At 33.1% G+C, this 72,089-nt stretch overlaps 4 protein-coding genes and 1 non-coding gene across 6 annotated transcripts; 2 read left to right on the top strand and 3 right to left on the bottom strand.

Annotated features, from left to right (window-relative positions):
• The first annotated feature begins 36,053 nt into the window (after positions 1–36,053).
• LOC110684365 (uncharacterized protein At5g01610-like) lies at positions 36,054–37,519 on the top strand. Its single transcript, XM_021860822.1, has 2 exons — positions 36,054–36,643; positions 37,243–37,519. Exons 1-2 carry the CDS (start codon positions 36,202–36,204, stop codon positions 37,293–37,295), a joined length of 495 nt encoding a protein of 164 aa, XP_021716514.1. The 5' UTR covers positions 36,054–36,201; the 3' UTR covers positions 37,296–37,519.
• Positions 37,520–41,036: 3,517 nt separating this feature from the next.
• Positions 41,037–45,446, bottom strand: LOC110684355. The gene is made up of 4 exons (XM_021860811.1): positions 44,841–45,446; positions 43,004–43,151; positions 41,793–41,886; positions 41,037–41,679 (listed from the first exon to the last, which is right to left on the bottom strand). The coding sequence occupies exons 1-4, from the start codon at positions 45,188–45,190 to the stop codon at positions 41,378–41,380; spliced, it is 894 nt and encodes a 297-aa protein (XP_021716503.1). The 5' UTR covers positions 45,191–45,446; the 3' UTR covers positions 41,037–41,377.
• A 4,283-nt stretch (positions 45,447–49,729) lies between these two features.
• LOC110684348 (mRNA cap guanine-N7 methyltransferase 1-like) lies at positions 49,730–57,486 on the bottom strand. The gene is made up of 13 exons (XM_021860799.1): positions 56,870–57,486; positions 56,056–56,195; positions 55,906–55,974; positions 55,742–55,813; positions 55,532–55,633; positions 55,307–55,363; positions 54,888–55,026; positions 53,121–53,185; positions 52,941–52,991; positions 51,989–52,051; positions 51,099–51,219; positions 50,819–50,880; positions 49,730–50,336 (listed from the first exon to the last, which is right to left on the bottom strand). Exons 1-13 carry the CDS (start codon positions 56,934–56,936, stop codon positions 50,241–50,243), a joined length of 1,104 nt encoding a protein of 367 aa, XP_021716491.1. The 5' UTR covers positions 56,937–57,486; the 3' UTR covers positions 49,730–50,240.
• A 5,514-nt stretch (positions 57,487–63,000) lies between these two features.
• Positions 63,001–63,073, top strand: TRNAA-UGC. Its single transcript has one exon. It is a non-coding gene; the product is annotated as a tRNA-Ala (tRNA).
• A 155-nt stretch (positions 63,074–63,228) lies between these two features.
• On the bottom strand, positions 63,229–68,489 carry LOC110684334 (putative beta-glucosidase 41). Of its 2 annotated transcripts, XM_021860782.1 has the most exons (13): positions 67,883–68,488; positions 67,703–67,769; positions 67,463–67,521; positions 66,196–66,271; positions 65,919–65,990; positions 65,649–65,736; positions 65,281–65,536; positions 64,893–65,008; positions 64,584–64,807; positions 64,455–64,486; positions 64,252–64,354; positions 64,036–64,144; positions 63,229–63,955 (listed from the first exon to the last, which is right to left on the bottom strand). In XM_021860782.1, exons 1-13 carry the CDS (start codon positions 68,024–68,026, stop codon positions 63,757–63,759), a joined length of 1,545 nt encoding a protein of 514 aa, XP_021716474.1. In that variant the 5' UTR covers positions 68,027–68,488; the 3' UTR covers positions 63,229–63,756. The 2 variants fall into 2 exon arrangements, with proteins under 2 accessions (XP_021716474.1, XP_021716482.1); XM_021860790.1 differs by lacking the exon at positions 65,919–65,990 and having other exon boundaries at positions 67,883–68,489.
• Positions 68,490–72,089: the final 3,600 nt, after the last annotated feature.

Raw genomic sequence — 72,089 nt, 5'->3', positions numbered from 1 at the left:
ATTTATTCTTATGTATAAATCACAAACATTAGTCAAACTGAATTAGATAATGAATGATGCAAAAAGTCAAAACTTTTCATTTATTTAAAAATGGAGGGAGTATATATGAAAAATAGGAGAATACAAGTACCCTAAAATATCAGGGGTTAGCATTAAAAATGTTAGTACTTCCTCCGTTTTTTTAGTAGCATCACTTTCTTAAAACTGAAGTCTCAGTTAGTTGCATCACTTTTTTTTTATCTAAAAAATTCTTTTTATCTTTCTCCTATTACATGGGCCCCAATTATTTTTTTCTCTACCTCTCTCTCTCCAAAGATTGTCTACGAATCCGTAAAAACTAAAGTGATGCAACTAAAAAGAACGGAGGAATGACTGAAAAAGTAGTACTCCGATCCGTACAAAGGGAATATTGGATTAGGGAGATTTTGTGTAGGTTGAAATTCCGATTACAATATCTTAGAGAGCTGGCATGTATTGATAAGTTCTCTGTAAGTTGAATTATTAAAATTTTAGCACTACTCATTATCTCTCTTATTACGTCATATTGCAATCTATATAGAAGAAAAATTATAGTCATGTGGGATCTTGTTGTATTCATTTCAAATTTTATTTTACTAAAATTAATTTGTATAAATTTTACAAAATCTATACAAAAAATATTGATAAGTTAAATTGTGCTTTGCCAAGTGTGAAACTCTTAATTAGGGCATGCTCGGATTGGGGGAGATGTACTACTAGGGTAATAAAAGTCAAAGTAAGCAAAAAAAAAAAGTGAATATAGGGAAGGAGGAGATAGTGATGGTGTGATTGTAAGGAAAATTATGTAGTGATGGTGTGATTGTAAGAAAAATTAAGTAGAGATGGTGTAGTATGAGGTGAAGAAAGAGGAACTAATACTCTCATTTTGAGGGTTAGTTACACTAGGGGGGAGCGTGTATAACTATTACCCTCATTATGAGGATAATAATTCCTCCATCTCTCTCTTTTGCCGCTTATGGCACAATTACTTTTTTTCATTTGTAAATACCTTGTCTCTTACAACAACCCCTCTAATTACTGATGTTTTTCCAAATTTGACTTTTATTATCCCCTTAATACATTACCCCTAATCCAAGCATGCCCTTAGGGCTGTTCTCTTAAGCTTATTTTCAGTTCAGTTCAGTTCATCTCCAATCAGTTCAGTTCCTAATTTCCTTCTCTTATAAAATATTTAGTTTAGGTTAGTTCAGTTCAGCTCAATTCAGTAAATTAGAACACACCCTTAGTGTAGTTAAATGACAAGGAAGTAAATTTTTGCACATAAATTATTAAAAATATTAATGATTTTCATATTGTTCAATTAATTAGGTCGGATATCCCCCGGTGGAAATTAAGCTATTTCCGACAAATTGTTAACTATTAGACCTTCTTTTTAAAAATGTTATATACTTCGTGTTACTAGCAGACTAGCAGTATGTGCTATAAAAAACGTAGATAAAATGAGTAGTGTAAAGAAATAATCTTTAGTCAAAAGGTTTTGTGTGAGACTGGACTTACATGAGACTGAGTTCATAAACAAAAAGGTGCAGGCCTGACAAACCCGACTAAAGCCCGCGCGCGGACCGATTAATAGAACGGACTTACGTGAGTCCGTTCTACACAATATTTTTCGATCCTCAGTTGAGTAACTGGTGAGCAACTAGCTTAGAGGTGTAAGATTGTAAGGAGTTCTAAAAATTTTCTCACTTACCTTAACCCTATGCATTTATTGATTATATCCCCTTTAGACCTAGTTCGCATGGATTATTTTTTTAGCACATTTTCAAAAGACCACATACATTTTTTCCGTGGATTGACAGCCTATTTCTGTTTTATATCATGTTAGGCTTATTTAAAATTGTAACTATTATGAAACTTTTTCATGTTAAGTTATGTTTTATTCACCTAAATTATAATTCATTCAAACTTTTTAAACCTAATTGGAGCTTATTTTAGTTGTTGTTTAAAATTGAGTAAGGGTCTGTACTCATCAGATTATTTTCAGTTCACTTCATTTTATGTCTAATGATATTGCTAATGATATAAAGTCGAATTTCATACTTTTAAGCTTATATTACGTACAACAGCGACAACAACAACAACAACAACAACAACAACAACAATAATATAATAATATAATAATAATAATAATAATAATAATAATAATAATAATAATAATGGGTTAGGCCTTGTATTAATGGGAATAATAAAGAGTAGGGATGACCGTTGTCTATGTTGCTTTTGTTCTTTTTTTTTTTTTAAAAAAAAATTGTTAATTTTTTAAAAAGTGTTTTGAATTGTGTTCTTCTATCATTTTAAAATTTTATTTTTTTTAATTATATAGTATATATTTTTAAAATGTTTTGCGGTTCCATGTTATTAATATATCTTTCATAAATATCATTAATCCGTAGTTAAAATTCACTAATTAATAAGTTCAGTTCAGTTTAGTATAGTTCAGTTCAGTTCAGCTCAATTCAATTAATGAGAAGAGGCCCTAACCCTTATCAAAATTAATTTTTGCTAAACTATTTTTTTCCTTGAATAAGTGGGAATAAGGTGAACCATAATGCAGGGTTTCGATGTTATATCATCTTAAAAAATCGTTTCATATTGAGTTATTGACTGGATATTTCTTTTGATTGAAAATTAACTACGTTGTTTATATTACTAATCATAATCATAATTTGTAACAACTTGTCTAAACTAATTATATATAATTAAGGAAAAGTATAAAAGCTGTTGAAGAGACTAGTAAAGTAATATATATTGATATCGAATCATACAAGATTAATTATTTTTATATGAGTTTGACTTCTTGAGAGATTGTTTAACATCATCAATTATAAATCTACAAGCAAAATATTTGCATAAGTCATAATTAATTGATTTGCTATTAATTGACTTTGTAAGTTATTTGTAACTTAGCTAAAAAGGAAAATGATACATTACATATCTACCTATGTTTTATTATATTATTTGCAACCTTTATTTTTTTTTAAAAGACAACTTTAAAATATTTTATATCTCATAAATAATACATTAAAATTACAAATAATATGAACGGAAGGTAGTAATATATTTTTCAAACAAAACAAATTTAAGAATATATGACAAAATTGCACAACAATATTTAATAATTAATCTGGTTTAATGCTTTAAGTGTTAAGTCCTTATACACAATGCTAAAAATTGTATTGATCAATTTTCCTTTAAAAAATACTTGTGCAATTTCATACCTAGCTTTATAGCTTATGTTTGTATTAATTAATTAATTAATTAAATAGTTGAATGGGGCCAATTAAATTACATCAATCCACGTGGGCTTGTCAAACAAGTGAACAGTTGATCGGCCCAAACTGAGCAAACGTTAGTACACAAAAAAATAAGATATAGTTTTCCATAATATTTGACATTATAAGGATCATTAGCACCGAAAATAATACTGTATCACAAGATGGATGTGATAATTAACCTTTTTTTTTGAGGAAATGTGATAATTAACCTTGTAACAAGTCAAACATTCACAAATTTAATAATTCAACTCTTCCATTCTCATGAAGTCATGATTTGTTTATCACCTTGGTTCAAGTTCAAGTGTATGTTACACAAAACATTTTTGTTTTCAATAATGGCCCCGTTTGGTTTAACGTAAAATAATTTCAATGGAAAATTAGTTTTCATGGAAAACATATTTTTAAGGAAAAACACAATTGCAAATTAGTTTTCCATTGTTTGGTTGCATACAAGAAAAGTCCAAGAAAAATAAAAAATAAGAGTGGAAATGTAGGGATGAATGAGAGGGAAGTAAAAAAAGAGGTAAGGAAGAGAGAGGAAAATGTGGCTTCCCTTGTTTTTGGAAGGAAAATGTTTTCCATCATTAAAGATGGAATTTTCCACCCTTGAAAAATTGTTTTCCCACTCCTTAACAAACCAAACAAAGGAAAATGGGAAAAAATGGAAAATTCATTTTCCATGAAAACCTTTTACATCAAACCAAACAGGGCCAATGTGTGTACCAAAATATTTGGCAATTTAATCAAGTAGGAATATATTTGGCAATTTAATCATTTTAATCAATTAAAAGTCAGAGTTTTTTGGAGCTAATTAGATATCTATCCAAAGTTTAAAAATATATTGACAAATGTCAACATTTTACTTGTTGATAGTGAAAGACATTAATAGTTAAACTTATATACTGTATATTGACATTCGACAAGCAAGCATAAGAGTAAAGTGTTGCAAATATAAGGATACAGTCATACATAGTATATATTAAGAGCGGTAACATATTTTTCATTATTCATGATAGATTCTAGACTTTTGGAGTAAAGTTTATCTAAAACAAAATTTTATACAGTCAACTTCTTAACACTATTATAACAAAAGCAAGAAAAATTAATGAATATCAATAAGAACGCGTAAGTTTACTCTAGCTGCGTATAAACAAATGAGAGTTTTTTTTTTTTTATTATTATTAATCTTGAGATATGTTAGATTAAGACCTAGGGAAAATTATGCGTAGTAGTACTCCCAAAAATTTAACAAAACCTCGCATTGGATCATTCGTAAAAGACAATTGGACAAAACATATTCAATAACTAGAGGACTGGGTCACTTCACATACATGATTCAAATTAATTACTACTATATTGATTCAAATCAAAAAAATTAATAAGAGTATAGAAATTTAATTTTTTGTTTGATTAAGAAAATTATACTCCCTCCGTTATATATTCGCAAAAAATATATATTATTTGTGAGACATAAAATATTTTTTTTATAGCGAGTAATATTTAACGGAGGAAGTAATGAAAATTAAAGAAAAGAATGGCTTTACTCCACCAGACCACCTTGTTAAAACATCACTGTTGATTGTGATATTTGGGCCCATCAAGTTGGGCTTACTAACGCCTTGTTGATGGCCCAACATGAAACAGTGTAAAATTTCCTCACGTGCAGAGAAGAATATTTAAAGGGGGGTAACGGTCAAAGGCAAATCCAACTCAGAAGTCACACGTGTTTGTGTTAAGTCATGTCATTGTGGGAGCTGCATGAAAATGAACCATAATTTTCAATTGAACAGAAATTATGTATTCGATCTTCATAAAAATAATGCAACATGGGGGAAGGGATAGGGAAAACACAGTTGTTATGAAAGTGAATCCGACACGTATATTTGTATGTGAATTGCTACTCACATATTAATTTGAGACAGATATATTTAATGGACATTTGGTTCGCACAAGATAAACAAAATGAAATCTAGAAAAGAAAAAAAAATGACAGTGGTTCATCCGAACTATTTGGTTATTATGTTATTGAATTGAATTGAGCTATATACTTACCAAATCTCTTTGGGATTGTTAGGTTTAATGTAGGGAATCAACTACTATTTTCGTTAGTATTATATTGGATAGTTGTATTTGGTGGAATTCAGGTTTAATTTACTAGTTTAAAGGGTATTGAGTGAGTTAATTACAAATTACAATAGCTCATCATGAATCATCAAAACTACATGGATAACTCATTAGAAATCCCTTTTAAATTAAAGATTGAAATTGTAATGAAATTTCAAAGCATATTCGCACAAATACAATATTGGAGAATGGGTGGAAATGTGAGTATGTGACAAATGTTATAAAACATGTAGTGTTACTATAAATCCAATGATATTAGAAGGGACATATTTGCTCTTTATAAATATTCAATAAATTAGTCATAATCACGTAAGAAGGAGAGTTTGGCCATACGTAAACTCAATAAATTATGAATCTCTAAATATATCCTTCTGAACCAGGTTTTTTAATTGATAATTTGTATTACTTGTTTTTTTTTTTTTTTTTTTTTTTGACAGGTTGTATTACTTGTTTGATAATCATATAGTATGTAAGAATGTACATATCAATGTCGTAATTTAAATGTAAGTCTGGTTCTTTAAAGCTACTATGCCATGTCCTGCCTTGCCATGAAGTTCAAAAGAACATAATTGTATTCCACTTTGAAAAACACAACTATGTTGACTGAAGACTGTTGATGATAAAGAGTCATAGGCCCAAATTGGGCCAAGAGGCCCAGTTGAGGAGCCCGACAGGGAACCAAAGCAAATGTTCCTCACGTGCGGGGTGAGCAGATAGAGCTTAATCCTTATTCATGAATGGTCGTCAAAGTCAATCCAAAAACACCTCAGGAGCCACACGTGTTAGTGTTATGTCTTGTTCGAGCCACTTGTAACTTTCTACGTGACTTACCTATAGTGTCCCTCTTTCAATTAAAGTTTTTTTAAAAAATCCAAAATATTTTCAGTGTGTTTTTAGTTGCATCAGTTTTATAATTGCGGTTTTCTGTACAATTTTTTTAAGTAGAGAGAAAGAAAAAATACTAAATAAAAAAAATCTCATGTAATAGGAGAGATTGAGAGGATTTATTAAATAAAAGAGAGCTTGAAGCATCTAAATTACAATTTTCATTATCAAAAAGTAATACATCTAATAATAAAAAAAGGGAAATTTTTAACGTTGTTTCAACAAAAATCGTATGGAGTACAATAAAAACTTACCTTAAACTTATTGGAGGAAATAACTTATGTTAATTAAGAGTTTAAGACATTCAGAAATTAAAAGTGATATTAGTGTGCAAATTTCCTTTCTTTAAGATTAAATACTTGTCAATGCTGACCAAGTCACTAGTATACACTTCTTCCGTCCCTTTTTGTTCTTTACATTTAAAATCTAGACGGTTAATAATTTATTACACCAATTATTCGTGAATTGTCGATAAATTTCCAACTTATTAATACAGCCATAGGGATACGTACAACAGTACCCGTAATTTAATATTATGAGAGAATATTCTAAATTACTCTCAATATATACAACATAAAATGTTGGGAATTATTTGATTTGTCTCAATAAGTAGTTTACTAATTTTTCATTGTAATATTTTTATATTAATGTGCAACTCACGTATTGTTAAATTAAAGTAATGTATTGACATATGCGCAGTTAAGATGAGAAGAACTTTTAGGAATTCTATTTACGAAATGGGACAACACTAATGAGTAAAATATTGGGGTAAAAAAAAACACATTGGTTATACATCAAATTTTTTTACAAATACATACCTTTAACTTTTTTAGGTGAATTATAAATTAAACGACTTCTTGTCAAAAAATAAATAAATAAAATAAACGACTTACTACTTCGTATAATTTTAATGTAAATAGGCTATATAAGGATCAATTTTATAGAAAGGATGAGAAGATATATCACTGTGAGGTTTTCTCATTGTGTACGTTTTGTTGTTCCGCTAGCATAGTGCCATTATGGTAGGTATTAATGGTTTGGTTGTAGCCTTAGCTTGCATGGTTTTTGTAACTTTAATATTTGTTGTATTGATTGGATTTGAGGTATAGAGTGTGAATATGGAAATGGAGCAATATTTGTTGGGATAACGTTGCCAATTATTAGAGCCTGATATGAGGCTCAAATTCATATTAGTCATTGTCTAGCTAGTAGGCTTTATTAATGGGTACTTCAAGCCTCTATATTTTTCTTGGTTCTTGTATTAGTGTCACACGGTTATTGTGCAGTTGTATGAACTCTGAAATCTGTAGTAAGAGTTTATTAAGTTGTAACAATACTTAGCTAGAAAACCTTATTACATACGTAGTATTCCCTCTGTTCCTAAATTACATGAGAAGTAGGAATGTAATTTAGTGACAGAGAGAGTATATAACATGGAAACTATCATGGAGAACATTATCAATATACATGCATGCTTTACATATCAGTCCAAAAAAAAAAAGTTGTCAATGTAGCCCTATCGTGAAAGTGATTGAGTAGCCCAGAGGAGGCATAAAGAACACGAACTTATTAAGTGTACTTCCATTTTCTGACGAATAAACTGCATCATGTATGTGAGTATGTCCACTTCACATGTTATTCACGTTGATGGTGCATTAAATTTGGTGCATTTAAAGATAACATAGAAAAATAAGCTAATTTAGCATAGAAAACACATACAAAGTATATAAGTGACCAAGTTTTTTAACAGCCAGTCTCTTTGATTTTAACAAAAATTAGCAAGAGAACTGGTCTGGTGGTTGATGTGGCTCGATTTATCTATGTATCTAAGAGACTTGTTGTTATGCTACAAGATCGAGGTACACAACAAGTCTCTTTGTTATCATTTTTTTGGGTGGAATTGTACCCTTTTGCCACAGCAATATAGTACAAGTAGGGATGCTAAATGACTAATCCAAACCAAACAAAATGGATTGAACGACAAAACAATTGATCCGATCTTCATGTCGAATAATGTATTCTTTTGATCTCTAGCTAGTTCGTTTGGTCCAAAATCCTTTGAAATTTGTTAAATCAAAAGCTTAACTGATGGTTGAGGGCCTCGAGGCCCATGAATATGTTTTATCCTCTATCAAAATCGGTTTTGGACTAGATCTACGTTTTCTTTCAAAATGTTAGGAGCCTAGGAACATTTACATGTATATTATAACCCATCTTATGCTATGCTTTTAAACAAGGGTTCAAAAAATTAGTTTTTGATTCTTTTTTCCTATATTTTACAAAAATAGAATTCAAAATATAATAAGTCGTATATATATTTGCAGATTGACTTGATGTGAAGCTGAGCTGAACTAAACTGAATTTACTGGAGCTGAACTGAATAATTTATGAGAGAAGGAAATTAAAAACTAAACTAAACTTATTGGAGCTAAGCCGAACTGAACTGAATTAAACAGAACTGAAAATAATCTAAAGAAAACAGGCCCTCATTTCAATATATAGCCATTATTTCTTTTGATCATAATTCATAGTGGCATGAGTCGCATGACTCAATAAACTGTGTTACAAATTTAATTTTTTGTTCACCTCAATCATCCAAACAAAATGGTATGGTATTTTGTGTCGACATTGTTGGGAGTAATGCAAGTCGAAAGATTCGATTGTATTAAGCTATGTTTAATGATAAGTTTCTTTTCTTGCTTGCCATGGGGGGGTGGGGCGAAGAGAAGTAGGCTATTCATCAAACTAGTTAACTCCGTACTTTCGTATCCCACTTGCTCTGCCAGAGCGACATTGCCCTGGCAGCCAGGGCAAAGCTTCGAACTTCTCCGTATCAATTTTTACCCCGCGCGCCCGGTAGGGATGACTTGCCCGGGCAGACCGGGCAAAGCCTAAAATCGGGATCTTGAGCTGTGCTTGTCGCGCCCGGTAGGGCGGACTCGCCCTGGCAGACCGGGCGGACCTTGCAAAGCTTCGGGAACCGCGTTGTGGCCGGGTTTTGTTTCCTTATTCTTGATCCCTTTTCATAACCTATAAATACCCTTGAGCTATTATTTTTACATATATAGAAAAACACAAAGTATTGCAAAACCCTAAACACAAAACCATTCCTATAGAGATCTGAGCAGTTCTTGAAGTAATTCCAACCTTTCAATCGGGGTACGGAGTTGGAAGGTAGCTGTGTTACCCTTGGGGAGCATTCGTCACTGAGAGCCTCGTACCGGTGGTGGCGAAATACGCTTGTAGGGCAGCCGTAAAACGCGTCACAGCTTTTGTGAGATCTACAATAGAGTATTGTATTTTTGCCCTAATTTCTTTATTATTTTCATGGTTACACCATCTTATTTCCAACAATCTAGAAGCGTAATTTATGTTGTTGCCATGGATTGTTCGATTGATTGATGGTATTGTGTTTATTTATTACCAAGACAAATTGGCCATTAATGAATTCGAGTGGAATTCTGATGTTGCACTATCAAATCAGAAGGAAAGTTTACCTTTCCGATTTTTGATATTAAAATTAGTAGTATACCCTTGGTCACAAGAATTGGGGAACGTGATAGTGGAATCATGACTTTGTCATGCAGCGACTAGCATAGATTGGTGATAAAATATTATGGAGTTTTGAGATTGAAATCAATCATATCAAGACAAATCAATATTAGGTGCAGCGTTTGATTTGGGAAAGTCGTGTAGACTACACCAACTTCTAGCAAGAGCACCTAAAGGGCAGTGAATCCGATTGTGCAGTCCCCCCCCCCCCCATCTAAGCCTGAAATCCAAGTTTCTTGCAGGCTGTGGGCGCGGGATTCAGCCGCGGGCTTCCCTGCGGGCTGGCAGTAACGTCGACCCTTGGTGGCTGAGCGCGGGTTTTACCCACGGGTTAAGATGCGGGCGCGGGTTTTGGCGGGTATTGCAGATTTTGCATATCATGGTATTAAAGAGTTGAAGCTATATACAATGGCATTCATAATTGAGAGAACTGCTACGCTCAGGGAAGTTCTTCACTCATTTTTTATTTCTGGCTGAGCTTTAAATTATTTACATGATTAATTTTGTGTGCTCACCTATGTGATACTTATATTATTAATATAATGTCTTATGTGGGGTTTTGGAGTTTGTGAAAGCTTAAATCATACCAGAAAGTTAGTAGGGGTTTGCTGTAATAAGCAGGTAGTACTTGATGATTTTCTTGAATGCTTATTATTTAGTTGTGGACCTTACCTTTGTTGAAATAAAGTCCCGTACTTCTGCTTTGTGATGTGTATTATCCATTGAGTGTCATGTGGTTGATTGGGGCTTATTTATGCGACTCTTGTTTATTCTTGAGTGCTATTCTTATTCCTAATCTAGTGAAAAATGGATATTATGATTGTTTAATTTAACTAAGTCAATCAATTGTGAGTATGTGACTTGAAGGGCATTTGGATTATATGATTTAATTCATGAGTACTTAGTTAAATTGTTAGACTTGGAGATTGAGTAGAATTGTGAATGTGTTGCTATTCTACTTGTTGATGTTTGCGTGAAGCATAACTTCTTTGTGGTCTAAGTGAGACAATTGTTTATATCTCCTAAGTTTATATATAGCAGAAGTAAAAGTGTTACCTCGACCAAAGTCTAAAAGAGTTAGGTTGGTCAAGGTTGTTTTTCAGAGAAGAAATCCACAATGAAATAATTGAGGGTATGATCCCATTGTTTGGAGAGGCCATTTAAATTGCTAGTGTTTCAATGTTTGGTTATTGAAATTTATATGGAGGTAGCAATTTATTGTTTTCAACTCTCTTTGTTGGCTAATGGTTTGTCTCACAAAATGTGTTTTAGCCCCCCCTCTTGATTATCAGATTGGTTATATATGGGATAACCTAAATGCTTGTTGTGTGGGGGTATTTATGGAAGGTGAGATGTTCCTTATTGTGCTTCGCAGTTTATATTTGAGACTCTGCGATACTGTGATTATTAGACATGCTGAATCTAATATTGTTTATTTATTCACTCATGTGAGTGATCTTTTCTTAATTCATTCATGTGGAATGTGTGTTTCTTTAGCACAAACCTTTATGTTATTAATTTAAAGGACCTAATGTGTGGTCTATATTGATTTATGCTAATGATATATGAAAATCAATTAAAGCAGAACATACTGGAAATTATGGAAGTAATGAGATCTCTGCTGCTTTACTTATTCTAGTTCACAAGTTTAATGTATGTTGAACTATGAGTTAGGTGTTTAAGTCTAGATGACTTTGATACGACGAATCATGTATGTGAAGTTTCTCAAGTACGATTTATATCATGTATTAACCTTGTTGATCATGTGGGTGTTTCCTTTGTTTCTTAAGCTTTGGTCTGAACAATGTAGTTGATGAGTGGATCAACTAAGGTAAGTATTATGGCTAAAGCATGAACTAGTTGAGTTCCGTCTCGTGTTTACTTTCGTGTTTGAAAGGTTTACATGGATTGTTTCTTGGTATTCTAGTAATGGTGGATAGGAATTCGAAACCATATGAACATATCATGATAAATGTTACTTGAACTAGTTTGAAGAGAAGAAATATGTGAACATAAAATCAAGCTCTTGTGGAGTCTTATGCTTGAGATTTATATGTCTTACCTTACCATGGAATGTCCTTCGGTTGTAAGTGCCTTTCAAGGAAACTTGTAAGGTTTTGGTATACCTTGGAAGGGATTGAGGGTAAGATATTGTGTTTTCACGATATACATGTAAGTTTGGTATTGACCCAATTTATTACTCACTTGTATTACTCACTTGTCACTTTTGCAGTCAGGTTGCGTATGTTTCCTAACATGATTGATTAGAAATCATGGTGTTTGTTAGTGATGCAATTATATGAGACAACTCAAGGTATGAGACATAACCTTCATATATTAAATTAACTTTTGCGGTTAATGTGGTGAGTGGACTAGACAAGTCATGTGATGTGGGGGTCAAATGTAAGTACCCAAACTATGTCAATTTTTTTCATTCTTAGCATGCGAATGTAATGATGTACTACATGTGTGTTTATTATGATGAGCATTGATGTTAGTCAAATGCTAGTCTAATCGTATGTTGTTGATTACACATGTATTGATTGATTGAGATTTAAGGTCTTAATTTTTATCTATGCCAAGATGAAAGTACGAGATGATGAGCTGAATGGTGTGATTCTAGATGGTAAGATCATTGAATCGGCCAAGGTATGTATTGAGCTTATTCTCACTATGTAGAGAATTTGATTTAGTTAATATATTGGTCATGTTGAAACCAGAGTTGTTGGGTATAGATTAGCCTTGATGTTTATTTCAATATGCTAATGATTTGCAAGTTAATTAATGTAACATATTATTCTTGACATGATGTAGCTTTGCAAAAAGAAATTTGTTGGTTCACTTAATTTATCTAGACAACATCGTCCAATCGTTGTTAAAGTTGGGGCAATGCAGGGGATAAAGGTTAAGTAAAACAGCAAAAAATATGATTGCCCTATCAGTGTATATTTTTACATGTTTATGGGTTGTTTATTTTGAGTTATTTGCGAAGCAAAAGTGTGATACATTATCCAGTTGGAAGCAAGGATCATTGCTAGGGATGATAAGTGTCAAGAATATGAGTTATTGCAAAATGAACTCTGGAAGTTGGACCATTGTGGGGGTAAGTTGAACCTCATGTTCTCTACATTATTTTTCACAAGTGTCATTGTGTGTGTTGTCAGGAACTATGGAGGTAGTGACAAAGTAAGACATGGCTTGTGGAAATGGTACTCTGGTTGGAGTATGTAAAGCTAGAGAAGAACCATACAATTCCTTAAATAAGGAATAAAGTATGACTTGGTAAGAGTTTTTCGAAGGGAATGAACTAAAAATCCTCGTGGTATGTCATTCCCATGGAAATTAGTTGTGAGGATGAGCTTATGCTCTTAATATGTCTATAGCCCGAATTGGGTGGTCCTATTGTGAAGGACTTGATAGACGTACCGCCAATATTTATCTATGAGATGAACGTTATTGTTCATGATGAATCTATAGCCCGTATTGGGTGGTTATATGAGAGAACTTGATAGATTCACCATCGTTGTGAAGTTGAGCTTCATGTTGAATGCATCTAGCCTTATAGTCATCCGAGAAGAGGTTGAACTATAGGAAGCCTAGATAGATGTGCTTATGTGTTTGATTGTGAGATCAAACATCAATGTTTTGATGTATCTATAGCTTCTATAAGTGGTCCAAATAATCGGACTTGATGGATACACCAATGGATAGGTTGGACGTTGTTCTTAATGTTTCATATCCCTTTTGGGTGGTCTATGGGGCATATAGACTAGATGGGGCACCTATGTGAGTGAGCAGGGTTGACATCCTCCTATGGAATCTATGTAGGTTCCTAACAACACTCACTAGAAATCCAAGGGAAAGTTGGCCTCGTATGACGTTTCATGCGGACGCGGAATTATTTCAAGCTTCTAAAGGTAAAGTGTGTGGTGTCGGGTTCTTTCAATTGTCTTAGGAGTTCAATTTATACTCTATAGAATGTTGAACACCCCACTCCACTAATGTGTTAGTTCAATCCTTATGGGTTATTTCACTTATGCACTTATCCTTTCATTTACTGCTTAGATTTCTAGATCTCATGTTCGATTGCATTTGTGGGGGGATTGTTGGGAGTAATGCAAGTCGAAAGATTCGATTGTATTAAGCTATGTTTAATGATAAGTTTCTGTTCTTGCTTGCCCTGGCAGGGCGGAATTGCCCTGCGGGGTGGGGCGAAGAGAAGTAGGCTATTCATCAAACTAGTTAACTCCGTACTTTCGTATCCCACTTGCCCTGCCAGGACGACATTGCCCTGGCAGCCAGGGCAAAGCTTCGAACTTCTCCGTATCAATTTTTACCCCACGCGCCCGGTAGGGCTGACTTGCCTAGGCAGACCGGGCAAAGCCTAAAATCGGGATCTTGAGTTGTGCTTGTCGCTCCCGGTAGGGCGGACTCGCCCTGGCAGACCGGGCGGACCTTGCAAAGCTTCGGGAACCGCGTTTTGGCCGGTTTTGTTTCCTTATTCTTGATTCCTTTTCATAACCTATAAATACCCTTGAGCTATTATTTTTACATATATAGAAAAACACAGAGTATTGCAAAACCCTAAACACAAAACCATTCCTATAGAGATCTGAGCAGTTCTTGAAGTAATTCCAACCTTTCAATCGGGGTACGGAGTTGGAAGGTAGCTGTGTTACCCTTGGGGAGAATTCGTCACTGAGAGCCTCGTACCGGTGGTGGCGAAATACGCTTCTAGGGTAGCCGTAAAACGCGTCACAGCTTTTGTGAGATCTACAATGGAGTATTGTATTTTTGCCCTAATTTCTTTATTATTTTCATGGTTACAACATCTTATTTCCAACAGACACAACACCATACTAGTGTGAAGCATCACACAAAATATTTATTGGTAACAGTTTTGTTGTATTTGGCTATAAATTAAATTTATAAACAAACATGATCAAAGAACAAATGCTTGTCATTTTGCACCGAAATTTTGTTTTGCAAGACGTTAAGAGGACAAACATTAATGTCTCAACTACTCATGTCTCATGTCTCATGTAAACACGATAATGAAAAGAAAATAAAAATCTAATGTACATTTTCATCACCTTTTTTACAAATACATATATATTTCACGTCTAAGTTGTGTAATGTATCTGTAATTACTCAGCAAAATATATATGTACGTATACTCTTGCGTCATTTCCACATCAATTTGGCATTTTATTGATGTTTAAATTATAAATTCCTCTTATAATTTGGAATCTAGTGTAAATTACTTGGGTAGTTACTAGTTAGAGTGATGCACACGGTTTAAATTATATACATAAATAAGATATGTAGTTGCATATGGTTATTCTTGTCTTTGTTGTTAAATACATTGGTGTTAGATTGATGACTTGTTATACGTGTTGATAATTGCTACAAGAGTCCCTATATTAGGATTATTAAGTTTTTCCATGGAAAAAAAAGTTTAAAATTATATGATTTGTATCACATATATTAAGAAGATAATTCTATTTTGAGTATGCGAATAAGCCGCATATAATATATATATTCTCTATCAAAAAATTACACAAAATCAGAAGACAAATACATTAATTTAGTACGAGTATAAAAACTAAAATATGCTTCTTCTTCTTCTTTTTTTTTTTTTTTAATTATGGAGTATAATTATGAATGAAAATATGAAATAGATCGGAAAAAATTGACAAAGGAGATGAGATCTTAACTTCGAGAATCGAGAAGGCTCCTCAAAATTAAAGGAATACTCCTGGCTTACTAGCAACAAGATGTACTAGAGTAATACTAATACTTTGAATTTACCAATTACTGGCAAGTTTTTTTAAGAAAGGTATTAATTTTAATATTAATTTTTTTTCCCGTACAAAAAATACAAATTCTTTTTTTTCAAATATAAAAAAATAATATTGTATTAGGAACAAATAGTGGAAAGCTAAACGTCGCCCTCGAATCTCTAACTACCGCCCGCAAAATAAACTAAAATTACAAATTTACCCTTTTTATCAAAAAAATTACCCCCTCAATTTACCCCCTCTTCATACTACTATACCCACCACCACCACCTCCTCCTCCTCTTTTAACCACCAACTCCTTACCTCCAGTTTTACGATCTACACAGCTGCGGTAATGACAAGTAAGGACAAAGGAAAGTCGGCGCCGACGGAGAAAATGTTTTTTTTTTTTTAATTTGCGGCAAACGCCTAGATTTTTCGTACGTCCTAGGCTCAAACGCCTAGTTCTTGTGAACAACCGTGTGGTTGTATGAAAAATATGGGCGTTTGAGGTGAAACGCCTAGTTTTTTAGAATACCCTAGGCTTAAACGCCTAGTTTTTTCGAATAGCCTAGGATGTTTCGAAAAAACTAGGCGTTTCAGCCTAGGGTATTCTAAAAAAACTAGGCGTTTCAGCCTAGGGTATTCTAAAAAACTAGGCGTTTCCTGGATTTTGAATCTTTTTAAAAAATTTATCGCGACGTACCGATTTCATACGGTTTGACGAGCCTTCTACAAGCGTCTAAGGTTGTGTTTCATGTATTTCGTCGTTGTCCATAAGATCTAACGAAATTGATTTTGTAAAATTTTAAAAATTTGTTTGATTTTGAAACTCACGGTGGTTTGGGTGGTTGTTCGATGAGCGTTGGTGGCCGTTGACGGTAAAAAATTTTGTGTATAGTAAAAGTGTGAAATTGAGGTAAAATTAATTATTTTTATAATCATTATTATAAGGATAAATACGTAATTTTATTTTATTTTGCGGGCATTAGTTAGATATTTGAGGGCGATATTTAACAAAATGTTATATTGATTACTTTAAAAAAAATGTTATGGAGTAGTACAAAATTAAAGGGTTTTTTTTCCCCTCTTGATGAGAATCATAAGATTGTTTAAATATTCAAACGAATTGTCATTGATTAGTCTCATTTCCAAACTTTAGTCCACAATAAAAAAAAAAAAAATTTAAAAAAAAAAAAAAAAAAAAAAACCTTCATTTCGAACATTTAGGGTTAAGTCAACAAAATAGATAAGCTAAGGTAAGGTTACAGTATTTTTTTTTAAAAAAAAAAAAAAACCCTTAGAAATTAAAAAGTTAACTAAAAAAAATTAATGATAGTAAGGGAATAAGGGATAGCTCAAGTGGTTAGAAATTCCCTTTTGATTCAGAACATTCTGTGATCGGATCGATTCTCATTATCGGTCTTTGTGGCTTTCTAACAATGAAAAAAAAATCAAATATATTTATATATACATAAAATCTAGAATTGGAATTGGAACTACTTCAACCGGGTCCTAAAATTTAGGAATTGGTATTGAAACCACTGGGTATTGGTTCCGGTTCTGGGCACCCACTAATGTACATAATTATTAAATTTTAATACAATATTTTGATCCATTTTCATTTTTAGCGTTTAACAATTATATTTATATATACATAAAGCTATTTATTTATGTTTAGTATTAATATAGTATTTTTTAATGTTAATAACTAAATACATTCTAATATATGTTTGTTCTTTAATTAAATACATTTAGTTTAATATTTATTGGGTAACCGGGTACCCAACCGGTTCCGGGTCCAAAAAATTGAGAATTGGAATTGGAACCGGTTGTAACCTTAATTTAGGAAAATTTCACATTTGCTACAAGGGAAAGCACCTGTGTTCACATTTGCTACCCCTTTAATATTTTATTTTAAATTGCTACCACCTAAATCAGAGTTTTATAAAAATCACTACCACTTGACAGACACCGTTACTATTCCCGTTACCACCACCCAACCACCGTCCAGCCACCACTCCTTCCCACCCACCACTTCTTCTCACTCACCAACTGTCAATCCACCGCCGTTGTTCAACATCAAACCACCGCAACCACCACTCACCGTCCATCCACTCCTACGTGACTCCCTGCCCGTCACTCCGACCAAACCAACCAACATCGAACCCCTTTCTTGCTGCCGACCAGCCACCGCAACGAACCCCCCATCCATTTCCCCGTTCTCGCGGCCCCGACCCGCGACTCCAACCACCCACCCCGTCGGCGCCGACGTCACGTTTCCAGCCCCCTCTCCTCCCTCGAAAACATCCTCGATCCCAACCCCTTTCCCCTCGAAAACCCCCTCGTTCCTAGCCCCTCTCCCCTCGAAAACCCATCCCAGCCCCTCCTCGTCCCCCGTTCCCTTTTCTGGCCGCGACGAAGGAATTCCCTGCCATCCAAAACCACCCTAAGAGAAACCCTAAAACTCGTTTAGGGTGGTTTCGGGCAGGGAAATAAGGGTTAGGGTTGTCGGTTTTGGGTGGGGAAGGGGAGGGGTCCAATTCCGACGCCGGTCGCCGCATCTTTGGGCGCTGGCCGCCGACAGGGGGAGTGGGGAGGGTGGCTGACGGGGAGGGCTAGGCTTTTTTGGGTGGTTGATTTTATTTTTTATTTTTTTATTTTTAATTTTTTAATTTATTTTTTTTAATAAACTTAACGGAAATCCTAACGGATTCTGTTAAGTGGTAGTGATTTTAATAGTAGGTGTGTTTGTGTGGTAGTAATATAAAATAAAAAATTAAAGGGGTAGCAAATGTGAACACGGGTGCTTTCCCTGGTAGCAAATGTGAAATTTTCCCTTAATTTATTACCCAGAATTGGAACCACTGGGTCCAATTCCGATTCTGGACCCGCCGGTTCCTTACCGGTTCCAATTCCAATGCCGGGTACCTGGAATTTTTGCTCTCCCCTAGCCCTAAGGGCCTACATATATCATTAACGATTGCAACAGTTTAACTAGCACATGTACTATTGCACAACTTTGACTTTTAATTTCTGCAATTGTATGCTCCGTATTTATAAGGGGGGGGGAACTGATTTAATAAAATTATACATAAAGACTAATTCAAAAACACATTATATTGATAATATTGTTTTTTACAATATACAGATTAAAATGTAAACAAAGTAAGAATGTGAAATTATTTCCTCAAAAAAAAAACAAAAAAAAAAGAAAGAATGTGAAATTATTTATAATATTAAGTCAAATTGTTGCAATTAATATTAAATGGTAATTGTTTTGGTGCTTGTTTTGGTGCTAACAATGCAGTATGCATATGTACTCTATATATCGACATAAACAATTATGTTTTTTTTGTTGATGTTGTTTGTTTGCAAACTCAAACAAACAAAACATCATAATCAAGCTTAAAACTAAAGCGTGTACAATTAATGTAAAGTTCCAAAAGTTCACGTGGAAATGTAACATATTTGGAATTTTATGAATATAAATTTGGATTTTATATAGTATGAATATAAATTTGGATTTCTTGTCCAAAAATAAATAAATTATGAAATAGTTGGTCTTTAGTGTAAAATACTTTGTATGTAACACCTTCTATTCTGTAAAGTGTGTTCCATTTGCTTTTTAAAAATTAAAATTAAAACTTTGGTCACATTAGTAGTGCAACTTAACTCACACTAAGGCGTTATTCACTTCACTTTAAATAAATAATATTAGTAAAATAATTTAAATTCAGTAAAAATAAATTTAGTTTAGTAAAAATAATTTTAGTTCGGTAAAATTCAGTAACTTTAAAAAAGACATATAACAGAGAACAAGTAAAAATAATTTCAGTTCAGTAAAATTAATTTTAGTTCAGTAAAAATAATTTTAGTTCAGCAAAAATATAATATTCCATTTCAGTAAAAAAATAATAATTTCATTTTAGCAAAAATAAGGTGAAGTGAACGGGGCCTAACACCCGACCAACTCTATATTCCAAGTTTCTAATCAGTTCTTATCCCTACCTTATACTAGGATATTGTTCTTATGAATAGTGCACTGACTATTATGCCCCTCAAAATGTTTGTTTACCTTCTTAGCCCCATGTGTAATTTTGTAATTTTTCTTAAGACCCATCAATTAGTTAGAAATTAAATGGAAAATGGAATAATAAAGTTTAAAATTTCTATATTTAATTTAATGGGGGTGCGTTTTAATAACATGACAACATTAGTCACTAGACAACGAAAGGTTGTTGGTATATGTGGGAGTTTTTTTTTCTTTATTTTGTGAAGGTAAAAATTAACGACTTACACATAATTGTGTTTAAAGGATATTGAAACTAATGAAATTAATCTATGATTGTACCAAAGTAGATGTAATAGGAAGAAAGAATACCAAACTGACCACGAAGAAAGTAAGAAGGGATTCAGGGGAATTATCAAGGGAGTTATGGGGCTGTGTAGAGCTTATTTTATTGCAAAACCAAATTGTTAGAAGCATTTTGTCCAAGTTCATTTTTTTTAATTATCAGTTAACTTTTGAGAATTATATTGTGAAATCATGTGTGTTTGAATACTATTATATATTTATGCCACTACTATGTATTGTGATGTACTCTGTATTCCTATATGGTGTACCTTGTTGTTTCCAATTAGGTCAATGATCGCAAAAGATATATTAGCATCATAAATTCCTATATAAAGTGTTAGCACGTTATTTTTTTCACTACTTAAATAAGGGTGCAGCCTATTGTATTAGATTTCCCAAAATATCGTTCAACGACAAGAACCATCGGCAGCGTTCGATCAACTCCATGTGAAGTGCAAACACAAGCCAAGAAAAATTAAGGCTAAGCAATAAAGAGATAGTCCTTTATTCTTCCATTAATTTCATGTCAAGTGCAAACACAATTAAGCCAAGAAAAATTATGCCAAAAGGGTTGATCACCTTGCACGCAACGCGCGCTTTTGTCTGCCCTAGTTATATCCAAATGATTGAACATTTATTTAACCAAATTAAAGCAACCTAAAACAAAGTATATATCTGATTTTTGAAGCTGACCTTGTATCGTTTGCCCATAATAACCAAAATAAACATAATAACATCCCTAAATACTGGAGTTATTATTCTCATTACAATAAGTTGAAATGATTAGTTTAATATATGATTAGTTTAATTTAAAATGGGTATAGTTGTTTTCTTACTTGAAAGATAATTTGTTTAATCAGTTAAGTCCTAAAAGAAATACAAATAAGCTAAGGTAACCAACATAACCTTGCAATGTGTCCATATTACTCTTAATGACAAATTTTAAGTAATTATGGAGTAGTACTACATTATATTGTGGATTGATGAAGACGTAAAAGGTAATTATGACCAGCATTAATCCAATTTGTTGCTTTACTTTGAAATGGAGAGGGTATAAGTATAAACTATTGTAAATTTGTACGGAGTAATATACAGATATACTCCTTCTATTTCTTTTTATTCCTTACATTTTGACTTTTATTATGGTCATCTTTGTAAGGCTTTAATTATAAATCATTATATTATAAACTACAAAGTATATCATATGGAAACTTGTCAGTTTTAACTTTTGAAAATGTATATATCAACTTTTTTTTTTTGAATTTTTACTCATATTATGTTGAATATGTACTCTCTTTCAAAAGAAATGTTGAATATATATTCTTGCACGATTAAAGATGTGCATAGGAGATGATAACATATAAAGTGCAAAATATGAAAAAGAAACCCAGAGAATATAAGGTGGCCATAAGCCCATAAATGAAGTTGAAAATAAAAGATTTTTTTTTTTAATAAAAGAAATTATTATCTTAGAATTCTTTTCTACTTGTAGATGAATTTTTCCACAAAAAAAAAGAAAAAAAAATCTTATAATTCTTTTCTATATGAGTTTGGGCCTAATAACGACAGTAGGGTTAAATAGTTGGATCAATTTATCTACTACGTAAGGCTAAAGCATGTACTAAAACATGAAAAATGGCCCAAGGGTGACTATTGCAGATTTGAAGTCAATTAGTGTGCATGGACCTGGACCTGAATATAAGGGCTTGTCCAAATTGTCAAATGTGGCTTAACTTGAAAACCCAACCTAGCCCAAACTAAAGTTTTGCTTTAAAACAAAAGATTTGGAATCATTCTAATTGAAAAGTCGAGATCAATTGGATTAAAGTTAGGAGAATAGGAAATTATCAAAGAAGAATTACAAGTGTACTTATTATGTTCTCCCATCTTCATAAAATCTGATTTGAAATAATGTTTTATATTTACTTTGTTTAAATAAAAATTTTCTGAGTTATTGATATGTTGATGTGATAACAGAAGTAAGAAAGAACAAATATAGAATGTAAAAATGACATGAAAAATACATACAGATTTACATGGCTCACCAACGATGCGTTGGCTACGTCTATGGACAAGTGAGAGTAATAGTTTAATTGATTATAGGAAAAACAGATTACAAATTCAGGATAAATTTGAGACCAATCACGAAAAACAGATTGATTGTCTCTCATATTTCTAATGTTATCTCTCTCAAATCTCTCAGATGAGAAATACACAAAAAAAAGGTCTCAGATTTAGGAGTAACCCTGCAAAACAGAAATTGATTTGGGCCAAAGACCAATTAATAACCACACGAACCAAAACTACACGATCGTATACCTTGAACCTCACGACGGTGTGACATGTCTTGTAGTAGCAGAACTACACGACCATGTACCATTAACCACATGATGACCATGTATATTAAAGAGTACATAATAACACTGACTACATGATTGTGTACCTACTCGACCACCAATTTAGGGCATATTCCTTACAGTTGAATTGAAAGATCACTTGTCAAATTTGTAAGTTATATATATATATATATATATATAATGTATACGCATTGTATATATATAATGTCGTTCAAATATACGCATTTGCGTATAGGGTTAGTGCTAGAATATGCCAACCATACGTTAGTTCAATGCATGCTAAGAAGGCGAAGAAGGAGGTAGAAAGAGTGAGGGATAGTTCTTGTTTCAGGTAAATTTTGAGATAGATACTCATCACACCGCTGTTGTGGCTCTTTAAAAAAAAATCTCCATATAAGTAGGGGAGGACTTGAACTTGCAACCCCAAACTATCGAAGTGGCCGCCATTAACCAAATGAAACTCCTAAGAGTCCAAGTCTTTCACAACTAGACGAAGTTAACCTTTTGTTTACTTAATTTGTTAATATCAGAAATGGCCCAGTAGTGAGTTACTGATTTTACTAATATGTTGTGGATCTTTAAATGATATATAGGAAAGTCCATTAATCATTGAGTTTGGCACATGCTTATTGTGGATCTTGGCCCAACCCGATAAGAGATTAAGAGTTTTTTTTTTTTTTTTTTTTTTTTTTTTTTTTTTTTTTTTTTTCCTGTAGTATTCTCCTTCCTTTTTCTTCAATTTTTTTTTTACATGGAATGCATATGATGTAGTATAAAAATCTTAATAAAAATGAAGTATATAGGATACATTATGTCGTCTTTTATACAAGTATATTTACATATATAAAAAAAAAATTAAAAAAAAATTGTTTGTATTGATATATTTCCTCTTTGTTATACATTTTATAATTGTCATCAAGTGTTACATGTAAATATAGCTACAGATCAGGTTAGGTGTTAGAAGTTTCCTTCTGGTTCCAATTCTGGGATTGATTGTCATCATCTATCCTTATGCCTCTCTAAACAGCAAAATAAATATCCAAATTCGCTATATTGAGGTGATTTTTTGGAGCTAGGTTTGGATATTAAGTGTGAATAGACTGTCCAAATATGCACTTTTTTCCTTCATAAAAAGTAAGTTTTGAAATGTTTAACAGGGAAATGGGGTGTAAATATTTTAATTTTCAACATAAAAATAATGTTGAAAAAGGTATTAAGACGATGGGTTGCTCTTAAGTATTGAGCACTACTACGGCCCACTATCGATTGTTGGGAAGATGGAGACCTAAGCCCTTTTTTTATCCAATTTGTATTTCATTGAGCCACGAAGGTTGATTTTTGCCACTGAGGCTGCGCAAAAGCTGCATGACTCTATTTATGTATTTAATGATTGGCAATTTGGCATATAAGGCCTACATTAAAAGTGGTAACTAAAAACATAAAGGGAAAAGGTAGTAATTAGGATATATCTACTTATTTTTTAAAATTAGGGACACAATGACTTTTTATAAAAATTGTTACAAACTATTAACTGTACCTGTTTTATGGACTATTAAGGGTTGTTCACATTTACTTAATTTTAGTTCAGTTCAGTTTCTAATTTCTTTATCTCATCATTTCAGCTCAGTTCATTTCAATTCGGCTCCAATCTATTCAGTTCACTTTGGTTCATTTAAGCTCCAATCAATTCATTTCACTTCAGCTCAGTAAGCTCTTAACAACGTCATGACATGCTCAACTATCTCTTAACCTAGCTAATCGTAACTAAATCTTCTATTTTTTTCTAGAGAGAAGCAAAATAGTGTGAACAGGCCCTAATATTAGATATATTTTAGTTGCTTATTAATATAAAAATCCGGTTACTATGTTAAAATATATGCTTATTATGTTAAAACAAAAGTTATTGTACTATTAAAAGGTCATAAGAGGTTAGATTATTTTTTAATAGTCACTATGTTAAAATGAGAATCACTATATTCAACATTACGTCGTGTTTCAAATTCAATAATATTTAAAATCATACAAGTTTTAATAAAGGTTACCACGTTAAAATTAAATTAAAATGAGAATCACTATATTCAACATCACGTCGTGTTTTAAATTCAATAATATTTAAAATCATACAAGTTTTAATAAAGGTTACCACGTTAAAATTAAAGTTAAAATGAGAATCAATATATTCAACATTACGTCGTGTTAAAATTAGGGTTACTTTATTTAATATAAAGTCAGTTATGCGCATATGGACCTTAGATCCACTGTAATATTATTGCGAACCATATCCACACAGGTTTTTTTTTCAAAAATTGTTTATAAGACTAGGTATTCACGAAATCCGGTTATAGAAAAAACTAAATTTGGACACAATAACTAGTTTTTTTCAGCTTGTTTCTTTAATGTTTACTTGTTTAGTAAAGGCTAGCTGCAAAATAGTTACTCAAAAGCGCTCTTATTTTCATCTTCTTCTGTTTTTTTTTAGTTAGCTAACCATTTGTTGAGCCAATGAGCAAAATCCGCATGTAAGTGAAAGTGTTGTCCTACATCGAAAAAGTACGAAAGTGTTGAGAAGTGTATCCGACATTGAAGAAACAGGAAAGCTGTGTCCACTATATGAAGGCTAAGGGGCTATTCCCCTCATTGCTATGCCCGTTTATCACCATTGTGCCCACCTCAATCACCTAAAATAATAAGCCAGGACTAACCACAACCGCATGCTAACCCTGGCCCATTGCTCCCCTCTTATATTAGCCACCATCACCACTTCACCAACATTGTCACCTAACCACCTCTGACTCTGATCCATGACAACCAACACGGCAAGTTTTCACCATGCTACATGATCATCAACACCATCACTTATCCACTCCTTTGTGGGGAAAAAAAAACCGGCCAAAAGGTGGTGGCATTATTCGTGAATCCCACTCGCACTATAGTGAACTTATCCACTCCTTTGTGGGGAAAAAAAAAAACCGGCCAAAAGGTGGTGCCATTATTCGTGAATCCCACTCGCACTATAATAAAGGTGCTTGTAGTAGATTTCAGCAGAGCAGTGCAGAGTAGAGTATAACAGCAGCTCTAAAGAACAGAGCCTTAATATCTTTTAAATCCACGTAATTATATTTGACTTGAAATTTTGCCGTACATCTTATATAATACGAATACAAAGTACTCGTATATATATTTATATAATCTATTTTGTTAATAGACACGGAGCAATTGATACATTACTACAAGCAATAAGGGTTTGTTCAACTTAGTAGTTCACAAAGATAAGTGTAAAAAGTTTACTTCATAACTAAACAAATTTTAGATAAGACTCTATGGATAAGTTTACAAAAGTTAAGCTAATTCAAGCAAAAATACAACGCCATTACGTATGAAGATATATTACAATAGTTGACTTAATTTATTTTAGGTTAGAAAATCAAAAGTTCGTATAATCTACATTAAATAATCATACATAATTTATAATGTCGGTAAATGATCACTTTAAATAATAGCAAGAAATGTATTAAGTTCGTTGTTTAAAGAGTACGCATACTACTCACATTCAAGTGTTTAACTATTGACTAAAGAGAAACATCAATCAAAGTGTAGGCAGGCCAACCAAAAAAATATGTACCTATTGCAAACATAATAAAGCAAAGTAATTTCTACTTAAAACAATATTCTTTCATACTCCTTATTAATAAGGACAAAATCATGTCTAATTATTTAACTACTGGTGCCATATCAAATCCCTAAAATCATGCAATTAACCAGATTATTTAATGCCTTCCTTTCCCATAATCAAGGGCCCCTAACGATAATCAATTTACTTATCTACGTATGCTTCCTCATTTTAATTAAATCACCTCAACAACTCCTTAAATTCAAGTTGTGAGTATGACTTGTGTCATTGCATTGTGCATGTTGTAACGTCAACATTTAAAATAAGTTGTTAAGTATTTAAAAGTTGGGATCAATTCGCATCCAAGAACATACAGTATTTGTATATTTGATATGATCCGGATATAAAGCTAAACAATGTCTTACTCTTGATTATTTGATTTTTGTTGCTTGTATCAACTCTCGAACCGCTGACTAAAATTAGACTTAGTTTATTTACTCGTATAATTATACTACTATTAATAGCATATGGCAAACTTATATACTCCGTAAAGAGTAGGAAAGCTTACTCGTAAAAATATCTGTTGGATTTAAAACAACCCAACTTACTACATGCAATCAGTAAAACCCACACCTAAAAGATAATAAATAAACTTTAGATTTGTTATCAAATAAAACAATTAAATACGATAAATGCAAGATTGTAACACATGGCTACTTAGTAAGCCAAGTGATAAAACATAAAAGCTCTATCCTAGATGTATATAAATTAAAGACAATGAATCAAGAGCTAGCTTAGTGACAACTTTAACAAATGGTGCATTTGACTTCACATATCTAATGTGAGTCTGAAATTGATGTAACTAGATTTATTCAAAATAATAAATTAGGTTGATTTTTTAAATTAAATCTAGTTTATTAATTAAAATGATATCTGCTATTGCAAACATAGAAATTTTATTAGTGTATTACATTAAATTAAATAATTAATTTGGGTTAAAATCATGTTAACAATCTATTGTATTACGTCATTATTTTTGTCTATCTAAATGAATAATCGAAATTAATCAAATACAATTCAGGTTAGAGATGTTCGGGTCAGTGTATTATTATTTGTTATTAAACATAATAAAAAAAAATTATATTGACCAAGTTAAAAACTTTCAAATCCTAAATTAAAATGGGTAATTGTAAATCAAAGTTTCACTTCTCTTACAAATGCGACAAGTGTCCATTTTTTTTTTTAATCTTTTAAACAAGTTACCGATTTTTTGTTTTATTTTCAATAGAGGTATGTTAAAGGTTGTTTTATTCCGAAATAATCAAAAGGTCTTTTATTTTTTGAAGATTGGAGAAAAGTTATTTTATTCTTGACAATCTTTCCTTGATTTAATACTTCGTAACTTTTTTCTACAAGTCTCGAAAACCTCAGTTCAATATTCAAATTCTATAGCTACTTACCTTATTTACAATCAAATTAAACAAAAATAGTATCATAAATTAATTAAAAAATTTCTTCATTAACTATTATTTGCCCACAAAAATTAGGTGAGATACTAATATATATGAGTTATATTTTATCTTTAAGATTAATTATTTTTTAATAATTCTTGTACTAATAATTTTTTTTTCAACTCACTTGAACATTAACTTTCATCATTTAATATTGTATATCCCGGATATTATTAGTTTATTTTCATTTTTCAATTGTTATAAGAAACTCTTTGAAATTGACATATGCTTGTATATGGAAAAAAAAAATTAGCATAAAAAGTGCACCATATTTTGGATTACATATTTCAAATACCTATAGGTTTGTATGTATGAGCAAATAAAATAAAAGAGATGAGATCAATTTTGTTATTATAGATTGTTGTTAAATATATGTGTAAAATCTATACATATTATTATTTTTGAAATTTATGAACATAATTCACTCTTTTAATATAACATTTGTTGACATAAAATGTGTTTTTAGGGTGGGGTAAAACTTGAATTATAATGAATATAAAGTCATCGGTTCAAACATTAATGCTAACAATTTTTTATATAAGGAAATAATAATGATTATTAATGGACTGGTATGACATGGCGTCACATTATATGCCAAAAGGCAAAATTGTTGACATATGGGAAATTTTCATGTCTTGCCAGGAGTTTTAACAATATTAGTATATTACTAGTAAATAGTTCAGGCGTTGCCCCAAGTTGCTATTGTTGTAGACGTATAATTGATAAATTTTTTTAAACGCTTTTCAAATCTGAAAAATGTCATTGTCAAACCAAAATTAAGTTATTCTTTGAGTATCTTATTACTATTTGTTTTTTTATTTAATTAAACCAAGTGATGATTTGCATGCATATAATTTTTTTGACTTTTTTTTTTTGAAACCGTAGACACCCATTTGTGTCTCCCCGAAACCAAACCCAGTGATGAGTACCTTTCACGTCGAATCATAATCGAATGAAGTGAAAGTGTGGAAAGTCTAGTGTTGCGGATAGTTTTAATTTCTTTTCTCTTCTCTTTGTTTTTGAAAACTTATTTTAAGAAAACAGCCAATTCAGTTTGGTTGGTCCATGATATGGGTCCAATAGTAATGTAGTTGGATGGGGCTTGCAAAGACCTTTCCTTGCAAGCCCCATCCAACGATATATTATAAGCCCAATTTCGATGAATATTGAGGAAGTTATGGCCAATTTACTAAACTGGGCCCGGTCTGAACCTTATATACGGCCCAATGATCTAGGGGAAGGCCTAATATAATTTATCATTCCTAATGCAATTAGGAATGATTTTAGTCTTCTAGATTCTTCTAGGAGGTTCTTTTCATTCCTAATTCAATTAGCATTGATAAATTGACTTTTGTTGACTTTTCAGAGTTTTAATAAAAATCAAATAGCATTTTTGAGGAAAATATACGATTTTATCCTCCAGTACGGCAAACTTATCTGATTTTCGAAAACGTGTTGAAAACAGGTCTGGCGCCTGACTCCAGGCATTGGCGCCTGGAACCAAGCCTGGTGCTAGCCATTGGCGCCTGGCGCTAGTTAGCCAAGGTTGGCGCCAGCTCTGTTTTAGGTGCGCCAACTCTGTTTTGCGTGCGCCAAGTGCTCTGTTTTGATATTTTATCTTTTTGGCTGATTTCTCTATAAATAACGTATTAAAAACTCCGTTTTCAAACACCTACAATCAGTTTTCATTCACAATCATTAATTCTCTAATTCTCTCTTAATCATTCACCAATTCTCATCAAGTTTTCTTGATTATTTCATCTCTCTCTCTTTCTCTTTTCTAAAATTGCTTTTTACATATATACAAAATTCCGCATTCACAAGATCTAGAAACACCTAGCCATATTCGAAGTTGCCTTCGCCCTAGACGTGAAAGGTTTTAATTTCTGAGGGTTTGGTCCCAAATCTCTCTTTCAATTATTTAATTTAATTGTTTGTTTATTGTTTTCCTTGAAGTTACTAATGTGTGTATTTTGTTATTAGAAAGAGGTACGAAGCATCAAAGTAAGTACTTTAATGGTTTTAATTGATATTATGATGTAGAAATCATGTTTAGATTGTTATTATGATATTCCTAGTATCATGTCTAGGGTAATTTTAATATTAAATATGATTGTTACGATGCTTCTTATGTTCTTCCTAATATTTATGATTGTTAGTATCATGTTAGGGTTAAAGATTTGATTTTTATTGCTTAGTGACATGCTAGGGTTTGTTATTAATCTTGTTAGTATCATGCTAGGATCTTGCTATTATTATTATGCTTTAACATGATTTATGATTATAATTGTTATAATTGTTATAATGATGGTTATTATGATTATGATTATTATAATTATTATGATGATTATTGTTTTGATTATTATCATGATTATTTTAATTATTATTGATGATTATCATGTTGCTTGATTATACATTTTTTATTTTTATTGCTTGATCACGCCTTTATGCATGTTTAAAGGGAATTTAATACTTGTAATCACGCTTAATAAGATAATTAATAATATTGTTAGGGTTAATTTGATTATAATTTCAAGTGATCGCCAATAATAGTTTATTTGTGCATTAAATTCAACCAACATAGATAAACAGGTTTAGGGTTAATCCTATTGATTGCATGTTAATTAGAAAGCGCACATGAATACGATCTGAATAAAGTAGAGGCCTATTATTAGGGCAGGTTCAATCTCTTTTAGGTTGGATTTGTACCTTCATCCCCGAACCCTTATTTGGTTCTAGACCTTATGGAGTTGACAATCTCTTGGATCGTTAAGGGGTGTAACCTTCACCTCGTGAACGGTTTACAAGTTCCTAAAAAACTTGTTGGCGACTCTTTTGCTCTATCTTCTTCCCTTTTGGACGCCACCGTACTTTAGTATATGATCACAGTGGGGTTCAAGCTAGGGGTTAACGCTTGAATTTATTCCCTACAGAAACACATAATTTTTTTTTGAAACACATAATTTTTTTTACTTACCAGTAAAATAGTTTCGTTTTTTTTTTGAATGGGCTTAGATGCTAAATAAATAGCCATTTTTTTATGAGAGGTTGATGGTTCTGATGGGTGTCATAAATGGCACCCATTTGATGAGCATTTAGGCTGTTTTCACCTTATTTACATGGCTTTCATGCTTAATAAATGCTTAATTTTATGCATTTTGTCATGGTTTTACCTTTCCTCTCTTATTTTGTAACTTGTATGCATTTTGTTGGTTTTTCTACTCTTTTATCCTTTATTTGCTCTATTTTCGTGGTTGTAGGTATTGTACGAGGTTCGGGTCTTGATATTGGTGATTTACTAAGGTGGAGGAAGCTTTTGGAGCAAGCTCATGGCAATTGGAAAGCTCAAGATGCAAGGAAGTGGATTCTCCAAGTTCTAGCTCTTGCGCTCTCAAGCCGTGCTCTCATAAATATGGGGTGTTGAAACCACAATCATGTGCTTTTGGGACTGCCTCTCTTAGTGCTCATCATCATCATAATTGTGCGACCCTAGCGAACGCACGAAGCCGCGAGAAGATCGAAGAAACCCATAATCACGCGGGCGCGCAAAGCACAGGCGCGGGCGCGCCACCTTCCTGCTCGCACGGCCGCGCTTCTCTGGGTATATCCTTGCTCGGTTTTTGTTCGCACCTCCTATATATACCTTTGTAACCCGATTTTTAGGGCAAGTTTAGAAGAAGTATTATTCTAGTTTTTGATCATATTTTTAGCTTAGTTGAGAGCTTCTCTCTCTAGTTTTAGGGTTAGTTTAGGAGTAGATTTTTAGAGAGAGAAAGTGGGGAATTTCAACGGTGATTGAGAGATTGAAGATTTAATGGTGACAATTGTGTTGGAGATATTCTCTATTATCAATGAGCATTTCTAAACTCTATCTCATTTATTATTGCTTTGTTTGATTTCATATTTGTTTGGTTTGATTTTGATGTTTGATTGTTGATTAGTGTAGTTGTTCTTCATATTTTGTTGATTCTTGATTTCTTTAGTTGTTAGTTGATTAGATGATGATATTAGAGTAGTTGTTTGCTAGGAATTGGGTGAAACTTGTATGATTGATTGATTGTGCTTAATTTGGGGATTGTGTTGATTAATTGTTGAGATTAAATTGATTAATGGAAGTTTGCATGTGTGTAATTCGATTAGGCCTTGAGAATTATGCTAGATTGCATTGTAGTTTCTAATGATACGGACCATTGATTTAGGAATTGCAATTGTCGATTGAGCTTGATTAGTGATGCTCCTAGTTAGAGTCTCTAGTAGTTGGCGCTAGTTTGACCTCTAGGTGATAGCTAGTTGACTCTTTTGATTGAGCTTGCCATTAGTCTTCACAACCATTGATTTGCATATTGTTCCCCGAGTTGCTACAATTGTCATGATTACTTGTTGATCCCCGTTCCTAGTGTTTTATTTGTTTAGGTTCTTTGTTTGTTAGTTGTTAGTGTTCTCATTTTATATTTGTCTTCGACCTAGCTTAAGCGCATAATTGAGAGCGCTTGAACATTACCGTTCCTTTGGGTTCGACCCTTGACTTGCCTCTATACTAGTATTTAGGTTGGTTAAGTGTTTATAAATTTTGTTTGACCGAGAGAGGATTAGTTCAACGACCTAGTTCCACCCCTCGTCAGGTTCGAATTGAATCTTCGAGGATGTAATATTGGTTGCTTGTTTGAGTGATAATGTGGAGTCATGGAATGTTGGGATGTGATGTGTCACAATACGAAAGGGGATACGTGACACAACAATGTTCTTAGGAACGCAGTACCTGTACTAATGTATATATCCATAAAATAAAAATTTATTTGTATTGGTTTTAATAATATAATGCATACTTCCCTTTTTTTATTATTTTTTTAAACGGTTTTTCCTTTTTTATTTCTAAACGAATTTTATATAACAAATGACAAATGTCAATAAGCTTAGATAAATAATAATTTAGATTAGATAAATTCATGAGTAAAGGTGTGCTATATTCGACAAAAAAAATGACTAGAATACGGTCTAATTAGATAATAATTGGCGAGCAAGCCCCACTTTATAACCTTGATAAACCAATTATATTTATCAATTGGCATTTTTTTAAATAAATTGCATTGACATTCGTGTTTTTTGATTAAAAAAATATATATTTTAATTGTTTGTGGGCCACTATGACAAGTTGGACATCTTTTCAAAGTACCGTTAGTTACTATTCATCTTTTTTCCTCACACATTTTCTCAAATCTTCCACATGCAGCACCACCATCATATCGACCACCATTTGAAACCCATCACAGCCACCACCATCTATCCGCCTTCCACCGATCGAACCCATAAAAGCCTTCTTCAGCTCTTCGTCCTCTTTGTCCCATCGTCGTCCTCTTCTTCTCGTAGTTCTCCTCTTCTTCATCAACAATGGCCGATTCGCGACGAAACAAAAAGACTCCCAACTAGAAAAGAGTGTAAATTAATTAAGGTCATATCAACCCCTTAGGGAAATTCTTTCATTCGCGGCGGCATTTTGAACTGCCATAGGTGGTTGTGCCATGGAGGAAGAAGTGGTTTTTGGGTTTGGGACTTTGGGTTTCAGATTTAGTTTCCATCGTTGAAATTGAAGGTTGAAAGAGATAGAGAAAACGACAAAAGGTTGAAGGAGGAGAGAGAAAATCAGATCGAAAATACAGATAGGATAAAGGGTGAGAGAGAAATAGCAATTAACCAAAAGTTAGATGTAATTTACATATACACCCTTTGATGATAAACAATTTTTGTTTATCAAGGTATAAACTTGTATTTTCTCATCATTGGCCATGCAGGCAAGCACAAGACTTCTTGTTCTTTCTACTCTATGTTAAAAATGAAAGGGAAATGTTTAGTGTAGTTTCCAAAAAAAGGAGAAAAAAAAAGGAAAATGTTAGTATAATACTTCCTATGTTATTTTTTTAGTTAACAAGTATTTAATTTTATCTTGATCTCAACACACAATTTTAACAGTTAAAAATTATAATAAATAGATAGAATCATATTAATAAAATTTACATTGAGACAAATCAAACGAGTTCACACATGATTATATTTTATTGTAAATCACAAAAACTAATCAAAGTACGGAGTGAAATTTATGAACAGTGTTAAAAGTCATCAACTAAAATAGAATATAGGAAGTATATAGTTGAAATAGTTCAATCCATTTATACTTTTTCAAAAGGAAAAATTGCCAAGAATAATCCGATAAATTTGGCTCGTTCGCTCAAAAGAATCCCAAATTTCGATTGGTTTTAATAATCTAAACTTTAATGTGAATTTATTCTTTATGGTCCTAAGTGACATGTAATCGGTTGAATAGTTAATTTTTAAAACTTACAAGTGCCACCAGGTGAATGGTAAAAAATATTAACACTTAAGAAAAAATTATTAGTTACTAATCAACAACTAACAAAATAAAACTTATTATTTTAAAATAAATAAATAAAACCCACCACCAGCCACCCTCCCCGCTTAGCCCTCCGCTTCCACCGCACCCAGAACCCCCTCATTTGCGCTGGCATTCTAAACCCCCTTGCGTCGCCCCTTAAACCACCATAACCCCACCCCCCCCCGAAAAATCCCTAAAAACCTTTTCCCCCACCGCATAAAGCCCCCAACCGCTCCTCCCCCACCTCAAAACCCTAACTCTAGGGTGGGAGTTTGGGTTTCGGGGTGGTGATGGTGGTTTAGGGGGCAGTGTATGGTGTAGGGGAAGCGTTGTGGAGTGGGGTAGGTTCGGGTGCGATGGGGCGGGGAACCGATGCTGAAGATCGATCGAGCTGGGCGGAAAGGGTGGTTATGATGCGGGAGCAATAGTCCATTATGTGTTTTCTTGATAATTCATGGAGATTCCATAAACCTACACTATCTTTTAGCTATTATTAATTGTTAGGATTTTTGCCTATGGGTTTTAACTTTCACTTGAAAGGATTTTTCTATTTGTAAGCTTTAAGAGTTTTAGTAATAAGGATATATATTTGTTTATTTTATTTATGTTAGGATAGATTTAGTAGTTGGTTACAAATATGATTAGGATTAAGATTAATATTTCTATCTTATTAGAATATGATTATTAGTTTCCTATCTTATTGTACGATTTTTCACCCTATAAATATTGGTGCATATCAATAATGATTTGAGAAGAAGGTAGAGAGATATTTGTTTTGGAAATTAATCCTTTGAGCGTTGCTTGTTTGATTGTTAATCAAAAACATCACTTGTTTCAACTTGTGGTCATCTTTTAGTTGTGACTAGGATGAGGCCCTCTAGTCTTACAAGAATTAAAGTACTATACTTTTAATTTTCGCCCGTGTAGTTTCTTTGGTTCTTGTTAAAATCTGAACTTGTAGCTTGCGAGCCTTGTGAGAATTTTGAGAGATATCCACATCAGGTTAGGCTAGTGGGGGCGGAGGTGGCAGATTTTTAGTTAATTATTTTTTATTTAAAAAAAACATTTTGTTTAGTTTTTTTTTTACCAATTATATGTAGTCACGTGTCAACTAATTTTCTAAAACAAATTAGTTATCGATTGAGATTATTAGAAGAAAACTCACAGTAAAGTTTAAATTATTAAAAAATATAGAGTAATTCAAATTTAAAATTATTTTGGACGAATGAGACAAAATTCGAATTATTGTAAGAAATTTTCCTTTTAAAAATACAAAATTACATACAAATATGTAATGTACTCGTATAATTATAATCAAATATCATATAATAATAACTAATATATAAAGCTAAACTTTTAGCCAGGCGACGAAATAGCGACACTTGGGGTTCTAACTTTTCGCCAAGTGTCACACCACGTAGGATTGAGTTATATAGAATTCAATTTGTAAGATAAAAAAGTTAATTTAGAATTCTATTTTCAATCAAATTTAGGATAAAATTGTTAATTTAGAGTTTTATTTTCGATAAAGTACCAATATTTCATATGTACAAATTAAATAAATTATAACACTCATAAATTATCATATAAATTTATTTTTTGTATCATAGTATTTTTTTGGAGCAAAGGAATTAGCTCAAAATGCACCACATCCATTATTTATAATATATTCTAATCAATCAAAACAATATACTTTACAATCTAATATAATTTTATTACTGTGTGTAGACCTGTCAATCGGGTCAGGTCACGAGTCATTTCGAACATGGTCATTATTTCAGGTATGTTTTAAAATTTGACATATAGATTAAAAATTTATCTTAAAATTCAATAAACAAACTGGGCATCGCACGGGCACAAAACTATTATAGTATATTGACAGACTCTATTGAGAGTGAGGGATGACTCAAGTGGTTAGAGCTATCCTCCCGACTGCCGGAGATTCTGTGATCGATTCTCACACCCGCCCTTGTAGCTATCTAAACACTAAAAAAAAATACACAGACAATTAATGTTGCAAGTATTTAAAAACGAATGTAGCAATAGATTAGAAGAGCCAATCATGGCATCATCTAAATTATTAGACACCCCTTCTGTCCCTCATCAATCTTCCCGATTGCACCTCAAATCCCATGAACCGTAAAAGGGCAGTTACGTAATCTCACAATAAACATCAAACACCCATTTAAACTTTCCCATTTCTCAACCTCTTTTCCCCAAATATCTCCTTCTTTCTCTCTCTTTGTTAACAAACAAATTAATAAAACTCAAAATCAAAACCCAAAAAACCTCCTTCATCTTTCTTCCTCCCCAAAAAATAAAAATGGCAACTCTGCTACAAAAACTCACAATTCTAACAATCCTCTGTTTCACACTTTCTCTCTCCTCCACGTCATCATCCACCATGACAGTCCACGACCTTCTGAAGAAGAAAGGCTTACCAGCCGGTTTACTCCCTAAAGAAGTTAAATCCTACGAATTCAACGATGAAACCGGTCTTCTAGAAGTTTATATTGACGGTCCATGTTTAACAAAATTCGAAAACAGGGTTCTTTTTGAAAGTGTTGTAAAAGCTAATCTTACTTATGGTGAACTTATGGGTGTTGAAGGATTATCACAAGAAGAGCTTTTTATTTGGTTACCTGTTAAAGAAATTACTGTTTTTGATCCCAAATCTGGGATTATTTTGTTTGATATTGGTATGGCTCAAAAACAACTTTCTTTGTCACTTTTTGAAGATCCTCCTAGTTGCAGACCTCAAGAAGGTAATTTTTTGTCATTTAATTTTTCTGGGTTGTTTGATTTTTAGTTCAATTTATCATTTTTAGGGTTTAATTTGTAATTTTTTGAATTTTTTTTTATCTGGCTGTTTTAATTGATTTGGGTGTTTTTGAATTTCATGCAAATAACTCTGAGATCGAATTTGTCAAATTAGATGTGTAATTGATCTGGGTTTAGCTTGAATTTGTCTAATTAGGTGATTAATTGATTTGGGTTTAGCTTGAATATCTCTAATTAAGTGTTTAATTGATTCGGGTTTAGCTTGAATTTGCCTATTAAGGTTTTTAATTGATATTTAATCAAATTATTAGGGGTGTAATTGATTTGGGTGTACAAAATTTCTTGCTAAATCAAAAGATTTTCGACCTCCAATTTGTTGATTTTGGTACAAAACTTTATTGGGTGCTAATCTTATTTAATTGATGATGGAGTGTGCTTTAGTTTAAGTTAGTTTTTGTTTACGTTACGCTTAATCTACATGAATGTACTATTTAGTGGTTATTATAAGTTTAACTTAACTTTGATAAAAAAAGAGTGTTTTTTTCTTCTTTTTTGTAATTTTACTTTGATTTTTTTTTTACAGGATTAATAAATTATAGTGGAAGGAAAGACAAAGGATTTGGAGCAGAAAGATGAAGAATAAGATTTGATGAAACTATGTTATGAAAATGTTCCCCTTTCTCTCACTGTGTGGTTTGATTGATGAATGATGATGATATAATTTGTGAGTTAAGATGATCTTGAATAGGTGTGTGAAATGGGGTTTGTTAGATAACTTGTATAGATCCGAAATTTTGGTGTCAAATTTTGAATGTATCAGATTCCTTCTTACTAGAAATTTTGTTTTTCTTTTATTTTTTCACCATTTCTTGCTATTCGTAGTTTCAAAACTTTGTGAAATCTGGTAGTCTATTACAGTATATTCTGAAAAAAGAATGGAGAGTAGATACTGCTTAGTTGTTACATGAAATTTAAGCAAAATTCTGACAAATTAAGAGTTAAGAGTTAAGCATTTTATGCTAAACGCTTCAATGGCATCCATTTTGAGTGAAAGGAAAAGAAATTAAACATGAATGTAACAAAAAGGATTCTGAACAGTTAGATAATGAAAAGGATGAGTTATTGAAGTATATTAGTGGATTAATTGAAGTATATTAATGACTATTGAAACTTCAAAGGGTTGGTATTCTTGTAGATTGGCCATTGTAGTGTTCCAAAATTAACATAAACATAGTATTATTCTTTTATGACATGTAACTTTAACTTAATGAAGGCATATCAAATGTGTCAGTGGAGTCAATCTTGGATAATCAATTAAAATTTTTGGGTTTGAAGTTCATTGAAAGATTGTCAGTTTTTTTTTAGTTGGGTCCTCTAGTTATATGCATATTTAAGGTATTTTAGGTTATTATATACATTTGAAAAGGCATACTTAAATAACATTTCACGGACTATCTAGATTACAGGTTAATTTCAATCGATTTTTTCCTCGGTCAAGTTTAGATGGAGTCTATGTTTGAAACTTTGAATGTTTGATATGCTTATTAATAGTATAATGTGAATCATGTGAAAGATGAATCATTAAAAACATGGTTTTAAACAGCACTGGTACAGAATTATGATTATATATAATACTCGTATGTGTTTGAGATGTGTCGGTATGAACTCGTACTAGTAAAGAGTAGTAGTAATCCATCTAATATCACACTCTTGTACACATTCTCACATGAATTTTGCTTTACCTATAACATTTTCTTCTTTATGTGTTTCTACCCATTAAGAGGAAAGTGTTTTGAGAGCTTGATAATATAAGTTGTCTTTTTAGAAAGCTTTATATCAATCCAACTTTAACTAGTGAAAAAAATATCAACATTTTCCCACAAAAAAAAAAGAAAATATCTATATATAGCATTAAATAAATTTCAAACATGTGACCAAAATTTATCAAAAAAATTGATTAAAATTAGATCATAATCAATAATATTAGATCATAGGATCCCTCTTAAAAATCAATAATTGCAAATTTAGCAACAAACATTGCATGCTAGAGCGGGAAAGGTGGGTCCAAACTAGAATAATTATTTATGAAAATGGGACCCAAATGACAACGTCTAATTAGCTTTTTTGGTGAAGAAAACGGTGGTACCCACAAATGCAAATTGGTGATTTGACTGGCAAATGGAAGACAGCAAGCTGTACGTTAATTGATTTGATAGAGGGGTATAATTGCAAATACTATTCAAGTTTGTTCTCCAGTTATTGGACTTTAGCATATTTTTTGGGGGCTACATATCAACTGGGTTTTATCTAGCTTCGTTTGTTTTATTTTTGACTAGTTGTGTATTTGTATCATTATTATATTCAGTACATTTTAGATGCTTCAGACAAATGTGACTATAAATAACCAGCATGTGAGACTCGGGCCCCCTGCCATCTCGTTACTCGTATCCTTCTAACTGCCTCATCTACTTTTCTAAGTCGATTTTACTTCCTTTGTTTTAGATTTAGGGTCTGTTCTCGTACGTTTATTTTCAGTTTATTTAAGTTTAGTTCAACTCAATTCAGTTTAGCTTTTAATTTCCTTCTCTAATAAAATATTCATTTCAGTTCAGTTCAGCTCATTTAAGCTCAGTTCAGTCAATGAAAACAGAGCCTAAGGGCCCGTTCTCTTCGATTTATTTTCAGCTCATTTCACTTTAGTTCTTAATTTCTTTCTTTTATAAAATATTCAGTTCAGTCAATCAGAAGAGGCCCTAAATGAGAATGTGTCACATTTCAAGTTTAACTACTCCGTAATTTAACAAGGTAATTATAGAAGAGAATTGTTTTGAAAATAAACTCCAAAAGATGGGATCATCTTAAATTAATTAAGAATTTGGACCTTTTAGAGCATACAAGTATCTTTCATATGTGTTAAAAAAGTATCATTCATACTTTGGATCAAAATTTTCCTACTTTCATTTTTATTTTTGTTTGTAGTAGGCAACCAATTAGAAGGCACATAGTGTAAAAGGGGAAGGGGTAAATGGGTATGTCACTGAATTTACCCCAATGATTATCAGCTCCCACCAATCTTCTATCTTTACCACACCACTAAGGTTATTACGGGTATTTTCTTATAACAAATGGTATTTTTTTTTTATAATAAACATCTTGGCTTAAAAATTCATTTCACAACTAAAAAAAAAAGAAAGTACATGCCAATACACGATTTTGACTTAGAAGTTGTATAGATCACATTCTATTCTGAATTTGTATGCATTTTTACCATTACCGAAATTCCGAATGTAATGGCCTAGTAGAAGATCTTACATACAAACATTGTATAGTAAATTCGTACAAATTTAATTCAGTTATTCCAAATCAAAATCACCGCTCTCAACATGTATGTGATTTGAGGTGATTAAACCTACTTCTATTATTATAATCCATAGTACGTACTATGTGAGTTTTGTCTTCAACCAAAAACTTTTTACGTGAAGAACAATTATTCACCTGCTATATAGAAGTAATCATGGAAGACAATAGAGCATAATTAATTTAGGAGTAATCATACTTATCATAATCAAAAGAAGTATTTTAATAAAGCGATTAGTCCACTAAATTAATTTAATTTGAGATAAAAAAAAAATGCTAAATAATCATAGCATATGTCGTTTTTCTCTCTCTTTCCACTTTGATTAAATTAGCTGGACAACAAATTCAGCTGGCAGTAAGGAGCTGTTTGTCTTCAACAATTAAGACAACCCATGCAGTTTCCCTTGTTATTTCATATGTTTGTCTTTCTTTGCCAATTTTACTTTCAATCAAATGTTACAGTTTTATGAGTAAATTAATTAATTGAAAACCACCAAAATAGAAATAATTTACCCATCACTGACACTCTAAAAACGCTGTCTTAATGCACATACAAGACACAACATAACCTCCATCTCACTTGCAACCTGCAGTTTCAGGGGATGGTGACAATATGTCCTGAAGGTGGCCAGACTAATTTTATCATTATTGTCGATTCCGAATTTTATAGGATCATGTTTGGTGTCCAGACTAACCCTTTCGTCCCTAAACAATAGGCCACATATAGGATCATGTCTAGTGTCCAGACTAACCCTGTCGTCCCTAATGAATAGGCCACATATACGAGAACCAGTTTGAGATAATTAACCCCATTATCGAAGATCATCATAAGTCAAAGCAGATAAGAGATTATACGTTTGGGCCTGTCTACGGTGGTGAATATCAGTTCAGCCTGCTATTATAGGTTATAGGGTGGATTTAATGTGGATGACAAATCCCTCGGATGGATAGCAGAAGTATAAAACATAACAGCCCATGGAAAAAACTAATGTGGGTGGTAATGTGGTATACTGGTAGATGTAGTAAACCTTGCTATTACAGATTATCATCATAGACTCTCTCAACTAGGTAATAAATACACTTAAGAAATAAAGCACAGAAAATTCCTTCATATACCTATTAAAGAGTCTTCCAATTATTCTTCGCTAACTTAACTGTACAAGGATGTCTTCCGATGATTACTAACATTTCTCAGAAAGCCATATACGTACCGAAATGAGAAATGTACTAACATAACATTTACCGTGCATTGACACTTGATATCACTCAAATAAAACCTGAACTCTGTTATAGTTCTTTGCAAGCAAAAAACGACTAGATGTTGAAGGATCGACAAATTAGACAGCTGAGGAATTTCAAGTCTAACCTCGCTTCATCACTACCACCATGATCACCATCATGGCAAGTGCCATGAATGAACCTCCGGCCAAGTAAATCCTGGAGTTATCATCAGTACATCCAGCTCTTTTATCCGTCTCTGGGACGGCAAACCAGCTCTGTACCATTTCAGTCAAGTTTTGAACCATGTCGACTACTGTAAGCTTTACATTTTCTAGCAAAGCCATCAGACCATCAGGCTTTTCATTATCATCGTAATCAGGAGAATTTACTGAGCTCTTTGTAGACTCTTGATTCTCCAACTCAGGACTCTCAAATAAAGTAGCTGTAAGTTTTGTACTACATGATCAGACTTCAAATGTATATACATTATACATATTTAATAACATAGGGAATAACTCGAATTAGAATTTAAGTATGGGTTTAAGAGTTTCTTACCTTTTTTCTCTGATTCGAGATACTCCACAAGAATTGGGTTTTGCATAACAGCAGTCCACACATTAGGATCACAAGCAATTGAAGCAACTACAGTCTGCCAAGAGAAGAGAATAACAGGGAAAAACAATCAAAGTTAGACAATTAAACTCAAAAAAAAATATCACATATATCACATACAGTTTCATCCAAACTAACAAGAGTCAGAGCATCTTGACACTTTCTTAAAAATGGAAAGTCCAGCGTAAACTAGCAAGTTGCAAGTACTCAATTCTAATGTATTTTGCAGTCATAGCAATAAAAAACCAAGAACAAAAGCAGAAAAGGCATTATATACTGTAGTCCTTTCTAACCCTTATCAAGCATTACGAAAATGCCTCAATTCTTCATTGCCCACATTTATTCTATTGAACATTGCAAGCAGTTTTTAAATTTGATGACAGAAACAATCGAATAAAAGACATCACTTTGAGCTGCAAACAATAATAAATAAGTTAATAACTAAAAGCTACACAAAGGCAATCCTATTTTCCAGCAAGGATTATGCTCACATAGAGAATCTCACATCATAAACCTATGCCTTGTTTTACTTCACCTTCAGAAATTTTTTAATGAAGTATATTGCTATATGCAAGTTTATTACGTAAAATGAATTCTAATCAGTTAAAATCAACAATTTCATAAACAGATTCAACAGCAAATCAAATCAGTAAAATCAATTTCAGTCAATAAATTCTGGTATGATCAATAGTTGGTTATAATCAATAAAATTATTTTCAGTTCCATAAAGTTAATTAATTATGTTGAGAGAACAAGGCCGTATCAGGATACGAGAAATGCCAATATTTAAGAAATTCACATTTCAACCACAAAGTTCAATATACCCTTGATCACATAACCAAACAAATATAATCAAGAAAATATCCATCCAAGTTTCAACTTTGAAGAGAGTAGCCTAAAATAGACATTTCTCCTCCATAAACAGCTTCTAGACTCTCATTGTCAGTACAGCAGTAATTAATGACAAGGAAACTAGTTCTGATAGTTGCTGTCAGTTTTATTGGATCAGTATGTAGTCAGATGTTTGATAAAATCTTTAATAACTAATACTATACACATAGCCCAATACTATTAAGTAGAGCTCCATCTACAAAATTTAGCTAATGAGCATTGCCATTAGTGACAAGATAAACATATGAAAGACAAATCAATACCTGAGCAGCAGGGCTTTCTTTGAGCAACCTAAACGCCTGCATTGCACTTTTTGGCACACGTGATTCCTGAGTGATGCAAGCTTTAGTCTCATGGAAAGCTGGGAATGAGTCCACACTTCCAGAAGATTTTGGTGAAGAGAGATATACCCTGTAAATAAGTACCATTCATATAAATAACTTAGCACTAACACAATGATGACGATGAAAGGAGCCAAAAAAAAAAAAAAAAAAGGTCTCATACTTTCTACAGAGTTAAATGCTGTGCCAAATGCTCGAAGGGTAGAAGATAGCCACTGAGCCAGTTTATCGATCAATTTGCAAAGGCCAAAGTAATTTTCTTGACCAAATCCAAATTCAGGATGATTAAGGGCTATGTTACTTGGACTCGGATGAAGTGTCAAATTAGACACGGGTGTCCAAGTATCGGACTCGCCCATTTTCTTGAAAAAAGTTTTGTTTTTAGTTAAAAATGAAGTGTCCAAGTGTCGGTGTCGGTGTCCGACACGAGTCGTGTCGACACGGACACGTGAGGTAAATGAAAGAGTCCGAGTAACATAGATAAGGGGAATAATGTTTCAGTTGATTACTTAAATTACATATCACAATATTCCATCCCTTAAGAACGGCAATCCTAAATTTCCTACAGAAGTTTTCAGCAACAATCATAATTCTGATGAAGCTAATTAGCTTACACAATAGTAAGATTACAGATGAAAAACGGGTGTCAGAAAGGGAGATTCCTAAAATACATTACAAATAAAAAGGCCTAGTAACTACGAGTAAAATAACAAATTAGGGTCAAAAGTTCAAAGCACAACCCCAGCTAGGCAGCTATATGGGATCGAGTAGCCTCTTTAAGAGTCAAAATGAAGTATTCTAAAGGCCTGGAAGCAAATGAAAACTATGAAGAATTTGTACTTATATAATTCAAATTAACCAGCAACAAATTATTAGGTATCACCATGTAACTAGTGGTGTGGCAGGCCTGGCAGCTATCTAGGGATGGACATAAGGAATTGTCCGGTTGCCCCATACGGCCATATCTACAAATAGCAAATGAGCTCAATAAAAAGCTAGAATGAACTAGAATACGAAACCACAAAGGTGTTGACAAGCCCAAAAGTAGAGCACAGGACATCAGATTACAGTAACACTAATGATTTCTCCCACTCATAACAGTTAATTACACTTGCATTTTGCAAAGATTGAGCTCATAATCAGAATTTTCAGAACTCCGGCAGTTATTCAAAATTCAGCAATATAACTGAGATAAGACTTCTAACATGAACACCATTCTACAATGGGACACTACAAAGAGGCAATAGCATCACAAAATCATCCAAAGACAAAACCTTTTCTACCTAATTTGACAAGATTATCCAGAAATTCTTAATCAACAACCAGCTTCTTATGCAGACAAAAAACCTATTGCCTCAAATTTCCAATAATTAATCATTAATTCACAAACCAAATTCAAAACTAACAATTACATTATTTTCCCTTTATAAAATAGTACTCAATCTTTCCTTTCCTTTCCTTTCCTTTTTCCCATATCAAAACAAAAATTAATTAATAAATAGAAAATCACTAAAATTCAAATAACTCCAATACAGTATTGACAACTAATCCATATAAATATCGCATTTTATACATGACGTAGACGAGATTTGATCACGAGCCATGACGGAAGTTGGTACCATTTCCACAATTATTCCCCACAAATCATTTAATCCAACAATAAATCGATATATTGCTAAAAAAAACTCAATAAAATAAAATCCAAATCAATAAAAAAACATGAATCCAATAAAATAAAAGGGAGAAATAGAAAAATTACTGATCAAGAGCATCTTTAAGTTCAGAAGTAGCTTCCTTAGTTTCTTCAATAGTAGGAACAGGACCAAAAACCAATCTGGGTTGACCCGAATCAACCCGGTCAACAACGAATTCATCTTCAACACCAGCAAATTCCCAATCATCAATCTCCCAAGCCGGTTTCTGAACCGTTTCTTCAACCGTCAATCCACCGGTCGAAGATGCTAACCCAGAAGAAACCGGTCGAACCGTTTTTCGAGCCGCTAAGTTCACCTGAGTTTCAGCCGCTCCACTCGCCGCGCGAAATCCGCCGGTCATTGCTCCGAGTCCGGCGACTTTCGCCGCCGCTCTCATGGCTCCGCCGCCGCCCATGGTGAATTTGATTGAATTTTTTAGGGTTTATGGAATTTTGGGGGAAATTGGAGGATGGATAATAGATTATTATGAGAAAATAATGGGAATTTGATTGAGTGAAGTAAAGATGGAATAATAAAGAGAGATTTTTTCGGGAATTTTTTCGATTTTTAGAATGGAAATGGAAGTGGATAAGTCTTGTTAACATACGCCACGTGTGAAATGAGTGTATCTTTATTTAATTTTTTAATAAGTGTTCTTGATATCTTGCTTAGGGAGAAGGACTTCCCTTCTAAGTGGGAAATTAGCTGCAAAATGACTTAATTGCCCCTATTTTTGGTGATTCGAAGTCATGTAAGTCTTTATTTGTGTTGATTTTTATTTCGAAAATTCGGGCAAAAGTAGAATATTGCTGAATATTTGTTATAAAAGCTGAGTGATAATTATGTTCTGGTGTTATGCTCATAAAGACAATAGACATGTACATTCCTTGAACTCAAAAATAACATGATCATGATATAACAACTGTCGCTAAATATCTATTGTAAAAGCTGAGTGAATCCTATCCCAGAGCAACCACATTCAACCACAATAACACACAAGTAATAACATGATCATAATAAGCTCATATAGACATGTTCTCCGTACTATTTAACTGAAACCGATGATTTTTTTTTTGTCAAAATAAGGCGAGTTAAATAAGATAAACTCATATGAATATATGATTACAGTAATTGTGCTAGTGTTTGTTTAATTGTCATGCAATTTTTGTTGTTATTGGTTTCAATGATAATTGATTTACCTTTGTTTTTACCTTTTCCAATGATAATTGATTACTAACCACGTATCTAACATGAATACACGATCACTTATAAAGTCATTATCTTTTAATGAAGTTCAGTTACTATGTTGATGATGAGTGAGTTAATAACTCATTGAGTTCATGGGATTTGAGAGGAAAGATCTTTACGATAAACAAAATAAATTTGTACGGGGAATTGGTAACTCAATCTATAATCAACCGACTAAAAATTCAATCAAGATGATCAATTTATTGGATTGGATACTTTCGCTGTCATTCCCATTTCGCATGATTGAACCTTGAATTACCCACGATTAATAAAATACAGATAATTTCGCATTTTGTTTAGCCATTGAAGTATTCAGAGAAATTGAGAAGAAGAAGAGCAGGGAATACGAATAGAATTGGGGGTTTAGGGTTTAAATAAAGGGGTAATTGATTAAGGAGAGAAATGATTTTTTAGAAGGATAGGTTTGTAATTTTGTTATTAGTAAACCATGGTTAGTCGATAATTATATAAAAGTTTTATTAATGTTACCAGTAAATTAGTACTACTAATTAGTGATTACCAATGATAATCCAAAATTTAGCATTCTACCATTGAGAAAAAACAGAAGTTGAGTGTTATCAGTGAGAATTTCCCTTAATTTTTTTTTGAAGGGTTGAGAATTTAAATTCTTTGTTAGTAAATTTGACTTAAATTGATTTTTGCGAAAATTTGTTTGTGAAAATTTGACTTAGGGCCTGTTCTCATACGTTGAAATTCAGTTCAGTTCAGCTCCTAATTTCCTTCTCTTATAAAATATTCATTTCACTTCAGCTGAGTTCAGTCAATGAGAACAGACCCTTAAATTGATTTTTGCGTAGTTATCAAGGCGTATCTTATTCTCTCCACCTTTTTATAGTTCCCATTTAGGTATAGGGTTTGTTTTGTTTTACTGAACTGAATTGGTCTGATTGGAGTTGAGTTACCTGAACTGAATATTTATGAGAGAAAATAAATTAGGAACTGAATCCAACAAAACTTATTGGAACTGAACTGAACTGAAAATAAGCTAAACAGAACAGTCCCTTAGATTTACACGTTTTCCAATGTGACACTTTGACCATAAATATCGTTAGTTGCTTCATAGTAAAAAATATAACAATTGAATATTAACAATCTATTCATCGAGATGAATCAAATAAGACTCAACATTACTATGTTATGTCTTATATATTAAGAATAACTTAGAAGATTCCCTCACATCATGAATAGTATCAAGATTTCAAACGGGAACTATATAAAGGATCGGAGAGAGTACTATTGAAGGTATTGATATATTATACTCCGTAGTTATAAAATACGAAGTGTGATTAATTAATGTATATGAAGTACATTCTCCGTTTTTAATGCCACATATAAACATTAAAAACACTTTTGAAAATTGTATAAAATTAAGAATTCATGACAAAAACACGCATAGATCAGTGTGTTTAATGTGTTTTTGTTATGATTTTCTAAATTTAAACAATTTTCAAGAGAGTTTTTATGCTTATATGTAGCCCTAAGGGCTATGTATAGCATTTTTCTTAATAAAATACTCCGTATGATTTATATTGGGTCTAATAGTTGAGAAAAATGAATTGAATATTGTAAAAAAATTTCAAATAATAAAATGGAGTAAGTATTTACAAACGTAGGGACTATATGCTAATGTGTATGACGCTTTTGATGGGGAGATGATAGGATGAGTTGGTGATCAAGTCACACTTTAAACTGAAAAAAGGAAGTGATTATATAGTGTATTAGTGTAAGTTGTACTTTGGTAGATTAATTGAGATAACCCCTCCAGCTTTCTCATTCCACGTACTTAACTGAACTTCATATGATGCTATTTGGATTCATTCAACTACTGTAAAAGTGTTTTGGAATTTAAAGATTAGGTTAATTTGCCAATTACTACCGCAAGTTAATACCACTTTGTAAATTACTACCGCAAATTAAAAAAGTTGTGAATTACTACCGCAAAAAATTTTAAGATGTTGCGATTACTACCAAACCCCCATTAAACCCAACTATGATGTCATTATATCCCTTTAACTCGTGTTTGACCATGGTTAAGGGCTTTAACCACCCCCCAAAAAGAAAATGGTTCAGGGATATAGGGCATGTTCATATTTACTTAATTTCAGTTCAGTTCAGCTCCAATCAGTTCAGTTCAGTAAATGTGAACAGACCCATAATGACGTCATGGTTAAGGGCATTAACCATGGGTTAAAGTGATATAATGACGTCATAGTTGAGTTTAATGGGGGTTTGGTAGTAATCGCAACATGTTAAAATTTTTTGCGGTAGTAATTCACAACTTTTTTAATTTGCGGTAGTAATTTACAAAGTAGTATTAACTTACGGTAGTAATTGGCAAATTTTCCTAAAGATAATTCATTGATTTTAACTTTTAAGGTACAAATAAATCAATTCACATTAATAATATGAATTTTGAACCTTTTTTTTTTTTTTTTAGGAATGAATTTTGAGCGGTTTGATTACAACATGATTCAGCTTTTCATTTTTTTTAAAATAATAATCATAAATTTATTGCATACAAACTTTATTTATTTATTTACTTTTATCATGAGATTTTATTTTTAATTTTTAATTTTTATCAAAAGTAATATTAAATTCAAATTGTGATATGATAACTTTATGTTTTTTTTTTTTGAAATAAAATTGATTCATAAATAAGTCATACGACATCTATAAAGAGATTTAGATCTAAAAAATACATAATAATTGAATCAAATAAAAACATTCTGCAAGCAAAGCTACGATCGTTGTTGCAAATCGTACATTATTCATACCCTCTTTCATATCGCTGTGATTTACAACCTTCTTCGGCGAGGGGGTCTATCGATCTGTTGTAGTCGTTCAGAAAATGTCCGTCCTATTCGTTCGATTGTTGTCGAAATATTAATCTCTTTTTCAATCCCGCACAAAATTTTACCCATGAAACAACTTTATAGCAATCCATGAAATAAAAAAACAAATCTTCCCTCAAAAGAGAGAAGAAAAACCCGGTCTTTCGAAGGAGCCAAATCCTCCTAAAGAGGAAGAAAAACCCTATCTTTCGAGGGAGAAATATTCCTCCTAAAAGAGGAAGAATTATTATAAACCTAAAGCAAGAGAAAAGGCACCAAAGAAACAACGATTGAGGCTTTCCACTGGTAAAACCGATGGAAGACCCTTCAAAATTCAACAATGGAGGCTAGGGTTTTAGAGAGAGAAGAGAGGAAAGAGAGGCTAGGGTTTTTTATATGATAACTTTATGTGGTGAGTTATATAATTGAAAATTCATCCTTTATATATGCCCTATCATAAAGTGGGAGCTGGTAAGAACAACTTCTAAAATTGGAAATAATGTAAGTAACATAGCACGTTTCCGTTTGGAAACAACCTGTTGTGTATTCCGTAGAAGACAAGAACTATGGGCAACTATAACTGGCATGAGCTTAAGCAAAACAAGAAAACATCCTCATAATTGTGTTTTAATCCTTTGTCATGAAAAGAAGATCCTGTAACATTAGCTAGTAGTCTAGTACCCATACATACGACTGTAAGAGTAGCTGCTTTCCAGGGACTTGGACTTGCTTCTTTTAAAGAAGGTTTGGCTCTGCTATTTCTATCCAATGGCCTGGTTATGCTATAAGGACTAACTGTTATAACCGAGAAAGTGCTTATGTCGGAACTAGCAAGTGACTCACCAACTCGGAAGTAAGGAAAGAGACTAAAGGGGGTATAGCAACCAAGCTACCTGAGTACACTACTATTAGCAGATCAGCTACTCTAAAGGATTACACTATTTGTTTTAAGCTCCGACACAAAACACTCTTATGATAATGTTTTATTACCTAAAATTTAATCAAATTATCAGAGCTACATTGTCACCAATATACCAGCTTTCGAAGAAAAGAGCCATAAGATCAATGTTATGGAGTATAGTTTATTGTCTTCTTGTAATGGACAGACATATAAACCTGACTAATGTTGCCTCCAATAAGGGAGAACTGCATTTTGTCAAGTCCTGCTCTGCTGCTTCCGCAAGAAGAAGCTCATGGTACTAAACTGGACAGAGCTTATAAGTAATCTCTGATTAGCAAAGCGTGCAACTGAAGCACGCCCCAAGTTTCAGGTCTGAACTACTGCCAGTATTTTGGCATCTTGACTAGGACCTGGCCCAATTGCTGCCGCAGTTAAATTTAAGCCGATACAGTATCCAGTTATAATCAATTAGTAATGTACATGATGTCCTCCTTTTGAATGGGCTTATCGTTGTCACCCTTTCTCACAATTCGCTTTTGCTTTTGGTCTGGTTGGCCTCGCTAAGATGAAACAGAAAAAGAATCTCAGAATATTATTAAATACATCACTTGATTAATCACAGAGTAGTAGTAGTAGCATTTCATTATAAAAGATTAAAGCAGATGCATAGATTAGACCAAACAAAGATAAATCGACAATTGAGACTTTTTTAAGAATTAGAGGCAAAAAGGGGAAAAGGCTGTGAGGAAATATTCAAAACTGACTGGTATAACCTCCTAGAGACTGCCAATATCTAGACGCATAAGCCGAGCCTGCATCATGATAAAATGTTCATCGGGGGGGGGGGGGGAGTATGGCTGCCTGGCCAATTATGAAGTATTTGGAGTATGAAGTAAAATTAGTAGTACCACACCCCAGTATCCTAAAAGTGGATAGAAAGTTAAGAAACATGTACTTCACGCTAGAGTAGAGAGTCTAATAGCAATTTATCTGATAGATATTTCATAGTATGATAGTAATGCTGAATCAACACATGGTTTACCTTTTTTAGCACAAAAGCCAAATATAAGTAAGCTACTTCCCACTCGTCTGGTGACAATGTGCCTGAAATTTAAGACAGCTAGAGAAATCAATACTATGGAAAGTGACAAATGTAAAAGAAGACCTCTAGTTACCAAATTTGTGCATCATAGGAGACGCATGCAGAAAAGAAATCATTCGATGTCCAACAAGAATTTTGTTTCATTTTCTTCGTTGCAATCTTACAAGTTACTACTACTGAGTGGGCGGGAGGGAAGATGATCACGAAGTACAGAACTCACTATTATCATGAGAATCACCCAAAGCACCCAGCCTCCTCATAAGTTCAACAAATTCAGGCTTCTTCAAATATTCTTCAACAAATTGATGATTGTTTTTTGCAAACACTAGTTCAAAGTCATACTGCAAATAGAACCAGTAGCATCAATGAAACTTGTTCCTCCACCAAAAGCAAGATGTATAATTCAAGATCCATTTTAACAGTATCAAAATCTTCAAAATGCGGATAAAAATTGAAGAAAAATAAGGTAGTGTCAATTGGCAATATATGCTATTTCTCATCATGTGAAATTAAAAAAAAAAAAAGCCAGATTTAACCATGACTTTTTCCATTGAGATCATCTGTAGAGGTTAATTGCAAAATTAAGAAAATGGAAATAAAACTAAAATAACCATAAGATCCGTAAAAGCAAGTTTGCAGGAAAAGAACTATTGCGAAAAGGTGTAAGCTACAACATATGAATAAGATAATAAGATGGCATCCATGGAGGATATTCTAATGCATTAAAGGGGTGAGAATGGGTTCTTCTACACTTTTAGTGATGGTTTGAGAAAGAGTTCCAAGCTCAATTGTTCAGAAAGTTTGACAATGGAAAAAGGTTTAAAACCTTGAATGAAAAATATGACATGAGAGCAAGTGAATATCATTCCATTCAATGTTTATTTGGAGCTTATCCTACATGCCAAGTTTTTTTTCCCTACAATTTACGTCATATCTTTTACACCTTTGTTTATTCAATTCTGAGAGGTTGGCAAACAAAGCTACTGGGTAGACCATATATGATTATCAAAAACAAACTGTTCAAACAGGTAAGCTTGCTATTGGTCTAACAACCCAGCACATTTCTAATTCTGAACCAATGGCTAGAAGGAGACATAATGTAATCCATACCTCTTCTGCCAGTGACTTGAAGACGGGGAAAGGGACAACCCATTCAGGACAATCAACAGCATCCTGCAAAGGGATATTAGGAATTCCATAAGACACAAATCTAAGAAAGGCAAGAAAATAGTTAATGGTTGTGACAAAACCTTGAAACCTGTAGGTTTCTACAAAACCCAAACCCAGAGAAAATCACTTCTTTTTCTTAACTTACAAAGCCTAGATAATTACACCGCTCTTATTTGGGCAACTTTTGGATTGATTAAGATCTAAAATTATTTCATGAGGTCAAAGATAGGTTTCCCAAGAACCCCAACAAATTTTGCAGCAGACCAGTCATTTAGAATGCTCAAACCTTGGTCAGATAGAGGCCACTTATCTCTGAAATAGTATTAACTAGATGAAGCCCGTGCGATGCACGGTTTGTTTGAATTTTTAAAAATAATTTTTTAATACATATATGTATGTGCTAAAATTTGTTATATATTTAGATAAAATTCCTAATATCAAAAGATAATATTTTATATTTAATTAATTTAAATTGGAAAATCTCATTCGCCAATTTTGCTTACGTGGCATTTGAATTATTTAATTATAAAAGATTTTAATAATCTCCTATTTAATTGGTAACTACTAAAATTTATAATCATACATGGCACACTAAGAAAATTAGATCCTATGTGGCTCTCTAAAAACTCGGGAAAAAACTCCCCTTTATATATATATATTAGATTTAATTGGTTACTACTAAAATTTATAATCATACATGGCACACTAAGAAAATTAGATCCTATGTGGCTCTCTAAAAACTCGGGAAAAAACTCCCCTTTATATATATATATTAGATTGTGAATTGATGAATCGGAATACATATGGATCGTTGCCTGAACAGAGTACATAATCATGCAAGTAGAGTTCTCAGATAGCAATGTCAAAAAAAAAAAAACTGACAAAGCAATACCTCTAAGTGAAACTTGTATCGGATACCAAAAGGACTGGTTGCTTTAAATTTCTGAAGCCAAAAAAAAGTTATTAGTCATATAAAGAGACGATTTCAAGCAATCCTTAATTCATTATAGAAGAATCATGAAAATAGAGCATTGGCAATAGGAAAGCAAAAAAGAGAGAGAGAGAGAAGCACCTTATCAGCATAATCCTCATCAAAACGTATCCAGTAGACACTATTTCCAAATTGTAAACCTTCCGCTGCATGTTGTTATTCAAGAAAAATTAGCATCTCCTGAAGCTAGAGTAATAATTTGGGACGCACTCTTTAAACAAAGACACCTCGTCCTAAAATACTACAACACTGCCAACAATAACTTCGTCTTTCAGCTGTGTACAACTATTCTAAATTACCCATTACAAGTTGGATTGTTATACTTCAATTCAGTGCAAAATTATCCACCACAACAGCATGAAGGACAGCTGAAAGGTATAAGTCAAAGAATAGAGACCAAATCAGCATATGATCATGCACGTATGCAGATATAGTAGATCCCCAAAGCCTAGGAATTGTATCATGACCACATGAAAACCATTATATGATCAATTATTAATACTCAAGAAATGCAAATATTAATTTAGCAGAGACCTTGGAGATGATTTCGTCTTTTCACTACAATATGAACTCCACGTCATACTACTCATACCTTTGCCCAAGTACTAGAAAAATGTCACAGAGTAGACAAATTTGGACATCCTTTGCTATGATATATCATCATAAATACATCCGACAATATATCGGATACATTAGAACATCAAAACATAAAAGCATCCAGGTCAAACTTGTCACAATACGGTAAGCAAAATTGTTCATCAGACCTTTTAAAACCACTGAATTTGAGAAATGCAAAAACATTAGTCTCAATTTTAAAACATAAAACTTCAAGAAAGGAGCTACTACCAGCCTATTCAAATACATTTATGTAAATTATAAACTTAAAAACCTTAAACAAAATAGTTAAGAAATTTGATAACAGTAATTAGATTATGCATACCAAAACTCAAACAGTGTAAACTTAAAACACAGTCATCGGTATTCAGTTAAGATCTAAGAGAGTAAAGAAAATATACTCCTGAGAGCCAGGAAAAGGTGGATAATGATAATGCCGCATACAAAAGTTTGTAGGAAGCGAAGATGTTTGCTAGTCTACACAAGAAAGAGTCCATGCTCAATCTTTGAGCTCTTGCTGAAATTTGGTTGCCTTTATATGATCCTAAGTGGTTGTTTGGTTTAACATAGGAACTTGTTTTTCCAACGTTCCAATTCCTAGGAGGTGAAAAAAGTTGTTTAGTTGATCATGGGAATTGGGAAGTAAACTTCACACATAAAGTTTAACTTCCCATATAAAGTTCAACTTACTTAGGGAGGACCAAGTGAGAAATATCATTCATTTAGTGGGAACTAGAACTTCCTATATTTTACTCAACCAAACAACTCCGCAATTTTTCAATTTCCATGAACTTCAACTTCCCATGCACTTATATCAATCAAGCAAAAAGTTAATAGAGTAGTGGCAGAAGTACAGAAAATTGATAGCCTCACCCATCAGCAAATATATTCATTACACCAACTTCTATCAAAAAATAGTATCACAGTCAGTCTATTTGTCGGTCCATGTAAGCAAACAATTGTTCCGGCAAAGCAAGAATTATGGAAGTTTTGTGAGTTACAGACAGTAATAGAAGGGTACAAGGATCACTTTTACGTATGATTTCAGCTTTAGAAATGCTAAAAAGCACTGCACAGTATTATCTTATCTTGGAATATAAGATCACCTTTGTGTGTGATGTTTAGTATAAAAACGCTAAACTTTTGTAAAACAAGACATTTGCTTGAAATTTCACTGCTTCCCATGAACACAAAATCACAAACAGAAGAAAAAAATTAATAGAAAGAAGAAACCTTCTCTGAACTTCTTGACAATAACATTGGCATCAGGCATTGTTCCAATTAAGATGCCACCTGGTCGAAGCAATGCTGAAATATTAGCCAAAGCTCGCCGTGCACGTGCCTCAGTAGACCATGAATAATGCAAGGCAAACTGCAGATACCAAAGAGTTGCAATACAAGGAGTTCAGTTTACCAATACAAAAGCATCTTCAATAAATTTGATCATAAGTATGATTAATGAGCAAAAAGGAACAGACTCTAAATCTAAGGTATATGCAATTTACTGTCAAAAAGTTCAGGAACCAATCTGCCAGCAAGTCCAATCAATAGTGATAATAGGTGACAGACTAACAAAGAAAACCCTTGGACTGATGAAGTCTAAATTTGACAAGATAAAATAAAATGTGGCTCAGCTGTGTAATATAACCCACCTGACAACTGCAAAGGTCAAAAGGGCCATCCTCTGCCAATACTCTGTCCAGCCGAACCTGAAATTATCAGCATACAATAAGAAGCATAATTAGCTATGTCCATTAAAGATTCAGTAGTTGATGATATAATGAGCTAACAGCCACATTTAAGTTAGATATATATAACTTAAATATAACTTGTAATCAAACAGAACTTCACAATTAAAAATTGCCAGTCAAAACTACCTCAAAGCAATCACCACATAAGAGACGAGCAGGGAACTTAAACTTTTTACGACGCGAATTCTTATCCGCATCACCATTATACCTTGTACGGCAATCTTCAATCTGCACAGTCTCTAAATGTAAGCTACATTGCAATTCAGTGAAAAAGTGCTTGAACATAGTTGTCAGATTAGTCAGTGATCACAGCAGAAGTAAGAGTTTATGACATACTGATCCTTCAGCAATATCGATTCCAACATAATATCCAATCTTAGCCTTGTCCCATTTTATAAGATCACCACCCTAACACACGGTGAGATAGAAAAACAATTAGACCTTTGCTGAACGATCACACGATTAAATTTTAATCACTAACAAGATAAAACCAATGCTACCTTTCCACAAGCAAGATCAAGAACAGCGTTCCCAGGACGAGCATATAGCTGAATTAACACACTTTTTATCTGCAAATCAGAACAAATGTGAGAAACTTTCATTACAAACACTACAAAAAATCTCATTTGTACATTCTTTACAAAGAATACCCAGTTGTTAAGTTTCTTCAAATGGATAATTGGGCTTGCTTCTCGTTCTTCCAATGTCTGGTTAGTCCTTGAACTGTAATGATCAGCTACATTCCGAGCAGAAATTCTTGTACTCTCATCCTCAAGGAATTCCCCATCTCCTAGAATACAACTAACAAGATATCATTCCATGGACCAATGCACAAGTATTAGATTACACTATTTCTCACCATGTTACTCGGACTTGGGTACCTAGGTACGTGTCTAAATGTCCAACTCGGCTATTTTGTGAAAATTTTCCATCACTTTGAACTAAAAATAAAGTGTGCAAGTGTCTTACCCGGGTCTTAAGAGAGTCCGACACAGGTACTTAAGGTAAAACGTACATAGCCTTCTCATTTAGAGGACGTAAAATTATACCCAGAGTGCAGGATGAAATTGGCCACACAAAACGAATTGTTCCCTCAAAACAAAAAAACCACAATATTCTAATTTCCAGAAATTCTAATACACCTTAAATACTATCATCACACCCAAGCTTATAATGGAAATTACGTACAAAAGCAAAACCTTTCTCTTAAATAATACTTCGTAAAAATTAAAAAACGCAGCTGTAATTTCCAACTTCTGGAATATTCTAGTACGATTATACTCGACACTTTGCTAACCAAGTGTAGCAAAGATAACATTCAACCAATTGTAAAGCATGAAAACAAGAACAACAAAATTAATCAAAAGAATATAATCATAAAATAAATAACCCTAAAATTAAAATTTAAAAAAAAAAATCAAATAATCAAAATCAAAACTTTGTTACAGAAAATGCAAGAATTACCTTGTGGGTTGTGTTTGAATCGCGATTGAGAAGGGCCAGAAGATGAACCTTCGTACCCACGTTTCATGATGACAAGAATATATAAAGGGTATTTAATTTAATTTAATTCAATTAATATTGAATGTGGGAAATTGAGAATAATATAAACCCTGGAATAAAATAAGCTCAGTTTGTGTGTGATAGAGAGAGAAAGAGAAAGAGAAAGAGTGTTTTGTTGGAGGGAAACAACAAACAATATAGAGAGAGAAACAAACTGATTTTTACGGAGTACTATGTGTTTTTGTGGAAATTAGAAATTCAAAGAAACTTGTTTTTTCCACTTAACAATTTTATTAGAACCAGGGCGACGTAACCAGCGATGTACGGGAAGCTCTTTTGATTTGGTTTACAAATCAAATCTTAAAAATTGCGGGTTTTTTTTTTTTTTGGGAAAACCGAACTAAAAATGGTGTGGTTTGGTTTGGACCGAAAAGTAATATGATATGGTACGATTTGAAATATCTGAATTTAATTATTATGGTTTGGTTTCGATTTCGACTACAAATCGTAAAACTTTCACCCCTATTTAAGAATCATGGTTTTATGATTTGTAGTTTTCTAAAAAATTTACTCCTACTAGAGTATACCCGTGCAATGCAGGATATATATTTTACAAAATAATATTACAAAAAATCTAATAACAAAAAGTATATTTTAAATATTTTCAAAAAAAAAAGTATATTTTAAATATGGGAAGTTAAATTTTATATGGTAACTAACTCTTATATGTGGTTAGTGGCCAACTATTATGGGAGTTATTTTATCAGTTTTATAGGGATTATCCATTCAGAGTTATAAAGGTTACCCCGTTAATGTTATAAGGGCTACTCTTTTAGTGTTATTGGTAAGATTGGAATTCCTTGTAAAATATTAAAAAAATATATATATATTGGGATTGGTAGAAAACATGATGTATACATTTTTTTGTTTCACAAAATTTCACATGTGACTGGATATACCGTGTTGTCAAGTTATTTGTTTAGTAGTTAATTAAATTATTTGGTCAAAGGTTACTCAATTAGGGGTTATTCGGCAATGATTACTCGTGTTTTGTGTGTGTCTGCCGGCCACATTGTGTGGCCAACCCTACAGAAACATGCTATTCTGATCGATTTTGATAATTATCGGAGGAATAAAAAGGTTGTTATTGAGTGATTTATAAAAATATAATAGAAATATATTTGTTATTTTTTTTAAAGGAAAATAGTGGATCTATGGTGTTTGTATTTTCTTTTAAATGAAGTACACATAAAAAGCGAATGATTTTGACGTGTTATGCGGAAAAGTTAGGAAAAAATGTGCAATGATAATATAGATTCCTTGTAATTTTGGGGTTTATAGAAAGCGAATTGTTGGATGATATATTAAAATAGGTAATTTTTGTGTGTGTGTGTGTGTGTTTTTGTGATATTGAGTAAAATAGATAGTATGCGTTAATAGGGAAAAAAATAGTAGAAGTGGAAGTTATTTGGAGGATTTTATTTTTTTATTTTTTTATAAAATGGGTGGAAGTTATTGTGGATTGCTAAATACCGCCAACGTTTTTTATCAAACCGCCATCATTTTAAGTAAAGGGACTTTCTTGCCCTTAATAAATATTTACCCAATTATTAAAAAAAAAAATTTAACTTTAATTAATTGACTACAATTACCGCGTCACTACCTACATCGGACCACCACCACTAATAGATTGACCACCACCACGAACAGAAAAGTTATCGGAAATGGATGATAATCACGGTGATTCGTCGGAAAACCAACCGCAATCTCAACCCTCGGCTTTTGAACAAGTACGATTATTTATTTAATTAGCTAGTTGTATACTAATATGATTATAAATTATGCTGAATTTGGAATAAATTAAAAATTAGCTAGTTGTATACATATATGTTGCCGTAAAACTTGATGTGAAACCGGTCAACCGGTGCACGAAACCGGTCAACCTCCCCGGAAATCGGTTTTATGCTGCGGTTGACCGCAGTTGTTAACCGGTTTTGACCACCGGTTGGCCGTGTTGGTCCACCGGTTTTCCACGCAGGTTACCGTGGGCAACCGGTGCTGAAATCCGGTTATCCGTCAAGGTCAACCGGTGGTAAAATCCGGTAACCCATGTTGGTCAACCGGTTTGCAGCTCCGGTTGAGTGTGGTGACGGTGCTTTTTTTTTTAATAAAAACTAATATTATTGTATTAACTTTTATACTAGTATGAATAATATAAATAAATATTATTCTATTTAAGATTATTATTATAATTATGATTATAATTATTAATGTTATATTGTTCGTTATTATTAATTAAAAGAATTATTTATTTGTATCAGGCGTCATTATCAGATTACGGCGGTGATGGTGTTGATTATAGCCCGCATTTTCAGACTAGAGAAGTTTTCCCGACCTATCAAGCAGCTGTTGATTGGGCTAGAGAAATTGCCACTCCAATAGGGTTCTTTTTGACAAATTCATCGTATAAGAAACAAAGAAATGGGCTTCCAATTAATTACATGAAATGTGATCGGGGGGAGAGAAACAGAGGGGAAAATCGGGACCGTGAAAATGCCACACGGAAGAACACGAAGAATAAGGGCTGTAAATGTGCGTTTCAAATCTCGGCTCGATGTTTGCGGGACATGGAAGGATGGATAATTAAATCTAAAAAGGGCTTGAAAGGCATGCATAACCATCCGCTCATGGTATATCGAGAGGGTCACCGACATGTTAGTGGTCTTAGTCCAGCTGCAAAGACGCTTGTTATTGACATGCGTTCTGCTGCAGCCAAGCCGCGTCACATTATGGCAGCCGTGAAAGAGAAGTTTCCGAATGAGAGCCCTAACAAGAGACATATCTACAATGTGAGAAGTCGTGCTCGTCTAGATGCTTGTGAAGGTTGTGAGAAGTCTTATCGACAAAAATAGTGCTTCCTAGAACTAACAACAAGAAACCCTGCACCTGGATATCAGCATCACCTCTCTCTACTAGGCATCTCTCATATATGGCCTGACTTGACACCCCCCCGTTATTCCAAATGGATGTTGGCTTGGTAACAAGTTTATCTGCTCCTATCCCTAAAAAATTCTGAAAGTCAGCCTTCAAAGACGCAACACCGCTTTGCTCTACAACAGCATCACCCTCCACAGGCAACCCAAGTATGTACTGTACATCATGGAGCATAATAGTCATCTCGCCGAACGGGAAGTGAAAAGTGTTTGTGTCTGGCTGCCAGCGCTCTACAAACGCTGAATTCAGGGCCCAGTCAATGTGATGATGCATGATGTTAACTAACCCACTCAAACCAGTACTATCAACTCGTCTACACACATCATCGGCCATAGCACTGTGCATCTCATGTAAATTTGAGCACCATTGCGTCCTAGCTTGACACTTTAACACGTCACGATCTTTTTGCGGCCCCATCCAAATTTGCGTGGCGATGTGACCTGCGTAACTGGGAATGAGACTACCATCCTTGGGACCACCCGACATTTGAGCTTGAACAAGCCATGAAGTATCATTCGATGCTCGGATAACACGAATTTTACGAGTTCGGGAAGTACCAACTCCAGTACTCTGAAATATACCATCAGCACCTCTCTTCAAAGTGACTCCAGACGACGTCTGGCCTTGCTCTCCCCTGCCTCCCCGGCGTCGAACAGATCTCAAACTCTCATCATCGTAAATCAAATCATTAATTTGATCCTCGTCCCACTCTTCCTCTTCCTCCTCCTCCTCCTTGTCCTCACCCTCACGTCCCTGAACCTCATTATCAACACATACGCCATCAGCTATAGGAGCTGATGACCTCAGTCTCCTAGTCGAAGCAGTCACTGCACGAGTCCTTGTATGTCTCTCACCCGAGCCATCAATACGATCAAACGTCATTTTGAGCCTACCCAACTGTCGTCATAACCAAATGAACAAAATATTTACAATCAATTATAATAATAATGATAATAAAATAACTATAATAACCATAACTGTAAAAAAAAAAAAAACAATAACAATCATAATATTAGTCCCTCCCTTTTTCATAATAATAATGATGATAAAAATTAGTACTGTGACCATTGTCCCTCACAGGTTCACTGTCCCTCAATTTTTCATAAAATATCATTGAGAAACAGTAATTGTCTGATATTCGAGCAGGGAGGAGCATCATGTGATCTATATGCAGTGTCAAATAGAAGAAAAAAATCCACAATTTAAGCTTTTTTCTCCAGCCAATATGCAACATTATCCATTAATGTGGAGTTCCTTTCAACATTAAGGACGCTTAATTGTGCCATGTATCTAGATGCATAAATTCTAGCTATTACCCCAAAGTCAACACCGAATAGATCAAAGTTGTCCATTCTAACTAGACAATACCTAACCAAACAGTGACCAAGTCCTCTTCACTTAAAGACTCCATCTAACTAGAACCTTAAACTACTTTTAAGTCCACAACCTTAAATTAAACCTTCACTAGCTGCTTTCCTCTATCTTTCCTTGTTACAATTACAAATATTAAAACTTTAAATGATCATATTAATACAATTGCATCCAATTCAAAGATGAAAGCATATTTTATAGTGCTCATAGTGTTAGGTTGCCTTGTTGCTCTAATCAATTAGCAAATATGTAGGGGAATCTTTCCATGAGGAATGTGTAGGTCTACCAGACTGCCATTGCTTTGGAGTTTGGACTCTTTGAAGTTGTTGAGGTTGGTTTTAGAACCTTAAGGACAGCTTTGTGGTAAATATGTGTATATAAACAACTTTGCCGATGTTCACTTGATTGGTTATGTCTTCTGATATGATTCCATTACTTGCTCGGTTTTTCTGTGGCCTTGGGAAATTATCTAGACACGTCAAATATTTGTATACATATTGTAAGATGTTTCTCTACATTTATCCTAGGGTCACCAATGATGTCTCACATTGATGAATTTTGACACTGACGCTTGATGCTAACAGAATTTGACACCTCTATTTCATATTTAACTTTTTCACATTTGTTGTTAGTCGGTCCAAAACAAGGTGTTACAGAAGAAGACTATTGCATGAAGGAATGGGATGCAGATGAGCAGGCAAAAGGGCTTCATAAAGTAAGCATGAAATTTGCCGAAGGCAGCAAGAATGAGAGAAGTTCTACAACCAACAATTATGTATCAGAAGATGGTAGCACTCCACGGGGAACAATGAGCCGCTTGTTACCGGTGACTTGTGAACCTGTGACCACCGCCATTAACCGGTTATGGTTGCCATTTGCCGGTGATAGTCAACCGGTTTTCCACGCCGGTTAACGGCGACGGTCACAAGGTTACAATCGCCGGTAACCTTAATTCGAATTTAAAAAAAAACAAAAATAAAAAAACAACCACCGTCGCTGGTACCTAACCGGCGTGGTAAACCGGTTTGCCGCTGCCGTTAACCGGTTTCGATCGCCGTTAACCGCAATTGGCCAATCGGTTTTACACGCCGGTTTCCAGCGATCGAGTTTTTTTTTTTAAAAAAATACAGAAAAAAAAAAACACAGAAACTAACCTCTTTTCTCGAATTTCCAGCCATGAAAACACCAGGCCACCGCCGCCTACTGCCGCCTTCCGCTGATTTGTGGTCACTAAGTGTGTGATTGTGGTGGTTGTTGAGAAAGAAAGTGGTGGTTGTGGTGTTTGATGGGGCAGTAAAAAATAAAAGGGTAAAAAATAAACTAAAAAAATAATTAGGGTTTAATAAGGGTAATAACGACATTTTGCTTGAAATGAGGGCGGTTTTGATCATTTTGGATGGCGGTATTTAACACCCCCCAAGTTCGATATTGCTAGCGAGCGCCCCGGGGCGTTAGATAAGGATAAATTATATTGGTTGAAATGGTATTAAGTTAGAAATTCATGACAAAATCACGCGTCGTTCGGTGTAATTAATGTTAATTTTACTCTAATATTTGCATTTTAATTATCTTATCCAACGCCCTGGGGGCGCTCATTAGCTTTTGAATATATAGATTTAATTAGTGCTTACTCTGCAATTATAATATAGATTTATTGCAAAAGCAACTCAATCATGGGGCATAAACCTAGGTTTAATTATTGCTTATTTGAATATATATTATTAGTTGGGGATGTAGCTCAAATGGTAGAGCGCTCGCTTTGCATGCGAGAGGCACGGGGTTCGATCCCCCGCATCTCCATTTTTGTATGTTTATTTTTCTGCTCACACTCCTTATTTTAAGATTTTGTTTGGTTTTAAAAAAAAAATTATTACTACGTGTATTGTAGTTGAACAATTGTATTGACAAAGAACCTTATAGAAGAACAATAAGCCAAATTAAATACTAGTATTGACTTCTTTCGAATTTGTAAGCATATAAATGATTATCAAGTACAAGTGTTCGTTTGATTGACAACACAAAACCCTGGAAGTCCCCCCTCGAAGAATGATTATTGGTAACTCTAGAAGAATTTTTTCTTAGTCGTCTACGTCGAAACTAAAATACAGAAATGCCTATTGATCATGAATCACTCTGCCTGTTACAAAGGGCTTCTCCTACCCAAATATGAATTTCTTTAAAGTGTAAAGTATGATGACTTTCTTTCAAGTGTACAGTACATGTACATAAGTTGTTACAACTTCAAAATGATTGGTTTTGAAATTTGTATAATCACATATTTAATTCATGAAGAGATCAACTGTCAATGGCATCTTAATTATGACCCTAAAATTGGTACCAATCTCGATCACTGACAGTTTCTTTCTTCTTCCTCGCAGTATTCTCTATGTCCTGTGTCTCCTGTCGTGTACATTGCGCCAATGTATATACAAGTTCAAGAACGAATGATGTACATAATGGAAGAAGAAGCAAAGCAAATTAAGTTAGGAATCTTTGTGCAGACTATTATCATCGAGCCTCAGGAAATTTTTGAACCATTTGACAGAATGCTTAGGTATTCTTGTTAGATTGTTCTTGTAGTCCACATAGTAAAGTCCAAACCGATGCGTATAACCAAGATTCCACTCCCAATTATCTAGCAAAGACCATACAAAGTATCCTCGTACATCACAGTTATCTTGCCTGGACATTAATATCAAATTAGCACGTTTGTAGACATAGAAATTAACAATAACATGCATAGAACTGAATTTCGCGTATACCTTATTGCAGCAGAGAGATTTGAGAGGTAGTCTCTATGAAAACCTATTCTTTTATCATCTTGCAAGGCATCGTTTAAGGCTACATGTGGTCCATCCTGTTCATCCATGCCTAGCACAATTTAAACTTTTATCAGTCTAATTGTTTACGGTAAACATGTAACTTTATAAGAGTTTATGCTATACAATGAACTAAAACTAGAGTAGCAGAAAGTTTACCATTTTCAGTAATGAACATTGGTAGGTTGCTATACCTATCCCGCACATACTTTGTCAATGAACGCAGTCCCCATGGCACGATGGCTAGCCACCTTGAAGCAGCCTAAGAGAAGAGCATAACAGTGTAAATTGCCAAAAGCATTGGTAAAGACTATGATTGAAAATAATGCAGTACATATGCCAGAAATATGTAGGGAGATTACCCTTTCTCCGATTGGTACACCAAACCTATAATCTGCATCCAAAGGTAGCAATTAATTATTCATATTCAAAGATATAGTTAGCAACTTTGCATCATTAGCAATAGATGATAAAGGGGGTCGTTCTCTTACGAGAAGTAATGACTGCAGAATCAGTTGAGGCATCTTGAAGCACAAATTTCCTGAATCGGGTTCTATCATTTCGAGCATACAATGTCGTGTAATGGTTAATGCCAACAAAATCCAATGACTTGGTAAGTAATTTGGATATCTCAGGTGTGATCTCAGGAAGCCTGCTTCCCACAAGCTCCTGCATTGATTTTGGATAGTGACCAAAGAACAGTGGATCAAGGAACCTGATCATTTTACAATTTTAGTGTTATTAAGTTTACAGCAGAGCAATCTTACTAAAAAAACAATGTACAGAGTTGAAGTAATCACCATCCTAGCGAGAAATCCATTGCCCGTTGTGCAGCATCTGTGTCTTCTTTTTTACTTGTTATTGGCTCATACCATTTTGCATCTAATGCAATCCCAATTAACCCTCCTTGTTTTTCCTAGCAAAACAAACAGCGTTTCATTTCATGTCTTTGCCTCATGAATCCTAACTAATGAGACACATACTGCATAATTACTCCCCCGGTCATATTTTAATCTATACATCAGGAATTTGCATGGAAACTAGGAGAGTGAAACAGGAAGATAAAAAGTTAAATGGAATTATGGCTCAAAACTTAAAAGAATAGTAGGCCAAAAAAAGTTAATTTCAATAGAAAAATTTAGAAAGGAAGAACTTACTACGAAGAGAATGTATAAAGTAAGTGATTACCTTGAATTTTCTTTGATAAGTATGGTAGACAACAGCATGAGAAAGGAGGATATTGTGAGCTGCCACATAAGGCTCAACGGATGATTTCCCCTTCTTACAAACCAAATGACCAAGAAATGAGCATCTTCCGGGAGCTTGTACACCAGAATCATAGCCACTGATTGAGAAACCATGAGGCTCATTGAAGGTGATCCAATGTTTCACTCTATCCCCAAAAGCTTCAAAGCATGTTGATGCAAAATTCTCGAAGTCTTTACTGGAGAAGCAAGTTGATTAGGTCCATCAAGCAAATTAGTCGGAATTCTGATACCATTCGATCACAACTAATTTACAAGTGCATTGATACTTATTGGATTAATGTTACTTACATTACTTGATTGTCCAACCATCCTTCATAACGGTCTTCAAGAGCCTGTGGAAGATCCCAATGGTACAAGGTTACATAGGGCTGAATTCCTGATTGACAGATATTTTGTTAATGCCATTTTCGTTATAGAGTAATAACTTTTTATAGAATCTACTACTACATATTATATCTGTCCGGATTTAGCTATCACAAGCTAGTTTAGATTAGACTACAAATTTGAAAATTAATTCCGAATGGAGAGAGTACATGCTCATTGTTATAACTTAGTCACCTTTCTCAAGCAAAGTATCAATAAGATTGTTGTAGTAATCTATTCCTTCCGGGTTTGGTTCTCCTGTACCATCTATGATGTAAAAGGAAGAAATTAATTAAGAATTTTGTTATTAATAATTGTTAGAATTTATTTCTCAATTGCCTTAGAAAATTTTTGACTAACTATCAAAATCATCAATAAAACATAAAGAATGAAGAAGAGAAAGGTGAAGTATGATGATGGACTCTTAAACCATAATTTTATTTTTTGGTTAAGACTTTTATAGAAATCTTACTTGGAAAAATTCTTGGCCATGAAATCGAAAATCTGTAAGAATCCATTCCCAAATCCTTCATCAACTCTACATCGCTCTGTTTATTATTATGAGCCCATTTACAGGGAATAAAAACAAAGAAAAAGATGTTAATAATTTTGAAGTGTACTTATTCATTTTAAATTTGTTCAATGAATCCAGCATATATGAAAAGAAAACACATGAATTTTATTTGACAAAAGGACTATTACATTTTAATATTTATGTTATTTTATTATGAAACAAACCACTACTTGACTATTATACAAATGTATTAATCATAAAGTCTTATGATTAACATGAAATCATTTAGAAATCATTCAAATTAGGTAACCAATATTATACATTATCATGAATGGGGGGAATGAATGTGCTAATTCAACTTATTCTTGCTAAGCACAAGTCCTTAATACATTAAAAAAGAGTTTTTTTTTTTTGAATAATTTTGCTGTAAGGCAACATTTAGCGAAGGCTATCTACCAAAATAACATACTTTTGCATTTCTCTTTTATGGACTCTAGTTATGCGACTTAAGTCTATTGAGAAGCAAACTGAGTAGCAGATCATATTTATATGCACCATGATATTGATCGTTGATACTAAACTTTCTTATATCATATTTTAATAAGTTATGTTACTATCTCGAGAAAAGATTAGCTAACATTTCCTTCCAAAAATCACAATCAATGCAGAGTAAGTACAAATAAGAATGTCAAGTAATTGGACTTCTTTTCTTGATAAATCCTCATCAAATCATTAATCCTATCATTAATAATAATTGTTTTCTCTTTAACGTCACTAATAATATCCACACAGAGTCTACCATCAAAAAACAAAGACACTATTTTTTTTTTCTTGATATTTCCAATTTAGTTGTAAAGTTAAATCAAATTGGAATACTTATAACTTTATAAGTTACGGAGTACTACGCAGAGTATAAGATTCGCCTTTAACAATACTCCCTTGTTTCTGTATTTGACATTCTCATTTTGACTGTACATGTTTGTCTACGATTAATACAAACAAATCAAACTAACACCTAAGTCTTGACTATTTTTTCTTATACTCCCATAAAATATAATTTAGAAGATTCTCTCCTATCGTAAACAGTTACAAGCTTACAACTCTTTTAAGTTTCTAATTAGAACATGAAAAAATAAATGAAGCAATTAGAACACATAAACATTTGACCTTTATAAATAATTTTTAAATTTAAAAAAAAAAAAAAACCAAATTTTACAAAACTTACCTTAAATCTATGGTATTGATCAACAGCTACATCTGCATTACTGAAATCCAAAATCCTCCCTAACAAATAAATGAAGCAATTAGAGCACATAAACATAATGCTCATTAATTCGTAATGCAATCATAGTCAATATAACAAGAACTTCTTAATATAAATTGAGTAATTAACAAGTTAGCTAGAAATTTAGAACTAATTAATAAATTTGAAAATTACTGAAATAAAAATTAATTAAAAAAAAACCTGGGAGCCTTGAAAAAGTGTCCCATATACTCTGCCCTCGATTTCCTTCATTTACAGCTCCTTCAAACTGCAGAAAAAACGTACCAAAAATTAAATAAAAAAGATTAAAATAAGGTCATCTAAATAAAGAAAAAATACAGAAAATAAAATTTAGAATAAAGGAAATTAAATTTAAAAAACCTGAAAAGCTGAAGAAGCGGTGCCAAAGATAAACCCATCTGGAAAATCAGCTCGACTAATAATTTGAGAATTAATTGGAATTACACAGAAGAAAAATAAGCAATTTGCCGCAAAAAACAGAGCAAATTTTAATGAAGGCGTCATTTTCTAAGTATTAATTAAATGATATTTTCATAAATCCTAAAATGTGTAACTATATTAGAAATTAATGTGTTTTTTCTTATTTGTTGTCTTAGCTTTAAAGATGAGAAAAAAAAAAAAAAATGAAAAGTGACTAGAGTTTGGAAATTAATTTCTGGGTTGCTTGAAAAAATATATAAAATGGGAGTTGAGGTTGGGAGTAAAGCTAATGTTTGAAAACGTGGACATGTGGTTTTTATATACGTATGTGTGAAGAGGTGTGCTTTGAGTACACGTTACTAAAGTTGTGATGGTCTATCTTTACGGAGGTGCAACATGGATGGGAATTGGGAAGAATCAAAACAAGGTCGGAACTCGAATGGTTCGGGTTAATTTTAGGTTGGAATATTTACTGATTCGAGTTAATTTTGGGTTGGGAATATTTACTTAACTGAACCAAATTGATTAAAGCTTAACTAAATTGATTGGAGCTGAAATGAACTGAATAGAGCTGAAAAAAATATTTTATGAGATAAGGAAATTAGAAACTGAACTGAACTAAACTGGAATAAAGCTGAAGGGAACATGCCCTAAGACCTAATTGAACCTAAACAAAAATTAGAAATTTTAATTTCAAGATTTTAGATCGAATCAATTAAGCTAGGATTAGCTCTGGACCGAACAAGAAAATCGGTCCAAAACCGAAACTGGACTGGTTTTAGATTATTTTTTTTTTTGAAAAAAATTAAAATCTTTCAATAATATTATTAAAAAAAAAGGGACTAACATAAAGAAAAACATTATGTAAGTCTAATACGAAGTAAAAAAACATATTAAATTAAAGTTATTCTAACTTGTTAAGGATAATCTTAACCTTTTTAAAAGTTCTAATGCATAAATTAATGCAACAAGCTGATCCGATCCGAGACCCATTTCTCGATCGAGAGACTGGACCGGTTAATTTGGTTTGGTCCAGTCCATTTTGTTTTGGTAATTTTGAACTCTAAGTTAGTTATGTATGTTTATTTTTTTTGTTAATTAATTAGATTGAAAATATCTAACTCAAACTAACAATTATTTTTGTTTGAGCTAAATTATTTTATTGAATTGAAATTATTTCTGCTAATTCTCTATTATAAGTATTCTTTAAGGTTACTAATTTTATGGATTATTAAAAATTATTTGTACTTAACGAAATAATTTGCTGAATTGAACTGAACTGAAATTAATTTTACTAAACTTTATTTTATTTTTTTATAATTATATTTTGGAAATTTTGTTTTTTACCACCTTCAAATAACCACTTAATTGAATTTACCACCTCCAAAAAAAAAAGATTTACTTTACCACCACCAAAATTTCCAAAAATTCGATTTTACCACCAACTACCAGATTCCATCCATGAATCTGTTAGTAGGGCCCACATTTTTGACGTTTCTTCTTCATCTTCCCCGATCTTCCATGTCAACCAACCAGCAACGAAATCAACTACCTCGGTTGGTCGGAATTTCGTGTGGGTTTCGCGTCTGGGTGGTGGTGGTTTCGAGTCGCGATGGTTTCGCGTCTGGCTGGCGTGGTTTCTGGTCTGGGTGGTGGTGGTGGTTTTGAGTCGGGGTGGTTTCGCGTCTGGGTGGCGGTTGTTTCTGGTCTGGGTTTGGATGGTGGTGGGGTTGGTCGTAGCTGTTAGGTGGTGGCTAGGGTTTTGAGGTCGAAAATTGGTGGAAAGGGGTAGAAATCGGTGCAGATGTGGTGTGCGGTGCGGTGGTAGCGATTAGGTGGTGGGTTGGTCGTAGCTATTAGGTGTTGACTAGGGTTTTGAGGTCAAAAATTGGTGGAAAGGGGGTCGAAATCGGCGCGGATGTGGTGTGCGGTGCGGTGGTAGCGGTTAGGTGGTGGGGTTGGTCGTAGCTGTTAGGTGGTGGCTAGGGTTTTGAGGTCGAAATCGGTGTGGTGGCTGTGGGTCCCGACGGTGGCTGGTAGCGGTTAGGTGGTGGGGGCTGGTTGTAACGGTTAGGTGGTGGGGCTAGTCGTAGCCGGTCCGGCGGTGGGGGTCCCGACGGTGGCAGCAACCACCGGTTGCTTGATGGGGATTTTTTTATTTTTTATTTTGTTTTTTTATTTATTTTTTTAAAACTTAACCAATAATATGGCGACACGTGTGCAAGGTAGGCCCCACTAACGGATTTTTGGACGGAATCCGTTAGTTGGAGGTGATTGGTGGTAAAACTGATGTTTAATTTTTTTATGAGGTGGTAAAGTAAATGTTTTTTTTGGAGGTGGTAAATTCGACAAAGTTGTTATTTGAAGGTGGTAAAAATCAAAATTTCCTTATATATTAAAGTATTGTTTTAACAAGGTAAAGAAATTAATGCCTAAGTATGATTTTTAAAAGATGGATGGATTTAAAAACAACTAGCATTCTATCCCGTGCAATGCATAGTTTGTTTATAGATACATAATATAATTTTTAATTTTATAATATGTTTTTTTATTGGAAAATGAATAGTTTATAAAAGATAAAAAGGGGTGAAAATTGAATGTAATTGTTATTGATATTAAGTTAGGGGAAAGTGAACCAAACATTCATTCATGTATTGAATTAAAGCTAGTGTATTTTTTTTTTTTAATACAAGAAAGGTTTAATGAGATGACATGTGACATTGGTGAAAAATATAATTTACATTTGGCATGATGAGGATGATTATTTGTGTTTTTAAGTACTAAGTATAGATATAGATATAAATTTGGATAAAGTTATTGAGTAAAAGCGTGTTCAACAAGAGTGTTTTTAATGCTTATATATTGCCCTAAGGGTTATGTATAGCATTACCCTATTATATATATGGAAAATGCTATACATATGCCTTAGGGCTACATATAAGCATTAAAAATACACTTGAAAATTGTTTTAATTTAGAAAATCATGACAAGTTCACACTAATTACACTGATCTACACGTGTTTTGTTATGAATTCCTAATTTTATACAATATCCAAGAGTGTTTTTAATGCTTGTGTATAGCATTACCCTCATGGCCTTATTCTATAGCTTTAATTAGGGGTGTCCATAATTCGGATAAAAATCGAAATCCAATCCAATCCAAACCGAATTATCAATTCAGATCGGATCCGAACTTTAAATCGGATCGGATCGGATTGAGATTTTTTGGAAATTCGGATTTTAGGATTGGATCGGATTAACCCTAATTGGATCCAATCCAAACCGAAAACCGAATTGTAAAATTAAGCTTGTATAAATATGGATTTCTGTATATTTTGAAGTTTAACTCAAATACTTAATACTACATAAAATAAATTAGAGAGACTTTGTATTAATTAATTAATGACTTGACGTTGAACTATGTATTTTAATCATGATTTTGAAGACTTTTATTTATAGTAAAGCTTTATTTTTATAATTGTATTAGGCGCTAAAAAAATAATGTATTATAATTCGGATTTTCGGATCGGATCCAAATAACCGAATTGTAATTCGGATTGGATCGGATTGGATCAAGAGAGAAATTCGGATCGGATCGGATTGGAAAATTGAAAACCGAATTATATTTCGGATTGGATCGGATTTGGACTAAATCCAAACCGAAAACCGAATGGACACCCTTAGCTTTAATGGGAAAAAAAATATTAGAAAGTATTTATTTTTAAAGGTAATAGCTAACAGTTTATTGATAACTTGCAATTATTACCACGGCTAACAACCTTGTCTCTCTCTATTACCATCTCAGCTACAAATAAATCTTGTAGAATCTATCAAAATAATAAATATATAAATATCATAAAAGTGAAAATAATCCATTGTATCAACAAGTCTTTCAAGCTCTTTAAGATTAATGTTTCTTTTTTTTTTAAAAAAAAAAAAAACTCTTTAAGATTAAAAAGAAGAAAAAAAAATAAAAAATAAATAAAATAACACCCAAAGTAATGCCCGAATCACATACTAATTTAAGACTTTGACTATAAGCTAGGTAAGAATTCTCTCCATTTTCAAATGACATGTCAAAATCTTGGTTATCATCAAAATAAGGATTCCAGTTATGTTACTTGGTGATAAGTCTTGTTTATAACAG

The sequence above is a fragment of the Chenopodium quinoa genome, unplaced genomic scaffold (genome assembly GCF_001683475.1).
Source record: "Chenopodium quinoa cultivar QQ74 unplaced genomic scaffold, ASM168347v1, whole genome shotgun sequence".
Lineage (NCBI taxonomy): Eukaryota > Viridiplantae > Streptophyta > Magnoliopsida > Caryophyllales > Amaranthaceae > Chenopodium > Chenopodium quinoa.
Note: the sequence above shows the minus strand (reverse complement) of the source record. Positions and strands in the feature narration are given on the sequence as shown.

What these genes read in the sequence shown, in the direction of transcription:
- LOC110684348 (XM_021860799.1), bottom strand. Translation starts at nt 56,936, where the DNA reads ATGAAACGTGGGTACGAAGGTTCATCTTCTGGCCCTTCTCAATCGCGA. An exon ending in ATTCAAACACAACCCACAAG is followed by an intron (nt 56,196 to 56,869) that starts GTAATTCTTGCA and finishes GTTGTATTCTAG; the next exon opens with GAGATGGGGAATTCCTTGAG. An exon ending in TGAAGAAACTTAACAACTGG is followed by an intron (nt 55,975 to 56,055) that starts GTATTCTTTGTA and finishes TCTGATTTGCAG; the next exon opens with ATAAAAAGTGTGTTAATTCA.
- LOC110684365 (XM_021860822.1), top strand. Translation starts at nt 36,202, where the DNA reads ATGGCAACTCTGCTACAAAAACTCACAATTCTAACAATCCTCTGTTTC. An exon ending in TAGTTGCAGACCTCAAGAAG is followed by an intron (nt 36,644 to 37,242) that starts GTAATTTTTTGT and finishes TTTTTTTTACAG; the next exon opens with GATTAATAAATTATAGTGGA.
- LOC110684334 (XM_021860782.1), bottom strand. Translation starts at nt 68,026, where the DNA reads ATGACGCCTTCATTAAAATTTGCTCTGTTTTTTGCGGCAAATTGCTTA. An exon ending in CACTTTTTCAAGGCTCCCAG is followed by an intron (nt 67,522 to 67,702) that starts GTTTTTTTTTAA and finishes TTTATTTGTTAG; the next exon opens with GGAGGATTTTGGATTTCAGT. An exon ending in AATGTTCATTACTGAAAATG is followed by an intron (nt 64,145 to 64,251) that starts GTAAACTTTCTG and finishes AAATTGTGCTAG; the next exon opens with GCATGGATGAACAGGATGGA.
- LOC110684355 (XM_021860811.1), bottom strand. Translation starts at nt 45,190, where the DNA reads ATGGGCGGCGGCGGAGCCATGAGAGCGGCGGCGAAAGTCGCCGGACTC. An exon ending in AAGAAAGCCCTGCTGCTCAG is followed by an intron (nt 41,887 to 43,003) that starts GTATTGATTTGT and finishes TTCTCTTGGCAG; the next exon opens with ACTGTAGTTGCTTCAATTGC. An exon ending in TCTCGAATCAGAGAAAAAAG is followed by an intron (nt 41,680 to 41,792) that starts GTAAGAAACTCT and finishes CAAAACTTACAG; the next exon opens with CTACTTTATTTGAGAGTCCT.